This window comes from Azolla caroliniana, unplaced genomic scaffold (assembly GCF_043228905.1).
Source record: "Azolla caroliniana isolate FFs.n. ecotype wild unplaced genomic scaffold, voAzoCaro1.0.p SCAF_10, whole genome shotgun sequence".
Classification (NCBI taxonomy): Eukaryota; Viridiplantae; Streptophyta; class Polypodiopsida; order Salviniales; family Salviniaceae; genus Azolla; species Azolla caroliniana.
In genome coordinates this window covers 15534040-15606128 of record NW_028230445.1, presented here as the reverse complement: position 1 = coordinate 15606128, position 72089 = coordinate 15534040, and the positions used below count along the sequence as shown (strand labels likewise).

General features: G+C 38.2%; 3 protein-coding genes across 4 annotated transcripts; 1 reads left to right on the top strand and 2 right to left on the bottom strand.

The window, feature by feature from the left end:
- Positions 1-25621: 25621 nt before the first annotated feature.
- Positions 25622-31776, top strand: LOC147859173 (uric acid-xanthine permease-like). Its single transcript, XM_087325998.1, has 12 exons — positions 25622-26232; positions 26352-26424; positions 26924-27013; positions 27120-27170; positions 27290-27432; positions 27555-27722; positions 28904-29050; positions 29202-29321; positions 29398-29528; positions 29686-29867; positions 30317-30781; positions 31418-31776. The coding sequence occupies exons 1-12, from the start codon at positions 25924-25926 to the stop codon at positions 31564-31566; spliced, it is 2028 nt and encodes a 675-aa protein (XP_087182124.1). The 5' UTR covers positions 25622-25923; the 3' UTR covers positions 31567-31776.
- A 3866-nt stretch (positions 31777-35642) lies between these two features.
- LOC147859172 (uncharacterized) lies at positions 35643-41075 on the bottom strand. 2 transcript variants are annotated; one of them, XM_087326124.1, is made up of 6 exons: positions 40513-41074; positions 39049-39087; positions 37903-37973; positions 37344-37498; positions 36876-36968; positions 35643-36469 (listed from the first exon to the last, which is right to left on the bottom strand). In XM_087326124.1, the coding sequence occupies exons 1-6, from the start codon at positions 40941-40943 to the stop codon at positions 36062-36064; spliced, it is 1197 nt and encodes a 398-aa protein (XP_087182250.1). In that variant the 5' UTR covers positions 40944-41074; the 3' UTR covers positions 35643-36061. The 2 variants fall into 2 exon arrangements, with proteins under 2 accessions (XP_087182250.1, XP_087182251.1); XM_087326125.1 differs by lacking the exon at positions 36876-36968 and having other exon boundaries at positions 40513-41075.
- A 9813-nt stretch (positions 41076-50888) lies between these two features.
- LOC147859171 (ergothioneine biosynthesis protein A-like) lies at positions 50889-56480 on the bottom strand. Its single transcript, XM_087325764.1, has 5 exons — positions 56105-56480; positions 54228-54508; positions 53666-53903; positions 53169-53414; positions 50889-52716 (listed from the first exon to the last, which is right to left on the bottom strand). Exons 1-5 carry the CDS (start codon positions 56425-56427, stop codon positions 51513-51515), a joined length of 2292 nt encoding a protein of 763 aa, XP_087181890.1. The 5' UTR covers positions 56428-56480; the 3' UTR covers positions 50889-51512.
- Positions 56481-72089: the final 15609 nt, after the last annotated feature.

Below are 72089 nucleotides of genomic sequence, written 5' to 3'. Positions count from 1 at the left end.
CTATCATCCAGGTACGACTCGACGCCAAGGCGGTGGTATGGGACGCCGATCGAGGCTCGAGTCCGTCTCGATCCCTTCGCTCGGGGGTGGTCGGGTGGATCGGCACCCTTCTTTCTCTCTTTTCTCTCTATTCTTTCTAGATCTATCATTGATATATCCTTATTTTATGCTTACTTTAGTACCTAATCTCTAATATTTGGTATCAGAGCCTATGTACTAACGTTTCTTTTGGTTTTCTTTTTGTCTTCACGTGGGATGGCGATTGATCGTTGTGCGGTCGCCTTCATGCAAACAAGGATTAGCGAAAGAACTTCGGTAAATTTTCCTTAATTTTTTATCTAATTTTTCTTCTCCCTTCTATACATGTGTATACTTAATATGTAGTTTTTTTTTCATATATTCAATGATGTTGACGTGGTATTTAATTGGTTATCTTAAACGTTTACATATGTCCACGAGGTCAATACCTCGTTTGACATATAAATCATATGTGATGAGTGTCGTATGCGTACGAGGTTATTACCTCAATTGCGTATTACGTTCACGAACATATGTTACGTTCGCGTACGAGGTCAATACCTCGCTTCGTTCGAAATGATATGCGTTGGATTTACTATGCGTAAGAGGTCAATACCTCAATTGCGAATTACGCTTAACCTTATTTTCGGATGTTTCGTGTGCGTAGAGGTATATGCCTCGATTACGTATCCCGAATACATCATTGTTGGCTATATAAAAAAAACGATTCATTTAGTATACGCATATGTGGTCACTTATATACGTCTCTGATCGTATATATGTGATATATTGACATATGTGTATATTTTAGATTACGTGATTCATATCAAATGTTTTCCTAATTGGGGAGAGGATTTTGGTGGCCGTCCTCACATTTTTGTGAGAATGGCGTTGTCACCATCCCTTTTATCAACAATTTTTATTGTTGAAATTCCCGTTGGTCACTTTGATCTTTCGTTACGTAACGAACCTCGTATAGCCAAAATGATGTTGAATACGTCGGGCTTGATCCACATCAAGTAGGGTCGCTCTAATGACACACGTATCCAACATCTCCCCTCGTTACATGGATACGATGCCACCATGAGCTCGTTCTTACGAGCGCCATTCGTAATGACGTGACCATGTGATGGGCCACATGAGCCTACGAAGACACAAGGGCTCATTCGGCTTGACCATTAGGTTACACTTTGGCATATGCCATCGTAATTACGAGGCTTGAGGTTAGGTAGCGTACAACCATAGTGGGTAATAAATGAGGGAGAAATAAGGCCACTTGACCTATATGTTTCTTTTAAACAAAAACATATAGGGGCAAATGCCTCGCATATCTCGAATACGCCTCAAACATTAAACATTCAAGACGTGCAATCTACTTGGTTGGCTCAAGTGTTTAATGTATTTGTCCTCGAGGTCTTGAGTTCAAATATGACCAACACCATACAACATCGTTGATACATATGACTATAATACATGTTTAGACTTTAGGTCTAAGTGCACTTCGGGGTCCTCGTAATAGGACTTAAAGAGCCGAAACCACATATGTGGGCACAGAAACATAGTTATTGTTAACATTTTTTTCGTGTATAAACTATTCATGACGCGAACATACATGGTTGAGCCTCGGGGAGCCGCCATGAAAAAAATCGATATAGAGATCAGGGAAAGGCATTCATTTGTCACCCCCATGGTTTTTAAAACACCTCTGTGTTACCATAGTAACCTGATCTTGAACCTCATCTCATACGTCTAGAGGGGTATTGACGTGAGATCATGATATCGATTAATGTTTGCCCATGATATGTTTACACCACGACAAGATGTTATGACTATTTGTCTGACCTTATCTTATTTCTTTGCCAAAAATAATCATTCAATGGCTCAGAATAACGACCCGATGCCCTCCGCTCAAGCGGAAAGACCTCAAGGAAATCCTCCTGGGACAATGTCCATTGAGGCGTATATTTTACAAGTACAACATTTCCTTAGTTCAACCGCGCAGCAGTTGACCGAATTTCGGCAATCTCAAAGTGCTCTCGAGGCACGAGTCATTAGTCTCCAAAATGAGATTAATAGACCTGATGAGCGTCAGGGTGAACCATCCTTTGTCGTAAAGCCATTTACGGGAGATAAAAAGGAAAGAACCGAAGAAGCAATCTGCACGTGGCTGGGCCGATGGGAGTCTCATTTTGAGCTCTATCCCACGCCAGATAGTACGAAGATTGCATATGTCGGCCGAGAACTAGGGGGTAAGGCCGCCGCTTGGTGGCGTGGGCTCTGAACTTTGGGGAGATTGCCCGAGACCTGGACAGACTTTGTCACAGTTTTCAAGGGTCAATTTCTACAACCTCCCTCTCGAACCGAGGCAGCACAAGCTTTAATGAACCTCTCTAGCAGGAAGTTTTCCTCGCTAGAAGATTATGTCCACCATGCTAGAACCCAAATCCAAAAATCGGGTCTAGAAGGGGACAATTGGTTAATAGCTTGTTTTGTCAATGGCATCCCCAATTCGGACTATCACTGGATAGTGCACGATAAGGATCCAAAATCCTTCGAAGAGGCCGTTGAGATAGTTCTTCGCTATCAACGCACTTCGAAGAAGGACCATAACAAACCCAACGAAGCGCCCGGGACTAAGCAGTCGCAATTCGTTGGGAAACGCAAGACACCCAACGAATTCATGGATCGCGATTATAAGCGACAACATCCTTTTTGCGTATTCTGCAAAAAGAAGGGTCATACAAAAGAGCAATGTCGTAAGCTCCAACGAAAAGAGCACGACGCCAAACCTAAAGCTACAGATCATAAAGGTCAGATTCCTAATGTCCTTCAGGTCTATACACATCATTTGAGTAATTGTCAATGTTCTTTCCCTCATTATGTATTGGGTCCCAATGATTTACTACGTGCAAACGGGTATATCAATGGATCTCCCGTACAATTTTTATTTGATTCGGGAAGCTCACACAATTTTGTGAATGATCGTTTGGTACAGATATGGGGAATCCAACCCACCGTAAGTGATCACACCTACACGGTGCACTTGGCTGATGGAAGAGTACAACACATCAACGGGGCGATTCATTCTTTAGGAATTTCTATTGATACCTATATAGAGGAAGTAGACTTCCATGTAATGAATCTTAGTACCACCGATGTAATACTGGGTTATCCCTGGTTTTATAATAAAAGCTCTTCTTTATTTATTGATTGGGTTCGCCATTCCATTTCTTTTGTACTCAACGATTGTACGCATTTTATTCAATGTGTAACAAAACAATCCCTCTCGATTGTTTCCTCGTGTCCATCAATATCCGAGTTGTCTTGTTCTACGTTATTTTATTGTGTACTTGATCCGGACATTCACGTTTACAATATCGATAATGTCTCGGGTCAATTAACATATTTTGAACAAAAACAACTTGATGAAATCGTAAACGATTTTCGTGATGTTTTTCCGAGTGAACTACCCGATGGTTTACCTCCTAAACGTAATATAGACCATCGTATAGATATTGTACCTGGCGTTGCACCCATTAGTATACCTCTGTATCGCCTAAGTCGATCTGAAGAGGATGAGGTAGCTAAGCAACTTAAGGACTATTTACGAATGGGTTATATACGTTATAGTAAATCTCCATGGGGTGCACCAGTTCTCTTGGTTAAAAAGAAAGAGGGCACATGGCGTATGTGTATTAATTACCGACGCTTGAATAAAGTGACGATCAAGAATTCGTACCCATTGCCCCGGGCTGACGATCTAATTGACCGTCTCCAGGGAGTTCGGTATTTTACGAAACTTGATCTCCGTACTGGCTACCATCAAATACGAATAAGTGAGGACGATGTTCCTAAAACAGCATTTCGTACGCGCTACGGCCATTATGAGTTTTTGGTTATGCCTTTTGGTTTGACCAATGCTCCAGCTACATTTCAACAAGAAATGAATGACATTTTCCGAGAACAACTTGGAAAATTTGTCGTTATCTTCTTAGATGATATTTTAGTTTATAGCCGTACATTACAAGAACATGCTAGACATGTCCGCTTTGTTTTACAAATATTGCGTGACAAACAATTTTACGCGAAGATCTCAAAATGTGAGTTCTTCGAGAAATCAATTACTTATCTTGGACATCTCATAACCGAACGAGGAGGTTGAAATTGATCCTTCTCGCATCGAGAAAATCAAGCTTTGGCCCACTCTTCGGAATATTCGAGAAGTTTGATCATTCCTTGGTTTTGTCGGATTTTTGCGAAAATCTCTTCGTAGTTACTCACAATTGACGACGCCGTTTACTGATCTTCTAAAAGGTCAAACGCGTAAGTCTACAAAACCTATTGTGTGGAATGCTACACTAGACCTCGCCTTTAAGGAACTCAAGGACTTGGTATGCAAGGCTCCTTCACTTCTTTTACCCGATCCTTCAAAACCTTTTGAGGTTGAAACCGACGCAAGCGATTATGCTATAGGTGCTGTCTTGTATCAAGATGGTAAACCAATAGCATTCGAGAGTAAGAAACTTGATTCTGCTCAATGTCGGTATACCGTTCAAGAAAAGGAATTATTTGCGGTTATACATGCGCTCAAAACATGGCGCCATTATCTTTATGGAAATCGCTTTGTGGTAACTACGGACCACGAGTCCTTGAAATATTTTTGTGACCAACAAGACCTGAAAGGTCGTAAGGCACGATGGGCTGATCTCATCCAGGACTTTGATTTTTCCATACGATATCGTAAAGGTTCCATGAATACTGTCGCTGATGCACTAAGTCGCATCCGTGAAGTTAACATGCTTAGCTTCACTGAAATAACATCAGATCTTTATGATCACCTTCGAGGAAAGTATCCTGATGACAATTATTTTGCAAAATACTGGGCAAGAGTCGAGTCTGGAACAGACACCACCACACCCTCGAAGGAATACTTCCACATTGCTAACGGTCTGCTCTACCGTAATGGGAAGGTTTGTGTTCCAGATTTACCTGAGGTCAAAAAGAGAATTCTTTTTGAATGCCATGATGCACCCTCAGCAGGGCACCCTGGAATACATCGTACACTCATTCTCATCTCCACTCAATTTTATTGGCCTAAGATGCGTCCTGACATACATAGCTATGTGACTAAATGTCACCAATGTCAGGTTAACAAAGCCGAGCGACTTAAAGCCGCAGGACTTTTACATCCCTTGGACATTCCCAATAATAAGTGGGAAAGTATATCCATGGATTTTATTGTTAGCCTTCCTCGCACCCAAAAAGGTCATGATGCCATATGGGTTGTGGTTGACAGACTAACTAAAATGGCCAGATTTATTGCTACTAAAACCACGGTAACAGCTCCTGAATTGGCTTACCAATTCGTTGATGAGTTATTTCGTTTTTACGGGTTACCGATGGATATCGTGAGTGACCGAGATCCGAAGTTTACTAGTGACTTCTGGACGCAAGTCTTTAAGAAGTTAGAAACTACGTTGAGCATGAGCTCCACGGATCATCCTCAATCCGATGGACAGACAGAACGAGTAAATCAAATTATTGAGGACATGCTTCGAGCATACGTTGGTGCAAAACCAACAAAATGGGAACGTTACCTCCCAATTTTGGAGTTTGCTTATAACAGCTCCAAGCATACGTCGACGGGATATAGTCCTTTTATGTTGATGTATGGATTTCAGCCACGAGCCCCGATTGATGTTAATATACATCATGATGAGTTGCGAAGTACGCAAAACTTTCTTCGGGATATGCAAGATATGTTGCATATTGCACGGGATAATATAAAAACAGCTCAAGATAGAGCGCGTTTTTATGCCGATCATCACAGGCAACCTCGTGTATTCAGCCCTGGACAGAAGGTATTTTTACGTGTACCTCACAATTCTAAGACATTGTCTACGGGTAAGTGCGCTAAGTTAGCCCCACGGTTTTGTGGACCTTTTACAGTCCTCAAACGCATTGGATCATCAGCCTATCGTCTCGCTCTTCCCGATGGTGTTGGAATCCATCCAGTCTTTCATGTAAGTCGTCTAAAAGAACTTCTAGGTTCTGGCGACAATACAGTTACAACTGAAACTCTGGTTACTTCTGAAGATTTATCTTCTAAACCACATGTACCAGAAAGAATTCTCGATGTTAAAACAAAAAAATTACGTACTAAGGAAATCCGAGAATTTAAAATAAAATGGATGGATAAATCAATCAAAGATGCCACATGGGAACGCGAAACGACTCTAACAACTAACTTCCCTAACTTTCCATTGCAAGAGTGCAATGTTTTAAAGAGGGGGAGTATGTTACGGGCATGACCATATAATATCCCGTGGTGAGAATTGTCGTAGTATTCTATACACGTGGATAAGTGTGAGGGTTAAACAAAGAGTCTAAAGAAGGGGAGGATTACTTTTAATCCTCGGGATTGAGACAACCCATGAGGCCAAGTGTGAACATGGCTGGGGGCCTTGAGAATTACTATAAATAAGAGGCCTAGCTACCCTCATTTCATCATGCATTGACTACGTCGAGACTCTGTCCGTGAGTGGAACGACTCTTGTAGCAAGCGCGCTATCATCCAGGTACGACTCGACGCCAAGGCGGTGGTATGGGACGCCGATCGAGGCTCGAGTCCGTCTCGATCCCTTCGCTCGGGGGTGGTCGGGTGGATCGGCACCCTTCTTTCTCTCTTTTCTCTCTATTCTTTCTAGATCTATCATTGATATATCCTTATTTTATGCTTACTTTAGTACCTAATCTCTAATACAGGCTACCAATTTTGGATTGGTAAAGTTGTGGATGTAGTGATGCATGAAAGCATATCACTAATCAAGTCTATAAAGGTGCATTGGTACAACACTAGAAGCAAGAATACATTTACAGGCACGTACACACTGGAGATTATGGAATGCCCAACGTCAAGAGAAAATAAAAGGAGGAAAATAAATATTCAGAACACATTGTTTATAATAGGTAATTAACTAGGGTTAATTCGTGACTAATTATGTGCGTAGTTAAGCAACGGAAGGTTATGTGATATGTGTGTGTATGTGTGTGAGAGGAAGATACACTTATGAACAATAATATAAATGGGGGATGACTAACGAGAGTGTATATTAAAAAGCATCATCTAATACAAAAATACTCACAATGAGGTATATATACATCTCATGTGCAAAGGTGCACATGTATAGGTACAAAGGTGTAAGTCCTATATTAAATGATCATGGGAGTGGAGGATCTACATGTATCCCACTCAAGTACAAAATCCTATTTAAGGCTTTACGGTCAACACACTAACTAGATTCTATTTAGGTAACTACTAAGTTACATGTGTTGACTAACTAACTAAATGTAGTTGAGCTTGATATCTCAACACACATCGACCCTTGACATTAGTGAGGTGGATATAATTGTGTACGATTTTACACTAACAAAAGTTGGATGTCTAAGGAAGCCAACAATAAACATAATAAAAGAGAACTTGTCAAGCTTACAAGGCTTCTCATATCAATTATTACTAAATGTTTAATGACAAGGTCTTGCTTAAAAAATTATTTCCACCAACAACACTCAATGACCTTAATGACTTTACATGAGTTTTCAAAACTCCCAAATCTCATGATATTCTCAAATCTTATATTGCCAATATGCAAATGGATGTTGACACAAAGGATGACTATCACGTTGAACCTTCATTTGATCTAAAGTAATTTGATGGTGTTAAAAAATAAATAGTCGAGGAAGCAATTTTCACTTGGCTAGGTATTTGAGAGTCTCATTTTGAACTTCACCCTAATCTTGATAGTATGGAAATAACCTATCTCACTCAAGAGTTGCGTGGGAAAGTTGTCACTTGGTTAGGCAATCTTTTATATTGCAAATAAATTGTCTTATGCATGGGATAACTTTGTTGACATCTTTACACGTCAATTTCTCAAATTGAAGCAACACAAAACCTAATGATTTTATCTAGTAAGTCATTATGCTCTCCAAAGCATTGTATTATAGTACACAAACACAAATTCAAAAATCGAGACTCGAGGGTTAATCGCTTATTTTCTTAATGGCATTCCAAATGCAAACTATCATTAGATAGCGCATTATTATAAAGATCCTAGAACATTTGAATATGTTATTGAGATCGTGTTTCGATATACGCACACTTAAAGAAGGATCAAACACCAAACAAATCATTTATCGATGTGTCTTGTTTTGACAACATGCATTGCCATGTGTTATAGAAAATGTTATTAATCGTGACGTTTATCTATGTTTGCTAAAATTTAACAATGTTTCAATGCTGAAATGTGTAGCTAAACATCCAAGGTAAAATACATAAGATTAAGCAACACGTTTTTTAATTATCATTTTTAGATACAAGAAAAGGGAGATTCATATTCCCCCTCTTCTATTCTTTCTTGTGGTCGTTGCCTACAAACCATGTATGACCATTGCATGAGGTCTCGTCCTTACTCAACCATGTGAATTATAGGGTTGAAGAGAGGAGTGAACTTGCCAAAAAAGGGACCGTAGAGGGAAGTTTTGGGGAAGTACTTGTATTCTAAGAATTGAATACTCAATAGGACATTTGATGATTCAACACGTGTCTTGAATAACACATGCATCATTGAAAATGCTAATTGCAATTTGCCTAAAGGTTTTGCATAGACTTTTATGCTAATCTCCGAATCCATGATTTTAGACTTCTATCTCAAAGGTGACAATGTCCTTAGTTTGAACCAAAATATTCAACCAAACTTGATGTGAGTTATCAAAAGTTTCACGCCAACTTGAATCATGGGCAAGTATAATTTGGGGGTTTTGATATAAATCATATTTTTGTCCCACCCAAATAGTATGATGAACCCCAATAAATTCACTATTAGACATGAATTACACATATATCCTTCTCCATCCACATATCAATTGGGAAAGTAAGGAGAGCATAATAATAAAAAGCAAGTAGCTTAATTTGTATGTAGTTCCAAAGTTCACACCCTTTGAAAATATTCAAATGTTTGTCTTCAATGATGATGAGCTTGAATATTGCCCCAATTATCTGACTTTTGCAAGGACTCACTTTGCAAAGTGATTAGTCTCCATTGCCTCTCTACATTGCTTTACACTTTACACAAGTTGTAAAAATATGATCATGTGATTCACATGAAATGTCAAAATGGATGCACATCACCTCACAGAAATAAATAAAAATCCACAGTTCAAATAATAAGCATCATGATACGTGTTAGAAAACGACAACGCATGGTATCGAGTTTTGCTTATGGATAACAATTATTTGCATTCTAGCTTTCTTTCCCTTTGCTTCATTTGGAATTATAAATACTGAGGGTAAAGTCATCGTTTGGATGTTTAATGGTTTTTAGAACTACATTGTCATGAAAATGCACTTAAGTTTAACTATAATGTCATAGGTCGTGTTTGATGTTGTCATCTAGTAAGCCCAAAAGCGGACATGTTAGGTTTCGTAAGATTGGCTATAACCTTAGGGCGGATAAGTGCCATGACACAAAATATATCCGTGGATAATAAACCCCCCCATGTAGGGTGGAAATTTGGCCATATCCTTCATTCTCTATTCACACATAGGAGAGATGACCATCACTTGTTGGTAGACTTAATTGATGCCAAATAAATACATACTCGCGATTTACAACCTAAAGCTGGAAAGGGGAAGCTTCTAACAACACAATATTTCATTTAAAAAGAAGCAGCAACAAAAATTTCATAATAAACACATGAGACGAGCATGGCTTTTTTACATACGAGAGATGTCAGCGAGCATCGATATGGTCTACTTTTCCATGGACTGTGTTCAAACGTTCCACACCAATATCAATATTTTCTCTGCAAACTGTTTTGATGGGACATGCCGGGATGTGATGCGGGGCCCCTGCCCGATTCACTAAAAATGGATGGCCGGTCGGTGGGGGACATCAGAGTTCTAGGGTGTGTTTGTTTACGAAGTGGACAAAACGTCCGGACGGCCGGCCAGCCGGAACTTCTAGGGACAAAGGTTCGAGGGGGCTTGCTTCGTACACGTGGCAAATCATGAGAGAATCATAAACAAATAAATTGTTGTTGAATATTCGTGGAAATAAAAGATATTAAAAAATTTTAATTTTTTACAAAAAATAAAAGATATTAATTATTTTCCAAAAACATTAGTATGTGATGATTCAGTCTTTTGCCTGATAGGATTCATACATACATCTCTCTCTTGCAAAGACAAGAAATAAAATTAAACGAAAAATAAATAAATAAATAAAACAAACATAGTATGCACCATACGTGCATTCGCATTCGAGAATGTTTCACTCATTCGCCATTACTCAAAGTATGAAAAATAACAATACTTTGGTATTCATTATTTATTATAAGGTAAGAAAGTTAAAGGTAAAAACTGTAAATTAAAAAAAAAAAAAGAGAAGTAAAAACATAAGAATGTTTTGATAACACACGCATTCGTATGCATTCGTATGAAATAAACGAATGGTTCCCATTGCATTCGAGTATATTACAGTAGGACGAAATTTTAACAAACAAATAAAAGAAATAAAGGAAACAGACAAATTAAATAAATACGCACAGATGGGATCATCGCCTCTTCTTCTTCTTCTTCTTCTTCTTCTTCTTCTTCTGCCATCGCCCAACTCCTCCATTCTTTCTGTTCCCTTCAATCTCCCCCTCCATCTCCTTCTTTCTCTTTATATATATTTTCCGAAATCTTACCTACTGTCAGAATTCGTTGGGTATTTCCCTAAAATTTGTAAGAATTTATATGTAATTTTCGACCACCACTATACATATATATAATGTCATCTGACTCAAAAAAATTTAACCATTACTAAATATGTATACATAAATTATGGGCAAATCCATTAAACTTCGTCTTAATTGGCTCCCAAAGCTCACAAAGAAATCATCTTCATCATCATCATCATCGTTGTCTTCTTCTTCTGAATCTTCTTCTTCTTCTTCTGAATCTACTTCTTCTCCACAATTGGCTCAAATTAGGTATAGCCATGGACCTGCTAATCATCCCTCACCTTCTGGACCACAATTGTGTTACAATTACAGTCTGATTAACCCTCCTCCTTCTCCACATCTACCATATCACGATCATGGCGATGATTTCTCTCCACAATTCCATTGCTCTGATTCTTCCCCTCCACATTTAGGTCATTACAATTTGAACCCTCCAGGGGCCCCTGCACCCTCCCCTTCCCCCTCCCCCTTCCCCTCGCCTGTTCCACTCCTCCGGACCAATGCACCTCCTGCCCTACTCATGCTTCTTCGATCCCCAGCAGCTCATCTCCCAAATCGACCCGCTGTAACAGATGATCAAGACTCGCCGCCGCATGGTTCTGTAGCCTCTCTTCAATCCCACCACAAGCCACTGCAGAGTGTCAGGCACGTGACCATCGCCTCTCTGGTGGATTGCCATTGCTCTGCTTCATCGCGTTTCACAAGATTATCAAAGGGGCCCATCAACAAGAAGAAGAAGATCCATGAGAGGGGGCATATAAAGACATTAAAGAATGAAGAAGCTACTGATGAGATCAAGAAGGAGCAGTTACATAGCAGCAGAAATGAAGGTTCAATCGATAGTAGTAGTGTAAGCAATAATCAATCCGAGGATCAATTAGCTCCTCTGCTCGAATGGGGGGAGAGGAAGGAGAAGATTAAGATCAAGAAGCAGAAGAAGAAGAAGAAGCAGAACAATCAGAAGAAGAAGATTCAGATGAAGAAGAATGTGATCCATGATGTGGCATTCAATGGCCATGGTAGGAAGGAGGCCCAACATACCAATGACCTTACAAGGTGTGACCCTAGGGATGAGGCCACAACTTGTGACACATTGGTCAATGGGCATGATAATGGGTATGGTTCAAGGTGTGGCCCTAGGGATAATGCCACAACTTGTGACACATTGCTTGATGGGGATGATCATGGGTATGGTTCAAGGTGTGGCCCTAGGGATAATGCCACAACTTGTGACACATTGGTCGATGGGGATGATCATGGGTATAGTTCCTTTGAAGCCCCGAATCCCACACAACCTCATTCCTATCCGATGCATCCGGTCGATCCGTCCTTCACTAGCGACGACAACTTGTTCTCGGCTAGCTCGCTCGAGAGAAGAGATGTCCCCTCAACAATTGGTCGACCCAGCCTCTCCTCGAGCCCGAGCTCGAGCTCGGATTTATGTGCCGATCCTAATGTCTTGAACTCGAGCATTGTTGGTAACCACATGAGCTCTACTAACCGTCTCGCTTTTCTTCCGAAGAACCCTCGGCCTTCCTCTTCTCCGTTGCACTTACACCGCCGATGTGTCTCACCTTCCCCTCCGAGTGATTGTAATCATTGCTTGGTCGATCATTTCACTCCCTTGAAGCATGGCATTGTTAATGATCTTTCTTCAATTGATCATAACGATAAACGCAACGTGTGTTCGCATGGTGGACATGCCAATGCGAATATCAACAACAACCTCTACAACGTCTATGACAACGATTCACGAAGAGTCACAATGGACGAAATGAAGATATATCATAATGATATTGCAAGGAGAGGGAGAGGGAGAAGGAGAGGGACTTCGGGTTGTGACATTGCCCGACCGGATAACTCGCAAACAAGGTGGAAATTAGTGTTGGGTGAAGATCATCAACAAGCCCACCGCCACTTCCCACCACATAATGATGATAATGAGGATGATGACAATAGCTCATGGGGATCAAGTTTTTGTAAGACTCTAAGTAATGATGATGATGATTTGCTAAGAGAAGCCACAACAAACCAAGGGGAATTTAGTGAAGGTAGTTTCGTATACAAATGCAAGTCTAATGTGATTAGAATGAACTCGAGAAGTTACAATTTGTTAACAAGTCCTGATGAAGGTAGCAATGATCGTAATGCAAGTAAGGTTAATGTTAAGGTAAGGAAGAGTGTCGCAATGGTGAAAAGCTCCAGTGACCCGTTGGTAGATTTTAGAGACTCCATGATCGATATGATTCTTGAGAATCAAATATACTCGACCAAGGGTCTTGAAGATCTCCTCCATGGTTTTTTAGCACTAAACGTAAAGGAGCACCATGGGACCATTGTGAAAGCTTTTGCCCAAGTATGGGAGAAGTTGTTTGAATGAACCACTTAAGTTGTAGCCTACATTTTTATCATCATAATTGAGAAGCTCTTAGGTTGATAAACCTTAATGATCTAACCTATTCTAAAATTATCTCATTTGTTTCAAGGTTACACCTATTTGATCTTTATCTTGGATGACCCTTTCACTCCACCCCTCCCAAGAGCCTAGCAAAATTAGATCTCAAGGGCATACCATTGTTTTGGAGTTCCATTCTCTTGAAAACTGATGATGCTTCTATAAAAACTTTGATGTTAAGAGGGATTTGAAGAGCATGTCATTGATCAAAATGATCCTTTTCTATATTTGAAAGAGATTTTTCCATCGTAATCTTATGTTTCACTTTCCTAACCTTGTACTACTTTAGTACCTTGGATTAGAACATAAAATAGGTGTGGCATGTTATGCATACCCATTAGATCATTGGACCACGTTTGATGGACTAGGAGATTTATGCATTTCATTTTCATTGTGTTAGAGAATACCTAAATGCATTAGGGATATTAAATGTAACCATTCAACAATTGATCACACAAATTCATGGGTCGCTTCGTGAAATGTTTTCGTGCCCACGTACCTTGGCCTTGCACTTGAATAGTTAGAGACTAGAGTTTGTCTTTGTAGGTGATTTCTTAGAGCCATTCATGGTGCGTGATCACATCCACATGGGTTGTTTTTTCGTCACTAAAAATCATGGACCTTTAGGCTTCTTCTCTATTGAATCAAGTTGTTGATATTTGTAACATTTTGAATGTACAACTTCCAATGCTTATCTGTTTGATGACCCAAGTCTGTTTTTACTTTACATGTTTGTCCATACCGCATCAAAACTTCCAGGATGTGTCCTTTTCTAGTTATGTTTCTAGTTAAAAAGTATTTCCCGGTTTTTCTTGTTTGGATATACATGTAACGATTTGATCATTTAATGAGTTGTACATTTATTTCTTGTGCTGTATCAGGTAATGATTTGTTTCATTTATTTGTTTTGTTCGCTTTCTCATTCCTCCCTCATGTAATGCCCGACATTACGGCTCATGTAAATTAATAATTTCTCTCTCCCCTTCTCAACTAACCATATCTCACCTATCGCCTAGCAATCCTTACGAGTCAAGACATATGTGCAACTTTGTTCAAACAAATATGAGTGACATTTTTACGAATTCTACTGTTTTACTTGTGATGGGTAGTAATGGGAGATATTTAATGAATGTAAGCTTATTTCTATCCAGATTAGGATACCAAGGTGTATTCCGAATCGTCTATTTCAATATCGTGGCCGTAAATCGAGAATATTGTTTTAGGGCATTTCTTGAATTTCATCCACATTTTTTGAAAACAACGGTTGCAATATAGATGTAGTTCGTGGATGGTCCTTGGCTTGCACAAGGGTAGATTTACGTGGAAAGTAGATAACTACACTAATTTTAAAGGGTAATGCCCTACATTGGTCATTTTTATATCAAAGTCACAAAAGTTTCTCATGAGTAGGTTGGAGTAGCCCCTTCCACCTTTTACTTGCGATATACTTAATAGACAAAATCCTAAGCTTTGTGGCTTCCAATGAATGGAATTTAATTTCTTATATTGCATCATATATTCATAGAATGCAATAAAATTATAGTTGGTTTGTTGTTATGCCATTAGAAGGTTATTCCTCAAATATATCCATATGAAATAGGTAACAACAATCATTGGACCCATGTTTGAGTCATTGATTGTATTAGAATTGCGTCTATAATACACTAGACATAATTTGTTGAAGCAAAAACAAAATGACAGATGTCAAGTAGAGCATATTATAACTGATCATTTAGCATTCCAATGCATTTGTATTGTCAGAATCACACATATTAATATATTGCATGAACTAAACATGGTTTTGAATACAAAAGTGCAATCACCTTTAATTAATTTCAAAATATCATAGATGATCAAATCATGACTTTTGATATGCACATGATATGATGATTCATAGTTCATAAAACGAGGTGCTATTTATTTATTTTAGTTGATTAATCCCATGATATTTTGATTGTACAAATGAGAATAACTACTAGATCATGGATCTTGTTATTGGTATAACCTACAAGGCTACGTGTTATGGGCCTACCATTATTAAGCCAAAACGAGACAATAACAATCTATTCGTGACCTTGACCATAACATATAGCATACTCATTAGACACTATATTTACATTCAAGAATGTGGAAAAAGTAGATAGGATAACGAAAATGTTAACTTGAAGTTTCCTTTTCGAGTTCCATGTATTGCTTGTCAAGCTCCAAGCGTGTGAGATTTGAATGTGTAATGTTGTTTGATTTAAAATCATGTGATGACACTGGCCATAAATGCTCATGCACTTAAGAGATTCTTTCATGATTAGATGCATCAATGAGCATCATGATCCGAAAGATTGTTGAAAGTATATTTAATGAACCGTGCATAATTCTTAATGTTCTGATTGCATTGTGCGCACCACACTTTGAATGAGGGCCTAGTTTTAGAAGGCGACCCATTATTATCCAAGGGGCTCATAACGGATATTGTGCACATGCCAAGTTTTCAAAGTAGTTGTATGATCTTGTATCCCTTTCACATTTCCATATATAAGACTATGTTTTCGAAAAAAACTCTAGAAACACCCCTCATTTTTCATGCATTCTTGAAAAATCTCCATGGTTTTAAAGAGAATCAAGGTCATTTCTAGAGTTTCATTAAAAGGAAGGGTGATCCATAGTGTAGAAGCTCCTAAGAAATTGGCATTCAAACAGGAAAGGGCAAAATTTCAAGTTGCCTTTCTCGATACAATTGTATGCGTCAATTCTTATGCGTTCATCGATTCTCCAAAAATATCCTGAGAATTTTTAGATTGGCATCACTCAGCCGAGGCCTATTCATATTCTTGGTTGTAGGTCTATCCATAATGTGCCTTTGAGATTAGGGTCTCTAACAACTTAACCTCTTAACCAAATTTATTTATTTATTCCAAAAAGAAGCTACTTTCCCATTAGCTCGGAGAGATTATTACAGAAAAACTATACATAAATAGGGGAATCACCCTCTTAACCAATTATTTCTATCTAAATGCCAAAGGCATACCAAGCTCTCATTTGGAGTTCAAAAAAAATCTCATTTTGCTCCACCTTATATTGTTGCATCATAATGTGAAATGAATAACAAAAAAGTTTTACCTAGACTTTGAGGCTTTATTTAACTCTACATTTTGTAGTGAACAAGTAGGTATATGTATATTTCATTTGCATTTTAGGAAATGGAGTTTGTAGGAACATTATGAGATATTAATACATCTCTCATGAGAAGGCAAATAAGTCATTGTGGATAGGTTACTTCTATAGTTCTTTAACTTTTGCAAGATTATAACGTTGGGAGGTCTGAGTGTTCAACTAGTAGACCTTAAGTATTTTAAATTAGACTTCATGAAAATAAGATCAACTTGTACCCATACAATGCTTTAAGCGAGTCAAAGTCAAATATATATAGGATGAAACGTCCATTTTTAGCAACAATTACCGCCTCCTCTCCTCGTCAAAGCATAAAATTAGAATGCATTTGCAACATATTCAAATGAACTACTTGGTTCAATTGACCAAATTGGTAGCCCAGGCCCCAAACATGTAGATTAGTAGTATAAGCCCTAAGATTGGCTTTTAGACATTTTTTATTTCTAACCTCTTCGACAAGACCCTTTTAGAATCTTTCGTAAAAGACAAAGTTAAAAGATATAACATCAGTATACAGTTAGAAAAAAGAGAATGTTGAAAGTAGCCACTTATTATTAACAAATATTGGATATCTATGTCATGCTCACATGAGAACTTACACCCTCCTTGCCTTTCCGAATCAAGTGTGAAAAGATTTCATGTTTGTCGTGTTTTCTGTATCATCACTCGTGAGCTCTAATCTTCAAGAACTATTCCCAATTGACTTAGATGGTTGGCCATCCCATTCCTATTGTTGAATGTACGAAGGAACTCTTAGCTTTACCTTTGGGACCCTTGAAGTTTGACAACTATATCCATGTGTACAAGCCTTTTTCTATAGGCAACATCCTTTTTTTTTCTTCAAAGATTTTCTTTAGTAGTATTAACGAAAAACACCTGAAGGCTACAACTTGAGCTTGTCCGCCCAAAAGCTTACAATTTTTATTTTTATTTTTCATAACAAAATATACTTCCATTAGTTTTTGAAAAGGCATATTAGCTACAACATACAAAACAATTCCAAACAAACATGTTTTCATATGGCATCCTCTCGGCCTCATCAACAAGCATATTCCTTTGTAGGCAACATCCATTGCACTTAAACAACTCAAGTAACTAAAATTATGTTTGTCTTACAATATTTTTCTCTCACCAATATAACAATAATAGCATGTGATCATTGGTAGGTCTTACATTTAATTGTCACCACATATAATCTAAGTTTTCGACGACCTTTGACTCTCCATGACTTCCAAACAAACTAAACTTATAATGCCACCTCCTTATCTACAATATTTTATAAATAATGCCATGTGCATACACATGGCCTTGTTCCATTTTGCACTATTCTCTTTTCTTTTCTATCCACATTTAAGTGATTGTGAACTTTGAGGTACCTCACATACAAGGTTTTGAGCTAAAAATTTGTTGAATTGAAGGAAACATATATAAATGTGTACTAAACTAAAGAACAAATGTGAACTTGTAAGAAGCCTATAATTTCAAGTGATGAATTGACATTATTCAATTGGTATTGTGAGGATGAACTCTTTCCACAAGGATTTGTTATGAAATACTTCTAAATAACTCATAATGGTTATAAGTTTTTATTCATTTCTTAATATGATATCTAATTGAGGTTGCCAAATGCAATGTTCACCTCATTAGTTGTTTATAAGAACAATTTTATATTGCAAATTAAAGATGCTTTCTATGAGAAGTTGGCCTTTCCTCTTATCAAGTTCTAGCTATGCTCATGTGGTTGCATATCTATACCACCATAATCAAAATGGCTTCTCCTATCGAACCAAAACGCGATGTAGTCATTTAAAAAAAGTTGGATTAAGATATTATATTAGCAAGTCGTAAAGTGAAACATATTCTCCAAACCTATCACAAAGGCCACAATAAGCACTACATGACACATATCCATGACAACTATGAAATATAGTGTCAATATTGCATAATTTTACATGAAAACTTTGATATACTTTGAAGAATGTTGATGTTGCATAACCATAAATCTATAGAAGTGAGAAATAATGATATGGTGATACTTGTGCTTCTTGAAGTTGATTCTATTTATATATAAACATAGATTTCTCAATGATGCAGTGACACTCATGCTTTTGGAAGTTGATGCTATTTGTATAAACATAGATATTTGTGTTTTTGGGGTGAAAAGTTAAAATCGTGAATAAAATGGGGTGGTTCTCCCATGATGGGCAAATCTTCGTCGAGGCCTAAGTGGAATTACCAGGCGCCTAGGTGGTTGTTTCCGCCGATGGCTCCCAATATTATAGATGGGTTGTAAGTATGTATGTATAGTAGAAGCACAAGTGGGTTAGTATAGTCATGTTACCTGGATAACTTTGCTATAAAACAATTTGTTGGGAGATGTAGAGTCGGGGTAAAATGAGGTTTATTTCAATTTTGTTGGAGTTAAGGGTCATGTGAGTTTTTGTTGTTTTTGTTTGATCGTTTTGGAGTTGTTCCTCCGAGTTGTATATGTTGATCCCACTGTGGATTCAGGTAAACTCTGATGTATTCTATTTGCTAACTAATGCGAAGTAGTGTTTTTTGGAAAGAAAAAAAAATTGTGAATGAAATAACAAGAAGCTCAATATTAATGCTCACTCACACTAAATTTCATTCGTAAACCTAAAACACATTCAAGCTCTCAATTCTTCATTGTTGCTCTTCCAATAAAGAAGAGTGTGAGCCACATTTGCCCTAGTAAAAGTAAGAGGATATTAGTTATGATCCTTTAAAAAAGATTCCTTATAAAGAACAATGCTTTCACTCGTATGTATAGTGAGCATTGACATTGATGATTGGATGTGTAGAACTCTTATGTTTGTTTTTCTCCAAAAAAACACTACTTCGCATTAGTTAGCAAACAATTACATCATAGACCACCAAAAATTCAGCAACCCTCACTCTGGCCTTCTTACCAAAGTGGACATAGTTGTTAGGGAAACAATTTCATATATGATGAGATTCAATGATATGATAATTTGCAAATAGCCCAATCATTCTTTTCAATGACAATATGTTTTTCACATTCCCATTATTCAACATAACCTTCTATGTATGCTCAATGTGGAAGTGCATAGTGTATTTTTATCTTAGTATCATGAGTAAGCATAACAAAGAGAGAGTTGCAAACTAACTTTACACAACGATCAAATGATGTGGTCGACATTTGGTGTAAAGATAAAAAATTCATATTGGTTTCTACTTCTGCTTGCTACTTTGGTAATGATTTCATGTGTTTGGAAATGGATGGTTAAAATGTTCTTGAAAATGGATAAATTGGGTAAAATGTGGATTGATAAAATGGTATTATGGTTTAGATCCTTGTGAATGCATGCACACTATGCATGCATTGGATGATTTTGAGTGTCATGGAATACCTCAAGAAAAAACTAACATATGAAATGCAAATACAAAAGGGAGAAACTTGGCTCACTAAATATGTGTAGGAATATTATCCCATATTGTGTTTTTTTATGAATAATAACATGATCAACTTGAGAGTAAAGGTAGTCATTACACTTGGAAGTTTCAAATTTCTATGTTGGAAAGTGATGCAGAATTTAGGATCAAAATACAATATAATAAGTACTTAATGACTCATTAACCCCTATATGACACTTTGTCCACTAGAAAAATAGTGTGTACAAGCGAGTGTTTGCATAAGGTTGACAAGCTATTAATCTAGATATGGGCTAATTGCTTATCATAGAATTCTCCAAAACAATGTGAACTAAACATCATCGCCTAAACTTGGATTAATTTGACCACTAACTTATATCTCTTTCTAGTAGATTTACATCAAGAAGTTCATCTCATTCCTTCTCTAACATTGCTACTCGAGAACATGTTTCCTTTAGTCTAAGTTGTAAGTTTGGGGTTGGAGTGTTTGTCTCTCAAACTCCTCCATTGTCTTGTCCCAAATTTAGCTCTAGTTTATGTTCTGCATTCAAATTAGCTTACTATTCATCTCATTGATCAACAAACTTCTTATTATATGACTTATTGTCTATGTGCCTTGGGTCTTGTTATTGGCAATTGGGATAAGTTAAAATTTAAGGAGATTATGCACAATTCTTTATATCCAACGTTTTTGTTCTATTTGACACGAAGGTAAAAAGTGTTTGAAGTGACTAAAAAACATGGACTCTTATGTACCTATGTTGTAGATGGTTGTCATATGGGAGCTTCTCATTACTTGAGTATCAATTGACATCATCGACAATGGCCCCAAGGTTGTGTTACTCCGCTTGGATTAACTAACAATGATATTCACATTAGATCATTGTAGGGGATGAAATGTATATACACCCTTTTTGTGGTTGAAGAGTGGGTGCCAACCACTTTTGAGCGAATGAAACAAGGATTCCTACCCCCTAAATGAATGTCTTAACCACAACCACATATCTTTAACTTAATGAACATAGGAATGAGAAAAACACAAGGAATAACTCAACTCACATTTAATCACTTAGACCCAAGGGAAAGAAACGAGAAATAAAAACATTAAGCCAACAACAACTTTCTATTTCTTTCTAACCGTATACATGTAAAAAGAGAGTTTAAGCATTTAGAAAGAAACTTACGTTTTAAATAGATTTGTACATTTCACTTCCTATGCCTTTATGAGTCTACATATAAGAAAAAACGGGTTGGTCTTAAGGATACAAGTTACAACTAATGATAAAGTAGTTGAACATATAATTGAACGACGTAACTAAATTAAGGGCACTTTTCCACCCAACCACCACCCTTTAGTGAAGGAATCAAGACATATCCTAAACACCATCATGCATACCATACCTCTAAATATTGCATGATTTTGCATCTATTGAATGGACATTCCTCATAGTACACTTACATGATGAATGCCCTGAGCCACATGTAGTATTATGACCTATGTTGGTGTAAGTATGTATGGGCATCTATGTCTTGTGTGATGGCCTTGACATGTTATTTTCGCATACCGCATAACTTGTTAGAAATTCTACCCTCGTAGGGGTTCTAGTGACAATTTTTTGGGGTTGCTAGGGTTTTCTTTGTATTGATTGCAACTAATATAGTTATTTGGAGGCCACAAATCTCCCACCGTTTGCTAATTGGGAGGACTAGATTTTAATATCTTTATTTATGGCTTTGATTTATTCTAGGACATCTAGGTGGCCGTGTTCTAAAGTGATATAGTCTATGCAGAATTCACTATTTGCTACTATGGGGGTGTAGGATGTGCTAACATGTTGACCTCTCTTCAAATATTGTCTCGGTACTAGCTTGGGGCGTTAGCCAACCTCCATATGTCTTGCTTCCTCCTCCAAGTCCCCCGTTGAGTTGTGCTCGGTTAGATTCGTTTTTTACATTGGGTTAGGCCTTAATTTAAATAGGCTACTCCATATGACCTTTCCTTGTGAAATATTATTATTATTGTTTTGTTTATTGTATTATTAATTTGTCTGTGTGCTTGATTGAGAAGGGGATAAATATAGATATAGATATAAATAAATGAATAAATAAATACTTAATGACATAGGTAAATATTTTGTATTTGAACTCGTGTGCTTCATATGCTTAGCTTTGTGGGCTTGAAGCATTGTGCACTTAGCCTTGCAACAGTCTCTCTTTGTAGGCTAAGCATTGTGTGCTAAACGTTGTGTGTTGAGACTCTTAGTTGGCTAAGCATTTTGTTGCATTGTGTTTGGATGCATTGCGTGCAGAGCTAAGTCTTGTGTGTTGAGCCTCATACACTAAGCATCATGTGCTAAGCCTTACAGGTTCTAGGTTGTGCCACTTGTACTAAGCTTCATAGATTGAGTGTCGTGGGCTTGAAGCTTTGTATGTTGGAGAGCCAACAACCGTAAACACTACTATGTACAAGGTAGTGTTTAAGATTGTTTAAGGAATCAAAAAAATCTTCAATCTACATATTTACTACTCCTTTTCAATTGATGAGGAGAGGGTATAAACTTAAACGTAAAAATAGAAACAAAAGTAAAAGGAGAAACCTAAAAGAAAGTTATGGTAAAATTAAGAATGAAATTAATAAAAAAAACAAAAATTAAGAAAAGATACCAAACTACATTCAAAACCAAAAAAACCGAGTGGGGTGATTAATAATAGGCGGATTTTAGGGTGGATAATTATTATGAAAGATAATCACCCAAACGTGGAAGAGGAAATAAACTAAATTAGAACATATATGAAGACAACAATAAAAAATCAAAATAATAAACACCATTAGAAAAAGACAAACCAATTAATTACTAATTACCAAAAACTATTAAGACGCTTGCAATGTTGCCCTTTTTGAGACCTCGATCTCTCTCTCTCTCCGAAGTCAACGAAGCTTACATTGAGAGCCCACGAAAAGCTCACCAATGGTTTTAACCTTCAGTCTTTTAGTTTCAACAATAGCACCAAAAAGATGTGTCGGCTCTTGGTATGTTACACCAAGTGAATGTCTTCGTATTGGCTGAGTTTTGCTGCAATATCAATATTGTTGGCCGAGACCTTGACACCTCGCTCTCTCTCTCTCTCTCTCTCTCTCTCTCTCTCTCTCTCTCTCTCTCTCTCTCTCTATTAGAATGTATGGGTTTCTTCCATCACGTCACTGTCGCATTGCTTGTGCTTCACACTCACTTGGTGCAAATGGGATTTGAACCGAAACGGGGAAACCGTACACATCAAGACATGCTAGAGCCCATCCCGTTATCTGTCATTCGAACCATTGCTTCCATGCAACTTCACTCACATGCATTGCGATATGAGACGGTGCGTTGGGGAACAAGTGATGAGCGTGGTCGACTATGCACACTTTGCCCTAAACAAGAGTATCACACTTTGATACAATGCTCTGCCTCATATTCGACCATGCTTTCCACACATATTTGACCAAGCCCAATCCTTGCACGAATTTCTCTCATAACCACAATGTGTACTCTCAATTGCAACATTCATTGGTAAAGTTCTTGAACATAGAGAGTTGCTACTCACTTTCACATGTATCACGTGAAATGTAATATTTTTGGTGTCATAGGTCATATTTGACCTTCGAAAACGAGAATCTCTCTCTCTCTCTCTCTCTCCAAGTCAACGAAGCTTGCCTCAAGAACCCATGAAAAACTCGTTGATGGCTTAAAGTGTTGGTCTTTTAGTTTCAACAATAGCACCAAAAAGATTTGTCGGATCTTGGTATGTTACACCAAGTGCATGTCTTCGTATTGGCAAAGTTTTGCCTCAATATTGATATTGTTGGCCAAGGGGTTCTAATTGACAAGGCGAGAGCGGTCATTGAAGTTGCTAGCCTAGTTAACCCTAACCTTGTCAACTCTAACTATTCACTTCCTTATGTCTACTCTAATTAAGATGCTAACTAATGTTTTATGAAGGCTTAAGTGTCAAACATACACTTACATAAAAGAAAAGTTTTATACACAATATTACTAACCACTTCTTGATTAATAGAGAAGTTCACACAATACATACAAAAGGAGTGATTAGAGCTCGGCTAAGTAGCACTTAACCCTAATCACTCAACTCAAAGAGGGAGAGATCTCTAACTTAGGTTAGCGGATTAAAAAAAACTTTTAAAAAATCAAGAAGAACCTAAAAGGTTACAAAATGTGACTTTCACAACCCTTTGACAAAGCTTTGTCCCCTTTCACATTAAGGTGGCCATTTGCAAATAATATGTCATGCTATGTATGGAAAGGGCTTAGCACGCTCCGACACACACAAACCACCACGCTTGCTCAGGAACTCTCTTTCATGAGGCGAGGCTCCATGTCAATCTTTGTGTACATGTTGTTATCCTACCGTCGTCCAACAAATGTCTTTGAGGCAATTGTTGATATAATACACGATACATGTGTTTTGATTATTGAAGGAGTTTGTCCAACCCACCATACGAATGGGAGACATAACCTTGCCATTCCTTACTAGTAAACGAATCATCAAATGGATTGAGAAGTAATGCAACCAAGAATGCACACTACTTCACTCATATGGGGAAGGGATCTTAAGTACTTCTCATAAATTTAAGTTCACAGGCCCTTTCAAACACATTCAAACACATTGGCATTAGCACCAAAGGCATCAGTCTCTAGGGAAACGGGGCAAGAGACGAAGGTTTTGTCACCAATATAATGTGAAAGGGGCTAAATAATGTCAACAACTATAGAAGTCACTTTTGGTGTGCTTTTGAGGGGGGTAACAGAGTGGATTTAGGTTGCCGAGAAGCTCATATTAGGACTCTTGGAGAAATATGGGTGATTAGCCCACGACATTCATTGCAATGGGTAGATAAGTCGATGGAGTATCTACGAGCAAATTTATATGGGACATGACACGATCGATTTGTGGACAAGGTGTATGACTCGAGTTGATTTGTCGACAAGCTATATGGCTTGATCGATACGATGAAAAGCTATGTGATTCAATCTGTCTACAAGCTATACAACGGACATGACACGATTGATTCGATGAAAAGCTACGTGATTCAATCTATCTAGAAGCTATGCTACGGACACAACACATGATGGATTTGATGAAAAGCTATATGACTGATTCATTCGATTGGATGAAAAGCTATATGACTGGATCGATTCGATTCGATGAAAAGCTATATGACTCGATCGATTCAATTCAATGAACAGCTAGCTATATGACTCGGATCGATTTGTTGATAAAAATGAATTTGAACGCGAATGATTCATGAGCAGGCTTTTGTTGGTGAATGCCAAATGGCAGGAAAATGTTGCCCCCATGGAAATCATCAAACTAGACCTTCGGTTTCACACGCCATCGCCACGTGTGGCAGGGCTTTTGGAAGGATTTTTTCAAAATTTTGACGGGTCGCACTCGCGCAGATTCCCTGCTCCCTGCGAATTTCTGCGTCATCCATTTGTGAGCGATTTCAAATTCCCTTGGTTTACCTGAACCTGCAAAGATTCGCAACTGGGCGATTCTGAATCATCAAAACCCCTCGGCTTGTGTGATTCCGAATCTTCCAAGCTTTTACTCATTTGTTTGACAGATTCTGCAAGGGAATCAGCAAAAGATTCTCATTTTGGGGTAATTTCCAAATCGCGGTGAAATTTTGAAGCTCTTCCCCTCTTCCTGTTTTTTATTTTTATTTTTTGCAGCTCCCCTGCTCCTGACACTGCTTTTGTATTTCTACATACATATTGCACTTGGGTTTGTACATCATTGTTTCTGCATATTCCGCAGTGTGACACCAGTATTTGGGCACTGTGTACTCACTCTTCTTCATTAGGGCAGATCCTATGGTGTGATATCAGCATCTGGGTGGCCCATTATCTTCTTTTGAGTAGATTATGTTCGTGACATTCGCATTTTGGCTGCATAGAATTTCTTTTCAGGCAGTTTTGGCTGTGGGAATAGGATTTACCCTGTTTGGTATCTTCGTTTGGCCAAATTCTGTCGTGTGAAATCTTTATTTGGGCAGCGGTTCTTCGTCCCACCTTTTCACCATGACTGAGGCAGAAAATAATATGGAGCTTGCTTTCCCTCTTAATTCTTCCTCCGAGGATCATGTTGTCTTTACCACTTATGATCAAGAAGATGGTTTTTCTTCATCCCAAAGGCATGTATTAAAAAATGAGAATGGTGATGCTCGAACATGGAAAACCGAGTTTTTTGGTGATTACAATTGGAGTTTCTTGTGTATGCCTCGGTCTCCTTTCAATGGAAACATCCAAACTCCACCATTCTATTCCAAAGATGAGAAAATACCCATCTTCCTGGCCCTTGTCATGGGCCTCCAACATGCCTTAGCTATGGTAAAATCAGTCTCATAGTTTTATTTTATGTTTTACTAACATATATTCTAGTATTTTGGTTGCTGTTCTCATCAATAATATATAATATTGTGGTGTATGAATGCATCGTGAATCCAAAGGTTGGGGGTATCATAACAGCACCTATCATTATAGCTGGATCTGCAAACTTCTCCGACCCAAAGACAGAAGCATGTAAGTTCTACTTCGTAGGTATGAGTTGACAAGATAAGAAAAAAGTGGTTGTATACATTCATTATGTGTTTTCCTTGCCATCTACATTGTAAACACAAAAGGAGCCTTAGGCATTTTGATACCATGATTCGGTTGGATGTTGTGGATTAGGACCTATATTATGAGCTTATGTGAGATACATATCATGATATATATAGCCCCTTTGTGTACATAGCAGTCTTGATGGTGTTAAGTTTGTTTATTCCGCTCACAAATCAACTTTATAATGCAATTGGGATTTTTAAAAGGGGTAGTCTGACATGATTTGGTGATCCATTTGAAGATGCTCACTAGAGACCTATGATGTTTCTTGATCTATCCTAAATCCAGCTAAGTGTCGTTAGGATTTAAAGGTTTGGAACACAGAAGCCTTTGCATTTATATGCAGTTTTGACTATTTACATGAGGGAAGTGATAAACAATCTTGTTAACAATCTTGTTCTGTTTTACAAAACCACAGATCTAGTATCAGCAGCATTGATTGTAACCTCTGTCGCTTCTTTCATCCAGGTTTATCAAATTAAGATACCATACACCAATTATGTAATCGGTAAAAATAAATTGATACCAAGAAATCATAAGTTCGTACATTATCTTTAATGAGCTTTTTAAACATTGGGCTAGGTAACATAATGTATCATAATTGTTGTGTGCAGGTTCAGGTCTGCTATCTGTGATGGGTATATCTTTTGCATATATACCTGTTGGTAAGTCTTTTCTTGCTTTATAAAATGGAAAAAACAAGCAGTGCCACAATTACTTGCAGATTTTCTTGTGTCAAGTGATGTCTCTAGTATTATGGCATTTAGGCTTTTGTTTTTAACAGCCCAACATGTACTTACAAGTTTACAAGCATGTTCATGCAATGGTTCCCCATGTCAAGTCAATGGGTCATGTCAGCAATGTACACAATCTTTGGAAGGACAATGTTATACGGGAGAAGAGGCATACGGTGCCATACTTGGAACCGTGAGTAAAACAGATAATATTTGTGCATGATGCATACACAGTATGTGTAGCAGAACATTGTAAATGAGAAGCACAATTAAATGGTGCCATTTTGACAATCATGTATTAAACTGTTTTGATAGGTTCTTGTAGTATGCTGGTTTCAGACCTCACTTTCATTTCTCTCACCAAAAACTGTACGTCGAATCTTTCCTCCTGTTGTGACTGGAACATGTTTGATTCTTGTGGGGGTTTCGCTTGTTACCACTGGCTTTGAACTATGGGGTGGAGGCCAATATTGTGCAAGCCAGGTATTGCTTTGCATCATTATACTCGTGTATGCAAACAATGGTTGAGTTTAATAGGATTATATATTGCGATTTAATATGTAAATCTCAATCCCATCTGTGATGATTATGTGTTATAATGGTAGTGTAATTGGATGTCTTCCTAGGAACTTAAACCCAAAGGGCGTTGGGTTGTGGTATGGGGAGCCCCTAAATTTTACAAAAATTGTATTAAGAAATGACAAAGAAACTTGTCAGTTTGGATGTTTGAAATAACTGATAAAGGCATTCCTCTCTTAATCACATTGTTCATGTTATTCTTAAATGCTCTTGAGATCTCACTCTTTTACTTGGTTTATGCAATCTCATTTTATTAAATAAAAACCTTACTCCCTTTGAAGTTTATAGCTTTGATCTAAGGCGATAGTGATCCTAGTTTCTCACTTTCACCTAAACATTTCTGTAAACGAGCTAAAAACTTGCAAATCTTATTTCCTGACATCTACTCACGTTTTTTTAGTAAGAGTTAATATTACTAGTGGGAAACCTCAATACGAAGTGAAAACCCACGAAAATAACTATGAGAAATGTATAAAGTGCTGAGTAGACACTAAAGTTCTTAGAAACGTTCAAAGTAAAGAATGTACGTTTGATGTGGGATGTCCCTAAGTTGTAGACAATCGATAGATATTTTCTGAGGAATTCGTTAAAGAAGCTAAATTTCTGAAGTTGGTGTTGACTAAAGACCTTATGATTGGGAGCCATCTAGATGGTCCTAAGAGCTCAAAATCTTGTCCATTGGAGAAAATAAGGATTTTGCCAAAACTTTGCCCAGGAAATTTGAGTAAATGCTTTGGTGAATGAGCAGGTCTGTAATAAGAGTAAGGTTGTTTCCTAACGTCTGTTAGCCTACAACATGTACTCTTGAGAGGATCTATTAGTTCTGATTATGTGTTTCCCTGACTTGTGAAGTGGACACTATTCATTCCAACCATCTTTACTTCACTGATGGGCATTTTTACTCCTCCACAAGGCAGAAACTTGAACTTCCTCCAAAAGATGTTCATATAAGTGTTAGATTTTGTAGTCTTTCTAAATCCATGTTAAGAATCCACTGGCATCAAAGAAAAAGCAAAACAAGTTATCAAATGCCCAAAAAATGTAGGAAAAGAAAGTCATTTTGTTTGGTTTATGAATGTATGCAGGTTCTGACCACAATGGCACCTTGCACTGGAAATGGGGATGTTGTGTTGCCGTTTGGACATCCATATTATTTGGGGCTCGGATTTGTTGTTTTTTTATCATTCATTTTGATTGAGCTATTTGGGTCGCCATTTATGAAAAATACACAGGTAAAGTTAATGGATTTTGAACCCAAAAATCATAAGTCTTCTGTTCTTTTTTGTCTCTTTGGAGGGGGTGGAGGGGGTTCTTATTTACCGGGAAATTGAATTGAACACAGAACATGATGAATATTTTAAGTATTTTTATAATAATGGGCAGGTTATTTTAGCTCTCTTGATTTCAATGGTGGTTGTGGCTATGTCACATGTAACTACCTGTACTGCAATTTGTGAACCTCCTGTATGTGAATCATCCATATGCTATGATATTCTTCCTTTGGTAAGACCAAACAAGTTCTTGATAAAAATCCGAACTCATCGAATGGTGCTGGGATAATAAAAACTTTCTGTTTTAGGGTGTTCATTATAACCGAACGACAAATCAAGTTACTGGAGATCCTACATCCCTATTCCCAAATAGTACCATATGCATTCCACCACAATGTGCAAGTCCAGATTGCTCGGGTTATATTTGCGAATCTCTAAGGTGTATTCAAAATTCTCACTAGCCCCAAATATATTTATATGGTACTAAGTAAAAACTAAATAGACGTGTTGCTAAAACTAATATGCATGTTGTGATACCCTAGATAGAGTCATTTATGCAAGGAACATTATGAATGTGGTTCAAATGTTTGGGCTAGGTATGTAACAGGAAAGCAAATAGCTTCAGCTGATTGGATAACCTTTATATGGACTCGAACGTTTCCGTTCCAATTCTATGCACCAGCTGTGTTGCCATTGCTTGTGGCTTCCATAGTAGCTGCCACAGAGTGTATTGGAGATGTCACTGCAACAACTGAAGCTAGTGGCTTGCCACCTTATGGTACTTTCTTTCCAACCTAATCAATTACATTTGTTTAGTACTTTGCTTTCTATTATTTTTTAGATTGAAATTTGTGAAGCCTGAAACTAATGAAAAGATTTTACAAAAAAGCTGTTTGTAAAAGCATACAATTCAAGGAATTATTTCACAAAAAAGTTGCTTGGAAATATCAAAATTTAAGAAGTCATTAACAAAAAATTTGTAAATCCTGAATTTAATGCATTATTCGAGTTCTTTTCTTGTTTCTGAGTGTTATATAAATGAAAAGCTGGTGCACAACATCATGCTTCACACATGAACATCTCATTTACATGGATATTCTTTATGTTTCGAACATTAATAGAATAATGACATTGTTTTTTGCACATAACATCTCTTGTACGTACACACAGTTTCATTTACATCATGTCGGTGACATCTACTAATATCTATCTACATTTGTTTTACAGGGCCTGATTATGAGAAATCTGTACAAGGTGCATTGCTAGCCGATGGGCTGAATGCATTTTGGGCAGCTCTAGGAACGTGCATACCATTGACAACCTACTCCCAGAATAACGGCGTGATTTCTTTATCACGATGTGCTTCTCGACGAGCAGGATATGCATGTTGTTTCTGGTTGTTTCTCCTTGGTGTCTTTGCAAAGTTTGCGGCTATATTCATATCGATCCCTAATTGCATCCTTGGTGCCCTAACATCTTGTCTAGTTGCTAGTGTCGTGGTATCGGGGATTCATGTGCTTAATTCGAGAGAAGGTTTAACGAGAAGAAATCGTTTTATTGCAACACTTGCACTAGGCATGGGTCTTGGTGTGAATCTAGTGCCAACTTGGGTGAATATTGTAGGTCAAAAAAGTTATCCAAATGAAGGGAACTTTTGGCCTATAGACCCTAACTGGACTCCTGGATATAGAGGTCTTTCTCTCTCCTCTCTCTTTGTCTGTCTCTCTGTCTCTCTCTCTGTGCATGCATATATATATATATATATAATCTCATAGCATCAAAGTCACAAAATAGAGAACCCAAAATTTGGTCGTAAATATCTATCTCATAGACCATTTTGTCTCTGGAAATGTTAACCTTACATTACATTTTCTTTGCCTTCACCCCAAAAACGAAACAAAGCAAAGCGACGAAACCCGTAACGTCATGCAAAATAGTAAAAACAAATGAGATAGAACCAGAAACTCCTTGTAAACAAAAGAAATCAAGGGAAAATCTCAAAAAATTCCTCTCGAAGTATATGCAAAAGAGTTAAAATACAACAAAATTTAAAATAGTTTTTTGACATTCTAGTTTGGAAATGTAATCTGTTGCATATAGAAATCATTTACAAAGGATGTGCTTGATGTTTACTACAGATCACATTAACATTTATAATTTATTGCCAAAATCTCTCTTTCTAATTGGTTGTTAAAGTTTGGTTACATTGTTGCTATGTTTCTAAGCTTTAGGGAGTGAAGCATGACATTGTGCTTTGCATGTTTTTTGAGTAAAGTAGTGCATTTTTGTGTGCCTCTTGACTTCTGATGATCTGATTTCAAATGACAGGTTTGCGTGATGCACTTGTGTTATTCATCTCCAATGGGTTCTCAATGGGAGGTTTCACGGCGTTTGCCCTAAATCTGTTACTACCATTTGAAACCGAAGATGCAGAGAATCACAAACCAAAGTTTCTTGGATCAAAATCAAATTTATAGGAACTTAAAGTTTCTGTTCGGGTTTGCATAGCTTACCTTGGGTTATTATAAATTATGAATGTGCATTAGGCGTACAATACATGAGCAATTATGGGTGTTGTGGAGCAATATGGCAATGAATGTATGTAAATAATGCAAGAAAATTGTTGTAAAATAATTTCTCTTTGTAACAGGCCAATCAATAATGAAAATGTTTGATATGTGAGTCCATTACCTTATGAACTCTTAAATCTCCCTGCATTAAAGGTTTCAAATTATTAACAATCCTTCTGGTAAAGAAACATTGTCTTACTACATTTTCTACAAAATCATGCCTATCATTGAAGCTCTATTTTTGTCTCAAACTCCATAATATCTTGTTTTGCCTTTCATAGAAGCTCCTTAAGAGTACAGGAAACTTTTGAATATCATAAGAGAGAAATCTTTGATGCTATGAACATTTCTTAGGAACATCTTCCAGCTCGAGTATCTAATCTACTTGACATCGAGAATAATATGAACTCAAGGATTTTAGTAATGTTTAAGAGGTAAAATTATCATAGGTAATTTTGAGCAATTTTAAAAGTAAAAGGATCAAGAGGGAGACGATCATAAAATTGAATGAATCATTTGTTGTACATGGAGGTAAATTACTATTGTTTTTAGCATGGTAACCTTGTGTTAAAAACATAGTTTTTAATAACCCATTACACTCTTCAAATACATTATTTGGTAAGCTTTATCTTTCCTATCATCTTGATGAGTTGTTTTGCCTTGAATAAACATCGTAAGTTTTAAAATCATTACACATGTTTACCCATACACTTGGTAACCTTTTTGGCCATTTTTTTGGTTTATTCATGGAATGCTCTTATGTATTTTGGTGTATTGCTTGATTAAAATGTCACTTTGATACCTTGTAATCTTTAGTTTTTGTTCTGCTGTTTTTTTCATCTAAATGACAATATGTATGATGTTCCATGGATATACATTCTTTATGAGTGTAGTAATACATTATTTTAGAAATGATAATCTCACGTGCTTGTTTGTTTCTTGGCTACATTTTTTAGAAATGTAACTAGCGATGGGCACTGTTCGGTTATGTTTCATTTCGGTTTCAAGGCAAAGAAACTGAATTGAAATCGAACCCGGACCGTTTATTTAAAACAAAAACCAAACCAAACCGTTTATAAACTCTCAATATTTAAACCAAACCATTTACGAAATAGTTGAAACCAAACCGAACCATTTAATAGAAAATTTAAACCTAACCACTTAAATCAAACTAATTAAACATGTAAATAAACAAAAATACATTAAATTAAATAAACATTTAAGTTAAATTTATTAAATAAATAAAAGAAACTTTACTTGAACCATTAAATAAAATAAACATTTAAGTTAAATTAATTAAATCAATAATCTATTAAGGTAAAAAAAAAGCTAGCCAAAAAACCTATAAACCTGAGTTTTAGAACCGAAACCGAACCGTTTATCGAAAATCCAAACCAAACCAAACCATTAAATTTTTTGGGAATGAATAAACCGTTAAACCATGGCTTAACGGTTCGGTTTAGTTTGAGCTGAAACCTAGCCCATTGCTAGATGTAACATAAGCATGTGCAGAAACAACAAATGACCCATGGCAGAGACATAGCTAATTGTGTGGGGTTCAAATTAGGCTTTACAACCTAAAAAATTGCCTTCATTTGTTTAGGTCTCTTAGTGTGCAATGTTTATCCAAGATTGGAACAAAATGACAAAATAACCATGTCCTAGACTCATGCCTAGTGCAAGTGTACCTAGACTCATGCTTAGTGCAAATGTCACAATAAATCGGTTTGTCTTCTTAACCCTTCAAGAGTTTGAATGTCCCCACAACTTAAAACGCTTATTAAAATATATAAACATAATGGTGTATTGACAATATTTGTGCTTTCCACCACATTGTATAATTGAAGAAAGGTCTTAAGTGAAGTCGTCATAGGTAGCAAGCTGAGGTGCATGAATTTTGACTGCCATTTCATGGCTTCCTTAGTGAATAAGCTAATAAGAAAATGTCGTTTCACCTTCTATTTTCGGTATGACCATGTTTCCTCTTCTTGGTGTTGCCACATTCCACCAATATTGAAAATGTCTCCCATGCAAATTTGGATCTTTTGAAATTCCTTAGAAGACAAAATGGTTCTTTTTCAATGTCACCATCTTGTTGCTTACTTATATTTCTTGCCTTTGTCAGCTTCCACATTGCTTGTCTTCCTTGATGGTTTAGCTTTGATGACTTAACAATTATACTTATTTTTCTTTGCACCTTTCTTGTATTAACCCCAATTGCCTTAGTAGAACAACAAAAGTGTTTGGGCAATGGTAGAGGGGACAAGGTTGAAATGGCCATCAAAGGATAAGGCATAAGTCAGGACATGCAATGAGCACAATGGCCTTACAATATCCCTTAAGTAGATACCTTGGTAAGATGTAGGTTGGAGAATATACATCAAACAAAGGGATGCCATCCCCCAATGTGAAGTACACTATTGTATATGAGTAGAGGTACTTCGAAACCAAGACTTGAAGTCATTATTATTCCATTATATAAGAATTACAAGTACACTATCTTCTTTTTCGTAGGTGTTTTTTCTTAAACTTCCTTGTTGGAGAGACGAGTAGTTACACGTGGATGAGTATATTGTTTCTCTACTCAAATACATATCCCTTTGTGGTGACAAATTAAATGAGTATAATGTCTCTATAAGTAAATATCCCCATTCAAAACACATGTTAGAGTTGTTCCGAACCACACTAGCACATATTAACTCAATTGGGCAAACCTCTATTCATAAGCTCATCCTTCAACTTTGTAACCTAACCCCTTTGAACCGCTAAGTCTATTAGGTTTTTGCCTTGGTTCAAGTTTTATAACATGAACTATATCCATGTTTTTCCACCCTTTTGATGAAGAAGTGTTATCTTTTAATGATCTATATATTTCATTTTCTTGGGTTGCTCATAGAGAGTTAGATACTCGGGGATCGTTTGAGTACTATCGCTAGGATAGCTCTATGTATTGTATATGCGACGTTTACTCTATGTTCATATGAATGTATATTGAAATAATATAACGGTAACTTTTGAGCATTTTGAACCACTTCACTACAAACTAATTAATAAGATCAAACGTCAAAAAGATAATCCAAAATTTGTGGTTAAATTTGGCTTCCAATTCACAATTCCAATGTCATTCTTGGTTTTTGAACTTATTAAAATATAGAAAAGAATTACACACTTGATTTACAAGGAGCTTGGAAGGTTTCATCCTAAGACTCATAACTTCTCGTCAACTCATTGAAAGAAATTTCTGAACATTAATTTGCTCCACTAACTTGAAATCATTTTAATGCAAGTCACTCGTAGAGTTCTCTATAGTACATTTTTTGGTTTTACATTTTGCAAACTACCCTTGATATGTCCAACCAATTTCAAAGCTATCAAGATCAAGAGAGGTAACTAGATTTTATTATCATCTTTTGAGGTCAAAGATGACCTATGAGACAAAAATATAATGTTTTCATGTAATACATGTGAAAGTGAGTATTGACTCTCGATTTTCAAGAATTTTACTAATGAGTGTTGCAATTGAGAGTTCACATTATGACTGTAAGAGAAATTCATGGAAGGATTGGGTTTGTCAAAGGTGTGTGGGAAGCATTGTTAAAAAACTAAGCATTATATTTAAGTGTGATACTCAAACTCCGAAACTTGTTTAGGGAAAAATGCAAAGTCAACTAGTCTCATCACTTGTGCTCCAATGCCTCGTCTAGCATCAAAGTGAGTATCACTATGTGGTTTCCTTGTTTGGCGAAGAATATGGTTTTCAAAGAGAGAGAGAGAGAGAGAGAGAGAGAGAGAGAGAGAGATTTGCAACAATACACTTTGCAAAAGTATAATATGGTTTTCGTAACTCAAAAAGCTAAAATAGCAACATTCCACTAATAGCTAAAGAAAATAATTTAGTTACACATGAAGAAGTATCCTTCAATCCATGTTTTATGGAACTCACCAATTATATAAGGGCCTCAATTTTGTATAATACTATGCACTTTAGAGATTCAAGTTGTTTTAATAGGATAAACATGGAGCATTTGCTCCAGCAGTATCATTACATTTCTCTTTACAAGGCAATTTCTCTCTATACATGATACTAACTGAAATAATAGTTCAAGCACACCTATACATTATTGAGACACTCACGCTTTTCCTTTGAGAAATGTCACACCCTATAAAATGCTTAGACACTTGGTTTCCCTTAGGGATCTGTACAATTCCCATGTACACTTCAATGATTCCGATATATAACCAAATGGCTCAAAAATATAATTATGTCAGAAGTGTGGGGTTTTGGTTAGGAGCTTGCGCTACCTTTTCAACGCATGGAGTGTATAAACTGAACTACCTACCTTGAAATATTTTTCGCTTAATCAAGGTGAGCTTCAAAAGCAAACCAAATTGCTTTCCCCATTTAGACATTTAGCATATGATCCATCCATTTGATAATGTCTTGTGTGATTTGCTCCCGTTCGGGTTCAAATAGCAAATCATGAAGATATCCATCATAAAGTTTTAAGCTCTTGTGCTCCGATGATGCATGCCAGTAAAGATCTTGCGATGCAAATGGATCAGTTACTAGGTCTGCAGTGCCGTGCATCACTAAGAAAGGAACGGTAATGCTTTTAAGGTTTCTTTGAAGATATGAAGTTATTCTTAGGATCTCAAATCCCGTTCGTACACGGAGAGGCCCAGTGTACACGAGGGGATCGGAATATTTCGCTTGAAGTTGTTGGGGATCTCTTGACACTGGTATACCTCTCTTGTTTGCACCCTTGAATTGGAGGGTTGGAATCAAAACAGAGAACACTGGAGCAAGAACCTGGAAGAAATGATAAGGAATTCTAAAATTTGCGAAGACCCTTTATAAAATAAGAAAAATCACCTGAAATTGCTTTTATACGATAGAGAAATAAAATAAAGAATGCCTTTTTATTTTGAGAAGAAAAAACCCTCTAATAACAGGACTTTACCAAAATACCCCCATGTGCTACAACATTTACTACTATATAGGGGGGTGTACTTGTCTTAAATGACTTCCAACATTCTGGTGAATATCCCAAAACGACGTACAGGGCATTGTTTTGGCGATTATAACTGTCTCAAAATTAACAGAACTTTCTTTGGTCAAAATAGTTATTTCCTTAATATATTGCCAATCGATTAAGGATTGCACTATCTCGCATACAAACATGATGGGTGAATTTGTAAGGAATGGAATGGAGAACCTTGAATATTGGATGTGTTGGCCGCACGCGCAATGCTGGAGATGTCAAAATAATCCCTTGCAAAATCATTTCCACTGAAGGATAAGAGGCCGCCTGCATGTACAAATGCATGGATGATTCACCACCATTCTCAAAATTGTATGAAAAGAGAAAATCCACACCAAAATACCACCAACTTGTTGGGTGTTTACCAGAATACACCTCTTAAGTTGCAAACAATACCAAAATACACCTTTGTAGGACAAGCCTCACTACTATAGGAGTATTCTTGTAATTTATTAAGAGTTATGGGCATGTATGTTTTGTCCCTACTATAACCAAAGAATCGAAAATATAGAATCTTAGTAGACTCTTATCTCTACCTTGGTTGCCAAAAATGGCACCATTAATGATTCCAATGAGGATTTTCAAATATAATTGGATGACATATGAAGCTATTACATTAGGAAATATCAAGCTATGCCCAACCTTCAACGCTACCGCTCCACCTGTGGAATGACCAAAGAGAAAACATGGAATGCGAGGATGCTTCTCATAAACCCAGTGAAGAAAGGCTATTGTATCGGCCACAACATGATCTAGAGATGAAACGTAACCATGTAAGCCATCACTGCCTCCATGCCCTGTTAGGGAAAAACAAAATAAGTAGAAACACATCTATGTATTTACTCACATTAACAACTCTTCGAGAATCACTAATCAACATGCATGTTAATTATATAATGTGCATAATCTTGTATAGTTTATGAGGGTGGGAAAAAAGGTTCGTCCATTGGCATGAAAGAAAAGCATAATTTATAATTAAATGACCATGATGATGATGATTAATCCTTGGCATCAGGAAACAAGTTAAACTAGTGTCAAAAATGCATTGAAAAATGGCAACGAGAAAAAAAGAAAACAAAATAAAATGTATCACAAAGCTTTCTATCCATGAAGTACCTAAAATCCTGATTGTGTAAATAAACCCAGGAGCTAGAATTTGAAAATACAATATACCAAATAGAAATTGAAATAAGAAACTAACCAATCCAATCCATCGCATAGACTCCATAGCCTTGAGAATTCAATTGCAGAGCAAATTGGACATACCTACCACTGTTTTTTTATTATTATACCAGCATTACAGATCATGTGAGAAATAATCCAGAAAAAAATGAAAACCAGAATCAAGGAAATGAATTTTTTTGGATTTGAACAAATTTAAGGGTTTTGAAAAAGCTCACGTAATCTCATGAATGTAGACAATATTGTCAATACATACATCTTATATATTGATTGACAGATATCCATTTATGTTTCTGTAAAAATTTCTATACAATGAGCAATTAGCTCACACATAATTATGTTAAGTAAATATGTTTGTACATAATATAAAACATGTCTCTGCATTTTATTGTACAATTCAATCGGACATCAAGATCTACATCAATACAAGTCTTTTTAATGTTACTGATTATTATGCTTTCTTATTTGTAAAGGTCATAAATACAGACCATTACTTATACATGACCAAGGATCCATATTCAAGTACACAGTTTCTGTGATGGTATGAAGATTATTCGTTTATTGTCATTAGGATTTCATTTTAATTACAATGACTTAATTACCAATTGATCTCTAAATAGAAGGCGTGTTTTTCTTAACCAGCCATAATAGAAGCTTAATTTCCTCACTCTGATCCTAATTAGAAAAAGCATGTCGTATTTGAGAAAATTTTGAAGGTCCTTTTCTTAATTTTACTCCAGATTAGAAAGTTAATTGCGAATAAGTAGCTTCAGCTAGGACCTAGAATAACATCCTTGATTATGATTACTCTAAACCCCCCTGTTGCATATTATTCTCCTAAACTGTATGCTCCTAAACTTATTTTGTCAAAATTACATTCAAGAGTTTAGGATATTTTAAGTGATGTGCCTAAACCCCCCTGTTGCATATTATTCTCCTAAACTGTATGCTTAATCCTCAATTTTCATGCGATTAAGAACCCAGACATTATTACATGATACTTGGGAACAATTTTGACAGACTGTTAATCAAGTATACCTACCAAACTACAAAGTCTTTTGAATTTTGATCTTCTTTATAAATTTTAAGGGGCCAAAATATCAAGTATAACAAGACATTCATATCTAAAAACTAAAGGGAAGGCAGAGCATCAGGTTCAACATACCTATGCTCATTTAGACCATGTAGGAGTACCAAGATCCCCCTGCACAAGAAAACCAACCTTAGATCAATAAAGAAAATTCTTGAAGTTTAACCATTTTGTTGATTAGATCAACAAAAGAATTGAAAATTTTATCAACAAAAAATTCAGGAAACAACCATTTCTACTTATCTTACATACATTCATAGGTAATCACATTGGACATATTCCAGTTATGAGAATTACAATTTTTCTTTTACTCATCGTATATCAAGAGGTTCTTGGGAGCTGTCTAAAACAAAGACAGTTACTCTTGGGTATTATGTTAATTATCCCTTTCTTATTTGATTTTGCTTTTACTTTTAATTTTGATATTGAGAATACATTCACATACACAGCACATTTATTCCTTTCTTATCAAACGTGAATATGAATAACACACGTTTATCAAAACAATTGCTATTCATTGTCCAAATTTCATTTTCTCCTAGAAAGTCTAGATGAAGGTTTGTACATGTTTAGTATATATTAAAGTTCTTCATTACTATACAAATACTATACAACACTTTGTATTGTAAATTCTGAAACCAACATATCCAAACAACACAAACAACCTGATATACCAAAAACAATACCATAACCAGAGAACTGCATATTAGACCTTCATATTATTTAAAATTATTACACCATAATCTAAAATCTGTGGGAAATTAGTAGATATTTTCTTGCATGCTTCTATCTGAAATTCGAATACTGACACAAGAAACAAAAGAAGTAAAATAAGATATTCTAAAATATTGAAACTTCTCGTAAAGAATATTATATTATATTAATACTTAGTAGCTTCATTATGTTTCTCCCAACAAATCTAGATGAAGGTTTATTACCTTTTAGTAAAAACAACAATCATCTCAGAATCCCAACATTAAAATAATATGAATCAAACAACAAAACATATATCTCAATTATAAACCTTCAAATATTTGGGATGTACACTAATAAAATATTTCAACAAACTTGAATGAAGGGATTTATTATCTTTTGTCTCTTTTTGCACACTTTTCGTAAATTTGACGAACAAAATGTATAAAACAATGCAACCAAAAGATTATACAACAAGAAAACAGTATAATAAAAAATAATAGCATTACAAATTACTGCATATTGTTTCTCTGAACAAAGGATTACCACCTTTCAGTAAATTCGTATTTTTAGGAACAAGTTATATGATATGATACGTGAAAACAAAGAACATGCATGCATGTGCGAACATACATGCATGCACACATGTGCGCATATATTAGATACATACATGCATATATACCTGTGTACATACATAAATACATGCATACGTACACAGGTAAATACATACATACATGTGTGTATCAATTAGATACATGCATATAACTCTGTATGCACATACATTTATGTAGTATGTCCATAAAAACAAAAAACAATGTAATTAGAAATCGAAAGAAGTGAACTTACTTCATATCATTACTCCCATTTGAAGGAATCCAAGATTGAGTGAAAAGTGTCTGACTTCTAGAGTTCAAAAAAAGCTGATTTTCCCAAATAGACGAAAATCTCTCATTCAATTTAGAATCCTTATTAAAAGTCCTCAGATTATGAGCCAAAACCCTTCTGTGCGAATTAAAAGCTCTGTTTCTGAATAAAAAGTACAACTTTTTTCTCTTCTTCTTCTGTTTTCGTGAAGAAACAGCGCATTCTTCTTCTTCTTCTTCTTCTTCTTGGATTGATCTGAACACGGGCGATGGACAAGCATGAGAGCTCTTCGATTTGCAGAGAAAAACGATCGATAAAATGAGGGAAAAGAAGGAAAATGTAACTATTTTGATGGCATAAAGGCGAGATTGGATGAAGGTAAGGAAAGGCGAGGCTCTGTGGAGAGAATCCATTTCTTTTGGGGGGGGGGGCAGGCGATGAAGAATTAGGGTTTCTTTCCCATAATCCGGATGTGGGTTTCGATCAAAACTCTGAGAGGATGGTGAAAGAGAAGGCGATGGGGTTCGTAGAGAAAGGAAGAAATAGCAGAATTATGACAAATATAAAACATATGCTTATATTTCTCACAATCTACTTATCTATGCTTCATCAAGGTTTAGGCCCCTAATCACATGAAAATTAAGGATTAATGCCCATAATTAAGAACACTAATTATCAAACACAAGATAGCCAAGATTATGTATGTCCGATAATTAGTACCTCTACTTGCTTCGATTGAAAGTTTGGTTGCCTAATTCGATTTCGAAATCAGTAAATAAAAACTCAAAATCATTGTGAGTTTCTTCACCATTATGCCTTCTCTAATTATAATCCTAATTCCTTCTCTTTCTAATTGGAGAGCAATGATTAATTAAATCTTATTATTAAGGAAAGTTGGTTGTTTGATTAGAGCGCGATTAGTAATCAAATACTGTCATTTGATAAGGTTGCTTTCTATTTATAGAGAAATTAACTTTGTAATTAGCAAAACTAGATTCTCTATGGGGCAGTTCTTTCTATTGGGTCCTACAAATCTAGTAGATTTTCTAACTATGGGCACTTCCTTTTATTAGGACCTACAAATCAACTCCTATTTGTGTTCCATTTAAAATGACTTCATTCGAGTTTCCTAATGGCCTTGGATCCTATTCTTGACTACCACACCCACTTCAAGTTTTCCATGGGGTTTAGGGTTTAGGGTTTCCTAATGGCCTTGGATCCTATTCTTGACTACCACACCCTAAACCCTAAACCCTAGACAATCAAGGGCTTCCTTTAAATTTTAAGTGGGTTTTGTGCCCCAATATGTTGCATACAAAAAATAAAAGGTTTTACCTACAAGTATAGTGAAAGTTCATAACCTTAATGAAAATGTATATTAAAACATGGCATCTACATGCTAAAGCATAATACATACTCTTTGCCTTTATACAACATATTAGATACTTGGATACCAATGAGCAATTTAGTATGCCACTAATCTAGCATATCATTCATTGGTTAGGGTGGATGCAATGTCCGCAAAATATGAGGATATCATTCTGATCAATGCTAACGTTGAGCTAAGAGAGACGAAAGGACAATTGCAATTGTTGTAACTACCACAAATATTAGATTGTCAATACCGTCCTCACCAATAATAGATTAGTACGTCCACCCAACATTGCCTCAAGATGATCAATCACACCATCACCCTACGTGGCCCTTGGCAACCTCATTTGCAACCAACACCTTAGGACCTCATGCCCCCCAAATAGAGATGGTGCTTCATTTGCAGTTGTGTGGCCACTTCAACAATAAATGTTTGTTGCATAAGCCGACACCAAAGGAAAATTCTCGGCTACAAACATCATTAGGGCCATTGTTGCCAATTTCTAGCTACATGTACACATTAGACAATAGACAATGAGCCACAACATTGTGCTATTCAAAAGGAGTGTATGACATCAAACCCAAACATGGGTCCAAGAGACCAACATCAACAAGGCTTTCTTGCATGGACGTCAACAATGTTGTTGTTAAGTACCACATTATTGAACTTTGTCAGGCTCCTCCAATAGTGCCAAATGACATTTGGCTCACCTTCCAAGGCAATGAGATGACACTCCCTCGTAATAGTCTACTATGCCTTATATATTGCTTGGTTTTCGTACACAACTAAACTAGAGCTTGATGGGTGTCACCCTGTCTCTCGACCACATTAGGACTGCCACAAATGAAGTGTCCGACCGTGTGGGGTGGTCTTCACGAACCTCACCCACCACCAGCTCTCCGGTTAACTTGGACAAGCAACACTCCCCGATTTTGACCCTTTGTATCAATGCATTTGACATGTCGGGAGCTGTCATCAACAATGAATCCAGTGCCAATACCATCAACGAGAGCATGCCTACCGATGTTTCCCTTCTCCGCATTTGCGTGGAAAAATTTTGCTCACAGAACCACTTGGCCTAATCAAAGATATGGTAGTCCATGCCCATAGAAACCTAGTCCAGGTTTTTGTTTTGGTCATCTGTCGCTTGACCAAGTCTAATGCCTACTAGCCACAACTCCTCATAGATCATCCCTTGGTGCAGAACGTGGGCAAAGTCAAACATGATTGGCAACACTGAGTGCTCTCTTTTTCCGTGGCACACTACAAGAATCAACATGTGCCTAGATGGCATGGTGGGTAGGGATAACCAAGCATACTTGGTCCAAACACCCCAATTTAAGATTGAGACGCATCAAGTGGAGACCCAATTTCAGCACTTGCTCACCATGTTACCCCACCAACAAACCCACAAATTAGCCCTTGCAAAGTGGCCAACTCTTTTGCCGAACTCATGCTGAGTAGTGACGTCATTGCCAAACATACCAAAGCATGACTAAATGTGTTGGATCCCAAGTCACACGGGTGTCTTAATGAGTGTAGGAAATTAAATATAGAGGAAGTAAACTTGTGATCAATGGAGGATCCTTGACCTGTCACCAAAAAGGGTGTGTTGGTGGCCATGGTCATGTTGTTTTGATAAATGACCATTCAGACCATGTTCCAGAAAGAGTATCATCGAAATCTTTGAACCTTTCATATATGTATTTACGCAAGTTTTCCCAAACAACCATTTACTCCACTCGATACAAGACCTGAATGTCGCCAAACGCACATTTAAGATATCATTGAGGAGACATATTGTTATGAATCTTGACAAAGTCAAAGTGATCAAGAAGGCTTTACCTCTCACAAATGTAAAGCCTTCTTGTCGATGATCTCTAGTAGATATGGCATAGTTGGATGTTGCCATATTTGACAAATTTCTTGATGCCTTTCCATGTTGTAATATCCAATGAATCCCATTGACCTAAACAAACACACGAGGACAAAATGTGTGAAGGTTTGTTCATGTGGAATCAAGGTCATGTGTGCTTCCGCGATTAGGATTGCATTGAGTAAACCACAATCCGAAGCTAAAAATAAATAAATAAAATCCTAAGTACATTGCTTTCACTCATTCATCATGCCACATGAAACTTTTGTGATTTCTTGATTCTTTGCTTTTTGGTATCACATTATTTTGTTTGGTGTATGTATATGTCGAATATGGGTATATAATGGCCCTGTTCATATTGTCCCTTGGACAAACTAGGCTAGGACAATTCTATAAATATGTGAAAGGGAAATTGCCCTATCCCAATTAGTATATAATGGGCTTTGTAACCTAGTTGTTGTGATTTTGTTGCCTCCATTTGTTGTGACTCGAAGTTCAAATTAATACAGTTACATACTTGCTTGTGCCATCACTATTTCTTCTTCTTTTCCTCTTTGACTAGTTAATCTTGTGTTGTGATCTAGTTGTCTATTGTTCTTAATCTGTTTCCTATCTACTCTCAGACGATCTTCATAACTAAGAGTGCTAAGATACTATTCTGCATAAGACGGCCGTTTGCAACATCTGGTATTAGAGCTTGGCTTTTTCTTGATCCCGCTACCGTCGTCTACTTTGTTCTTCATTAGCAACTCTCTTTTGTCCCTTTCGAAGACAATTTTTGGTATAACAGATTCACCGTTTATTGAAATCCTTCGTTTACCAACTCTTCACAAGATCATAATCATCAAAGAGAAACACCTGGAAAGTCTGCACTCCATTATTCTAAATCACTCTTGAAGTAAGCCAGTTGGCTGTACTTTACTACTGTGATTGTAGCCGCTCGGAGTGAATCTTCATTCTGCAAGTTCTACCTCAATCGTGCTCCATCAGGTTAGATGACAATTGAATAGGTTGATCAACGCTATTCACTCGCTCATCGTAATCACTCGTAGCAGATTGGATTCCAAGGAACAACCCTTATTAGTGCTTCATTCAGCTAGACGACGTTCAGGAGGACCAATCGGCTCCGTCCCTCTCATCATCATAGTCACTCGAAGTAGGATTGGCCTAGATAATAGGCACAAAATTTGTGCTTGACATCTCAAAATCAGCATCAAAATCAAATCAACATATTCATATCCAACTCGAGAAGCCGATTCGACTTGTGTTCAAATCTGACTAGAATGATATCAGGTGAGCCAGTCGACTGCATCCCACCACCGTTTGTAGTCAACTCCGACACAGATGGCAACAACATCCGGATCATCAGAGATGAGTCTAAGGAAGCTCGACGGATCAAACTTCAATTTTCGGAAAGGGCAGATGCAAGACTATCTGATAATCAAGGGTCAAATAGATCCAATCGAGTCAAAAATTCCTGCAGGAGGAATCAAGCCAAATGAGTGGACAAAACTCGACAATATTTTTTGAGCCAGCATTCGAATGCACTTGTCGGGGCCAATGTACTTCACAAGGCAATCGTGTCTGAGAGTCTTTCAACTGTGAAAGACACTCTCGGACACCTATGAAAAGAAGGTAGCCGCCACAAAGATAAATGTGATTCTGCCGTTATAATCTTCGGATGAAAGAATCCGATTCGGTCCAAGTACACCTCAACGAGTACGAAAGCTGAAGTTCCCAAATCTCGGCTCAAGGGACGACCATTGAGGATGAACAAAAAGTGATGCTTTTTATGAGTAGTCCCCCTTTGTGGGAAACTTTCGTCACAACCATGTGCAATCCTAACTGAAGATGCTTGGAGGAAATCGTTTGCAAAAGATTCGGCAAATGACGCTTACGTAGTACAAAGTTTAATTGACTGATCGAACAGTTGAGGAAGAAGTTCTTCCCGAATGTTGGACAATCAACGAAGTCAGAGCAAGTCTCGGGAAAATCGAATTTGCAACTATTGCAAGAAACTAGAGGGCATCAAAGTTGATTGCCACGCACTCAAAGCAAAAAACGATAAAACTCAACGAGCTGATCAGAAGAGTGGTCGGCATGAGGAAGTTAATTACGTCGGCTCTTCGGCCAAAGTATTGTCAAACGACACGAACATCTTGTTTATCAAACACTCAGTCGAATCAGAAGTTCTGCTTACGATTGAAGAGTCAAGCACTTAGCTCCTCGATTTGGGTGCATCCTATCACGTGATTCCGCATACATCCCAATTTCGGCAATATTCGGCCTGACACACCAACTCTGTTTGAGTCAGAAACTCACAACATTGCGCTATAATCAGAATCGGCACGATAGAGCTCAACCTCATGGGTGGCTCTACAATAGTACTACACAATGTTCAACACATAAATGAGCTCTCAAGACCTTTGATCTCAGTCAGACAACTCGACGAAGGCGGCATCCATGCCAGCTTCTCATTAGGAGGGTGGACACTCCGCATGGGGAACCTCTTGCTTGCTTGAGGCCCGAAGGTACATTCACCGTACCTATTATATGTCACACTCAGAGAGGGTGACTTGTTTTTGGTGTACATTCCTATGTCGTCGCTATGGCATGGACGACTCAGAGACCTTATCAAGGCCGGGATCATACATTTATCCAGAGCCGGATACATCCCCAAACTCTTATTCCACGATCATCAATTCTATGAGCATTGTCGGTATGGTAAATAGATAGTTGCACCACACCCGACAACAACACCGAGAGAATCAAGTCCACTCGAATGCTTGTGGCCCTATGCCACATCAGTCTCTCGGCGGTGCCTTGTACTTCATTAGTTTTATTGACAATTCGACTCGGAAGGTGTGGGCTTATCCGATCAGAACCAAAGATTGGGTGTTCTCGGTCTTTTCCGAATGGCTCGCAATGGTAGAAAATTAGTCCAGTCAAAAGCTAAAATGCCTTTGGACCGACAACGCAAGAGAGTTCAAGTCAGAAGAATTCGTCAAATTTTGCCGACAGTGCAGCATTAGACGTGAATACACGACACCACACAATCTGGAGCAGAACGGAATTGCCGAGTGGATGAATCAGACAATTCAAGAATGGATAATATCCATGCTCCAACACTCTGGATTGTTGGATGGCTTTTGGGCAGAGGCCCTAGTTATGACAATACACATAATTAACATATCGCTAAGTAGGCCTCTAGGACTTCAAGTACCTTAGGAATTATGGACCGACAGGAACTTGCTAAATTATGACAAGCTGAGGATTTTTGGATGCGACGCATACGCCCTCATACTAAAAGATGACCACGGAAAATTAGAACCAAGGTCCATGAATTATATTTTCTTGGCTATGGACCAAACGACGGGATCAAATACCGACTTTGGGACCCCAAGCACAAACAGATCATCCGAAGTTCGGACGTAGTGTTCAATGAGTCGGCTATCCACAAGACGGTCGGAAGGCCTATTGAAGTCCGAAGGGTAATCTCTTCAGAATTGCCGATCCTTCACGAAGGCCCAACCCGTAATACGAGATCGGATTCACGGGTAGCCGAATCCTCTCGCACCGACTCGACATCGCTTGACTTGGCACAATCAAATGATTCGGCTTTGGACCAACCGAATTAGACACTCGTTGCAACTAGTCCAATCATACCTCGAAGATCCAAGAGACAGTCACAGCCCTTGGAGAGGTACTCTCCTGGAATCTTGTCGGATGTCGGTGAACCGACACCATACGAAGAAGCATCGATATCAGCCGATTAGGCCACATGGCATCTGGCGATTGAGTCGGAAATGAACTCCATTCGGGCAAACAAGACTTGGGATTTGGTTGAACGGCCGAAAAATTGACATGCTCTTCCGTGCAAGTGGGTCTATAGATTAAAAGAGACATTTAATTCGGTCAACCCAAAATTCAAGGCTAGACTAGTAGTGAAAGGATTTCGACAAGAATATGGCGTCGATTTCGACAAGATCTTTTCACTTGTGGGGAAAATGATGACCCTTCGATTTCTACTCGACATAGTGGCAGTCGAGGACTTAGAGTTGATTCAGCTAGATGTAAAAACAACCTTCCTCCATGGCGATCTAGAGGAAGAAATTTTTATGGAGCAGCCTAAGGCTTTGTGGAATCCAGCTAGGAACATCTAGTGTGTCGACTCAAGAAGAGTCTATACGGCCTAAAGCAGCCACCGAGACAATGGTACAAGAAGTTCGGCGACTTCATCCAATCAGTTGGGTTCTCAAAGAGCGATGAGGACCGTTGTCTCTTCACCAAAACATCTCGAGATGGGTCTCCCATCTTCCTCATCATCTACATGGACGACATGTTACTCTTTGGTCAAGCAGAGAACTCGTTGAACTTGTTCGGCAATTGCGGTTGAAGTTTGCCATGAAGGACCCTCGGTCTGACAAGACACATTCTGAGGATGAAGATAAGTTGTAATCAGAATCGACAACAATTGTTTTTGTCTCAATCCGACTAATATACTGGACGTGTCGGATAACGCTTTAACACGCAATCAACCAAATATGCTTCGACCCCGCTCCCCATTAATCTTCGGTTGTCTCAACAAGATTTTCCTAACATCCGGTTCGGAGGGGGAAGATCTGAAATCGGTACCGTATGCACTAGCAGTCAACTCCTTGTTGTACCCGATGGTTGCGACACGACCTAGCATTGCTCATGCCGTCGGAGTCGTCAACACATTTATGCACAATCCTGGTCGATCGCATTGGAACGCAATTAAGTATGTGTTTAGATACCTTGTGGGCACAAAAGACTATGGCATCCTATTCAGCCCGAATGATACATCAGGCGTAGTCGGTTATACCGACTACGACTTTGTCGGCTGTTTGGACAATCAAAAATCAACAACCAGATATTGCTTCAAATTCGGCAATGGAGCAATCTCGTGGAAATTGAAACTTCAGGAGTGCGCTGCCACACAAACAACCGAGGCCGAATACGTAGCCACATCCAATGCAGCGAAAGAGACTTTATGGCTCGGTCGGTTGGCGCACACGTTTTGACAAGTCGACTCTAACTTAGGTCCAATTGTCTACAACGACAGTCAAGGTGTTGTTGCTCTATCGAAAAATCCGGTTCATCACAACGCCTCCAAGCATATCGACATTCAATATCACTTTGTTCGGGACTATGTCATTTCAGGGAAAATCAGCCCTGAGAAGATACCTACAGTCGATAATGTCACACATGGAATGATCAAGTGTCTTTCGGCGGATCGATTCTAATCCCTTCGGCACCAGATGGGCGTAGAGAAGAATCAGTTTGATTCAGTCAGACATTTAGAATATTTTCGGACAATCGACATCGATAGTTCAAAGCTCGGCTTCAGTTCTTCCGACTCCGGCCGACTCGGCCTTCTACTCTCGGATTTTGCCGACTCAAACAAAGCCGATATGTTTGATAACTTTGTACAATCTATAATTCTTATTTATAGATTTTTGTTGTATACGCCCATTACGGGGGAGTGTCGAATATGGGTATATAATGACCGTATTCACATTGTCCCTTGGACAAACTAGGTTAGGACAATTCTGTAAATATGTGAAAGGGCAGTTGCCCTAGCCCAGTTAGTATATAATGGGCTTTGTAACCTAGTTGTTGTGATTTTGTTGCCTCCATTTGTTGTAACTCAAAGCTCAAAATAATACAGTATTTCTTCTTCTTTTCCTCTTTGATTGGTTAATCTTGTGTTATGATCTAGTTGTCTATTGTTCTTAATCTGTTTCCTATCTACTCTCTGACGATCTTCCTATATGTCATGAGTTCATTAGAGAAGAATTCCCCAATGCCATCATTGTAGCTAGGTCGCTCAAGAGCCTACAAGTCATACAACCATTCCCCATTGTCATGATGTGATCGGGTCATAGAATTAAGAAACCAGCCAAAGTATTTGGCTTCTAACAAATTAAAGAGATCTAGCAAGTAGGAAAGGTGATCACAAAGAGCATAAAAGTGAGTTTCCTCTTATATTTCTCCCTCTTCATGTTGAGATTGGCGGTCCATGTTTTGCCAAGTGTCACTCTCCACTATCGTATTGTCCTTCTCCCAATCTTATATATATACAAGGGATGAGATAGCTTGGTTTATATAGAATTTCTATTCTAGTACAGATAGAAGTTAGCATCAATTTAATAATGATGGAAGAGTATACTTAATTCAAAGACAACGTCTATTTATAAAGTCAATGGTGGACTTTTAACACATTGTGTCCAAGGAGTGTGTGTAGTCATGACTCATGCATGAGGTATGTGGTTGAGCTTGGTATCTCAATACCATAGACATTATATGTACCTCCCAACAATGTATGTCTCCCACCTAATATTTTTATAAGTATCTCTTCCTCAATATAGTACAAGTTGTTAAACACTTTAATGTATAATTGTTTAAATTTTGTGTTTCCTAATATGTAGGAAATCCAGAGTAATGAGAACATAGAAGAGGTGAAGTGAGAAGAAAGGATCAACAAAAGATTAAATATGAATAGAGTGGATGGAAACGATAAACTAGAGAAGACTAGCAATGTTGTCAATTAGAGTTTATTATAAGATACGATGTACATAAAGGTTTTAGAGATTCATTTATTTGCTTGAAATTGTCAATATGTACATCTTTTTTCATAGATTTTGCCAAGATCACTAGGCAAAAGATAGAGCACGCAAAGAGAAGACAAGAGGGTGAGAAGAAAATGTGGGCAAGGGCATAGGAAAATTGTAAAAACTAAACCATTTTACCTATTGTGGAAGAGCATCAATTCTCGTAATGTAAAGGATATTGATTTTAGTTAGATACGTGTCAATTATAGTGAGGAAAACACACCAATTACAACACAAAAAGTGCAACAATTAGCTAGATGTTAATTCAATAAACAGAAATGATGCCTTGTTCAAAGATCAACTCAATGTGTTATATGCCAATAATACAATCTTATTTTGTTATGTATATATACTGATTGATTGTGATAGATTGTGGCTACAATTAACTCGTAGACATGATTGGGACATGTCAAAAGTAGTAGTAGATACAATACAAGAGGGATTACATTATTATCATTTACAATGACATCCATACAACACAAACACACTTTTTACACTAGGTTGTGCATTCAAAGAATACCTTATTTTCGAGATAATAGGTATACCATGAGCTCGAGTTGAGCATCTTGAATACCCAATTGGTTAAAACGAGGATTAATACACTTAAAATTTCAACATGCATGGGCACAATACCAACTAGGAATCAAAGTGATTCCCTGAAGGACCGGCACACATTATGCTTAAAAAAAGGAAATTTTGCATAGCACAATACCAACTAGGAATCGAAATGATTCCTTGGAAGGATCGGCACACATTATGTCTAAAAAAGGAAAATGTGCATAGCACAATACCAACTAGGAATCGAAATGATTCCTTGGAAGGATCGGCACACATTATGTCTAAAAAAGGAAAATGTGCATAGCACGATACCAACTAGGAATCGAAATGATTCCCTGGAAGGATCAGCACACATTATGTCTAAAAAAGGAAAATTTGCATAGTACATTACACACATGAGAGACAGAGAGAGAGAGCTCGATCCGAAGGTGCGCATCCGAAAGATTCGAGAGCTAGGAATTTTCTTTTGGGTGAAAGGAGGCAAGACATTTTTAAAAGATCAATCCTCGTCCACGCATCATTTAGGGGGATTGTCGTGTGATCACCCGATGGCACAATTCGGGTCATATGCGGGAGCAGAGGCGGGAGCAGAGGCGGTATGACAACACCGGAATTTGGCAAACATGTAGCGGTATTGGCGTTGGTAGAAGTTTCGGAATGAGTCGCGGATAAGGCTCGGGTGGGTCACAGGGGACGAGCCTTTCAACACGAAATGATTCCCATCGAAGAAATCTGCCGAATATTCCTCGTACTCTTCCATGGGTTTGAACCCTTGGAAACCTTGGAATGGGCTACATGTCCATTCCCACCCACCTCTCCTTAGATCCATCACTCTCTTCCCATCCTCCTCCTCCTCCAAGGCTTTGTGATACTCTTCCTCGGTCATTATCCTCATACCCCCGATCCACTTGCAATACGCCTCAGCTTCCGCCAAGCTCACGTACACCGCGTGTTCCCCGATCTCTTCCCAATGCTTCGTCGTGTTCACACCATGTATGTAGAACTCACCCCCCACTTTGGACCATGTCGCCGGCCACTTGTATCCGTTCTTCTCAAAGTAACGGAAATCGTCCAGCCTCGCCCAATTCTCTCGTTTCTCGTACCCACCGTCCTCCACAAATGCCATGAACTGCCGTATGCTCACGGGCTTAGAGCTCACCATGATCGCATCCGGAACATGCCTCTCGACACACGGCATCTCGTTGTCCCACATAAACACCACGTCTGATGGCTCCGATCCCATGACCACTTTTCCCGGTGGTATGAACACATTTGTAGCATCATCATTAATACCCTTTCCATTGGTGGTGGTGAGGACATTATCATCATCATCACCACCATAGCTGCCATTACAAAACAGCTCCTTCCGAGGTTTCATGCACCCATGACCATTGTTACCATATGGGTGATACTCTCTTCCAAATTCTGCTTTGGTTTGTTGGGCCAGCATGTATGCCAATGTCTCCAGATGCATGCGCTCATGCTCGAGGAAGAGGCGAACGCGGTACATGGACAAGTGTCCCTTGTCGAGGGACTCTAGTATCGAAGATCTCACACTCTTCACATACGCTCCAATGCTCTCCCGGGATGGCCATTGAGGAGGAAGGTCCGGGTGGTCGTGACATATTGTAGGGTCCAAGACATTTGGGTCGATACCCCTTGAAAACATCATGTCGAAGTCCGAATAAGGGTTTGTCGGAGGAAGGTGAAGAAGCCGGGAGCTCGCAAAGGCCGCCACATGCCCACTATGTGCATCATCACATTGTTACGTTATGTGAGCATGTGATTCAAATTACAAAGATATGGTTTAGTACACTAATCAACACATGGTGTTTTTGTGTGATGCAAAACAAGACATTAGGTCACACCTTTTGACAAAAATTAGAGCAAAGAGAATTAACCAAAAAAGAGACCAGCTAGAAATAACCAATTAAACACTTTCAACCATCTAGAGACCCCAAAATAGAGAGGAAAGGTATGTTTTAAGTAAAAAAAACACAGGGGGCATATAATCTTGATAGGACATTTTCCCAAAGAATGAAAGGGTTATGTATTTGGATTGACACTTATTAATGGAAATATGAAGGGGGAAGTACCTTGATAGGGCATTTTGCCATAGAAGAAAGGGCTATGTATTTGTATTGACACTTATTACATAATGGAAATATGACGGGGCCAAGTTTGAAGTATGGCTTACTAGTAGAAAAGGAAGGGGTGCCGGAGGTCGATTGGGCGTGCCGACCAATCTTTGATCCCATTAAACATTGCATCTGTATCACTCCAACAAGATGAAAATGCTTCTTGGGCAGAATACAACATTTGGCAACTGTATGTTTTGTTCCTCCAAGCCTCTTGTATGTAGAAATTAGACTGACTGGCGAGCTCCTCGATATCGCGGATCGAGAACTTTCTAGAAATCTCCACTAGAACACCCTCACCCTTTCTGAGCTCAAAAGCACAACAAGCAACACAAAAACCAAAAAATAAATATAAAAACATGATATATCCTCATAGCAATGCTTGTATGAATGAGAAATACCTCATGTGTGTGTAACTAACTACATATTTTGTTATTCAAATATCTAGGCCTGTCTAGGGTATACATAACATCATATTTTCATTAGGGAAGCCTCAAATCTCAACCATGATGAATGACCATTTAATCAATAAGAACTATATACATATGTTTAATACCTCAGGTGAACATCATATCTTTCGATAGTTATGTCGTTGCAAAAAATTACCCACATTTCCACTCGTCTCAATTCCTTGTTAATCACCACTTGATATTTCCAAGAATTGTGTTCTTCTTCCGTGACGTCATACCCTAAAAGAGACAATGCATTCCTCATCCCATTCTTGATGAACAACTCGGTGATACCTTCATCGTCATGGTATGCTTTGTAAAGAATTTCTTCTTCTTTCCATAGATCTATATCCAAAAAACAAATAAATAAGTGAGTTTAAGTGTTCACTCAACATTTACAAACACAATTGTTGGTAAAAAAAAACATTAGTTTAAACTCACTTTGACTTTAAATTTTGATTGCTACGAAGGAAACCTAAACTATTGACAATTCAATTTTGAATTAAGTCAAGTTACTCGTCACAAGAAATGATATATAAATCTCGTATGTGGCTAGAACCAATGTTGTCAAGAGAAATATCCAAATTAACTTTGCAATAACAATTGCCGATGTTGAATGAAAAATGAGATTAAAGTTACAAATATGTTTCATGTAGATATAATCAATACCTGTACAAAGAAAGAAGAGACACTTCGGACCCACTACATCTAGAGCTTCTGAGAGGAAATCAATTGCAGCATCCCTATCAAAGTTACCAATAGAGCCTCCCATCCACATGATGCACAAACATTCATTGGGAAACATTGCTTTCACTTGCCTCATCCCTCGTTTATAGTCATCTTCAATGAAAGTTAGGTTTGAATCGTCCATGCCTTTTACTCGATCCAATATGTTTTCTCGAGCCATCTTTATTGCCGTCCCCGATATATCTATGCCCACGTACTTGCACCTGGTAAAGGAAAACATGTCTGGTTCTTAAATCATATAATTTATGCCCAAATATTGCCACCTTGTTTTGTATAGATATCACATGAAATCAAATGATCATATGAAGGAAATATAATTGTTGGCTAGTTCAATGAAAACATATGCAATATAGGAAGGAACCCACAAATGCTAAGTTTCTACTATGGAATATTTATTAATGCATTCATATGCCACACATTGACAATTGATGTCCCACAAATGGTGTATGTCTTCTCTAGATTATTATTTATATATATACGGTCATGTAGTTATACCTCCTCCTACAATAAAAACATGAAATCCAACCCACATATTTAACCAATTTGTTACCTTCAATAATCGATTCTTGATCCTAGAAAACAAAATCTCAAATATTTTTGCCATTAATGCTTGATGCTAGAAAACATACTTAATATATTTGATTACACCAAACTCTTTTATTCTATCACATACCTTGAGTAATTCTAGCCAAAGATTGTATGATTAAGTTCAAAAGGGTTGAGGATACTATGAGGATTCTTCATGTGCTACATAGTTGATGAAATACTTTGTGGACTACATACCATGTATAATCAAAATACTCTCTTTGTTCAACCATAGAATATCTAAAAATGTTGTTAGATAATTTTATCAAGGAAACCTATACGTTGTAGTAATAAAGGCTTATTTTTAGAGCTTATATTATGGCTTTCATGGGCTATTGCATATAATCAATATATTCCACAACCATTTATATGGCCAAACTGTAGAGTTCAAAAGTGAAGTTCTTAGTTGTTATAAATAAGTTGGGTTCATGTGCTAATGATCAAATACTAAGTGGCCATTTATATGGCCAAACTACAATGTTCAAATTTGGGTTTGACATAAGTAAGATGAGCTTATGTGCTAATTATAGTACCACATGATCAAACACCATGCACTATCAAATACTTACATGTAGACTGGTTGAAATCATATTTCCCGAAATCACAACAAACATACACCATATCATGTGATCAAAGGTGAAAACATAAACCATATTTGGTCAATTTTGGCCATGTAGTCATATATGGTATATTTATGACCCAATTTCAAATCAGATGTTGTGTAATCCAATAAGGGAAGACATTATATACACATTTGATAAAGTACACTAAATGAGTCTCATATTGTGTATATCACTTTTGGAAATTACATGTCCCAAATGTCATTGAATTATAACACGTTGTTGTGTATAATATTGTGTTTGATGTTTATATCACCAAATTAAAAAACAATATGCCAAGATGTATTGTGTCATGTGAACAAATTCAAAAACAATATAAAAAAACCAACTCGATTAAATGAGATACATGTGTGTGTATAGTATATTAATAAGCACATCGAGATACATACATGCGATAATGTCTACACAAAGGCCACATGCAAAGACATACCCACACAAAAGAGGTTGATGTAAAACCATACTTACATACAAGTTACATACATATATGTTCCTACCTTCATGCACAAATACATCTTCATAAAGTTACATAAACATACACATACTATGTAACAAACATATGGTGTTGGTGAAATATGACAAGTTTTTAATGCATACCGTCCATGCAATGCCTTGACACCATTGAGGAGGTGGACAGTCTTGGTGGCGTCTCCACAACCGAGCTCGACAAGGCGACATTGGGGTGGGATAGAGCTAGCGATGGAGGCGGAATGAAGCCGAAGCAATTCATCCTCGGCAGCATAGGGGTAGTAAGAAGGGACTTCATCCAATAACCTCTCATAGAGAAGAGTGCCCTTTGCATCATATAGTAGGGAGATAGGAATACACTTAGGAGTCGATGACCTGAGACCTTGTAGAAGACGCTCTCTTTCACTCTCTCTCTTTGTTAATTCTTGATGATCCTCGTGATGAATACCCATCTTTTGTATGTTGCATGCAAATATGGGGTGGCTTCTCTCTCTCTCTCTCTCTCTCTCTCTCTATATATATATATATATATATATATATATATATAAGTTGTATATATATAAGGGTACTGTGCAATTGATTGCTCCTCTGCTTTTGATAATATCTATTCATTAAGACAAGCTTAGTAGGCAGATTTTGTTCATCATTAGTTCTTGTTCTCGAAGAGAGAGATGATTGAATGCATGAAACATATCCACGTTGCATTCAATCCTTTTGTCTTTTTGTTCATGAACGTCCTTCTTCTCCTCGTTTGCTTTCTTTTTCTTTTTCTTTTCTCTTCTAAAATTTGTAAGGATATGCTTCATATTTTGTTTTACTTTTGAAGTAATGTTTCCTTATCGGATTGATTAGTCATGGCCTAACAACGTTGTGATTCATGGAGACATGTGTGCATGATTGATATGATGGAGAAAGGGAAGTCGTGAGGCACGTGTTGTTAGCTGTCTCCAACCGTGATTATGTGATGCCAACCATTTGAAGAGAGAATGAAGAAAGCTTCAATCTTCAATTGAGGTCTTTTGTCTTGGGTAGTGATATGATTGTGATGCTAGATCAAAATTTTGTAGAAAAGTGTATTGATATGATTGCAGTTTTTGTCTAGTAGAATAATTGTGATGAGATTCGGAACATTTCATAATGTGTATAAGGATACAAATTTGTTAACTTATATCGAAATGCTTTATATTTTTCAAAGAACTTTTTCATTGCAATGGGATTACCCAATGTGGTAAAGTATTAGACCATCAACAAAAATATCGAAGTAAATATTCGTTCTTGTAAACTATATGTTACATTGATGTGTCAAATTAAATCGAATTAAAAAGTTGATGCAACTAGCTCACTACTTTTGTCTTTGATTTTCATATGATAGGAGTCAGGACTTTACCTTTCTGTCGCCTTTTCAAGACAATGCTCTTTCCTTGAAATAACATTTGATAAATCCTTCACACATTATTTTTTGGTTCAGCATATGCTATAAGAGGCTACCGAATCAAGTTTCAATGCCTCGATCAAAATGTCTTGTCAAGGCTACTTAGTATGATAAAATCGACTTTTTGTCCATTATTCAATAAAGATTCGATCAAACTTCTCTTTTTAAGCAGAACCACTCTTCACACAAGCAATGCTTTGATTTATTTAACTCTTCCTTTTCTTTTATTTGACATTTTTATAAATAATTGTTTTTGTTTTCAAGAAATTGTCCTCACATGAGATATTTTGTGCTTTTCGTTTTTTTAGTACCACTTTTATTACTAGTGGGAAACCTCAAAGTGAGGTGAAAGCCCACAAAGAATAAAGAGAAGTATGCAAGTGTCGATTAGATAGTAAAGAGCTTAAAAACACAAGTAAAGAATGTAAATTCGCAGTGTGATGTCTCTAAGTTGCAGACAATCAAACAAAGATTGCTTGAGGGATTGCTTAAGGAAGCTAACTTTATGCAGTTGGTTTTGATAAAAAACCTTACTATTTCGGGACATTTAGATGGTACAGAGTTTCCAAAATCTTGTCCATCGGAGAAAATAGCCATTGTTGGATAGGGCTCACGAAATTTGTCTAAATAGGCAAAAGTGCTTCCCAAACATTCGACCAGGACATATGTGAGAAAGAGATGCACTTAGTCTTTGTACAAATGTTGTAGTGAATATTAAGGAGGAATGACGGTAACGCGCTGAGCATAGAGGCTTATATAAATACCGAGTGTTTTAAAATGAAGGGGGGGGGCGATATAGATATATTATTTTTAGAAGCTAGACCATATTGAGAGGTAAGTGAGTGCCATACCAACAATCGATCAATACTTGTAATAGAGAGTGTTCTTGATATACTAATTGTTCTTGTGGGGTAATCTGGTATATCAACTTGTGTTCCAAGTATATTGGCGGTGTAATCACACGTCTGTGAAATCGTGGGTCGGAAATCAGTTGGACCGATTAACCTCTACTGTGCTCCTTATGAAGTCAAGGGCAATGTGTATTCCCAAGTGTGGTGTGGGACAGATGAATGGGTTATCCTAGCCAGAATCCCTTGGAACCCTTAGGGTCGAGTTACTTCCCCATCCCCTTAACTCTCGATCGGCTAGGTACACAGTCGACAATACGACCTGAAAGCCTTCCTCCATCCCACTACAATCCCCTTGATTTGATTACTTAGAAGAAGTAATCGAGAGAGTGTTCCTCTAGAAAGGGGTAACAAAATAACAATGTTGCCTTTTTGTAACATCCAGTCCTAAATCCTGTGATCTTTCTCTAGAAGAGGAACATGCACTAAGGAAAGTACCAACGCTTATGTTACATGCATGACCATAAAGTAATCCTCCCTTCTTTACACTCTTGGTTAACCCTCACATGTTATCCTCATGTGTAAAATACAACGGTATAACTTACGACGGGAATGTTTCAAAACTAACTTCCCTAACTTTTCATTCCTAGAGTGCAATGTTTTAAAGAGGGGGAGTATGTTACAAGCATGGACGTAAAGTATCCCGTCGTAAGTTATACCATAGTATTTTACACAAGAGGATAACGTGTGAGGTTTAACCGAGAGTGTAAAGAAGGGAGGATTACTTTTAATCCAAGGAATTGAGACAACCCTTAAGCGCCAAGTGTGAACTTGCTTGAGGGCCTTAGGTCTGGCTATAAATATGAGGCCTAGCTACCCTCATTTGAAAGATCATTTGATTACGTCAAAACTCCGATATTGTGGTGATCAAACTCTTGTAGCAAGCGCGCTAGTACCAAGTATGACTCGATGCCAAGACGGAAAGCTAACCCAGAGAGCTTTCCAAGAATATATTGCATGTGAAATGTGGGGCTAGAAAACAGAAATAGTGCCTCGGTTCGAGAGGGAGGTTGCAGAAATTGGCCACTGAAAACTGTGACAAATTCTGTCTAGGTATCAAGCAATTTCCCCAATGTTCGGAGCCCATGCCACCAGGTGGTGGCCTTACCCCTTAGTTCTCGGCCAGGATATGCAATCTTTGTACTATCTGGTGTGGGATAGAGCTCAAAATGAGACTCCCATCGGCCTAGCCACGTGTAGATAGCTTCTTCGGTTCTTTCCTTTTTTTCTCTTGTAAATGGCTTTATGACAAATGATGGTTCACCCTGACGCTCATCGGGTCTATTAGTGTCACGTTGTAAACTAATGACACGTGCGTCGAGAGCACTTTAAGATTGCCAAAGTTCGGACATCTGATGAGCGGTTGAACTAAGGAAATTTTGTATTTGTAAGAAATAAGACTCAATGGAGATTGGCCCAGGGTGATTTCCTTGAGTTCCTTTCGCTTGAGAGGATGACATCGGGTCGTTGTTATGAGCCATTGAATGATAATTTTTGACAAAGAAATAGGATAAGGTCAGACAAATAGTCATAACATCATGTCATGATGTAAACATATCATGGGCCAACATTAATCGATATCATGATCTCACGTCAATACCCCTCTAGATGTATGAGATGAGGTTCAAGATCAGGTTACCATGGTAACACAAAGGTGTTTTAAAAACCATGGGGGTGACAAATGAATGTCTTTCCATGATCTCTATATCAATTTTTTCATGGTGGCTCCTTGAGGCTCAACCATGTATGTTCGCATCATGAATAGTTTATACACGAAAAAAATGTTAACAATAAACTATGTTTCTTCTGTGCCCAAGTATGTGGTTTCAGCTCTTTAAGTCCTATTATGAGAACCCCGAAGTGCACTTAGACCTAAAGTCTAAACATGTATTATCGTGATATGTATCAACAATGTTGTATGGTCTTGGTTATATTTGAACTCGAGACCTCGAGAACAAAAACACTTGAGCTAACCAAATTGATTGCTCGTGCTAAATGTTTAACGTTTTATGCGTATAAGAGATAGGCGAGGCATTTGCCGATATATGTTTTTTTTAAAAGAAACACATATGTCAAGAGTCCTTATTTCCCTCTCTTTTACCACAAACTATGTTGGTGTTGGGAGACAGGTCCCTCCGGATGGGAAGGGAGAAGAACAATGCCGATGAACAAACTCGGCCAAGGCCGACAGGCCGAGGCCGAAACCGTATGAGGAGAACCCGGCTACGGAGTGCCGGATGATACAGACCCGGTGAAGACCGGATGAGTACCCGGCTACGGAGAGCCGGATGATACAGACCCGGTGAAGACCGGATGAGGAGTACCCGACTACGGAGAGCCGGATGATACAGACCTGGTGAAGACCGGATGAGGAGTACCCGGCTACGGAGAGCCGGATGATACAGACCCGGTGAAGACCGGATGAGGAGTACCCGGCTACGGAGAGCCGGATGATACAGACCCGGTGAAGACCGGATGAGGAGTACCCGACTACGGAGAGCCGGATGGCGCAGACCCGATATGAACCGGATGAAGAGACATATTTGTAAATATGTTTTCTGAGAGTTCATCGAGGCTATATTTGTAAATAGTCGAAAAGTCATATTAGTATAAATATGACTTAGGGCAAAATTTTAGGAGGTTGTTGTCATTTTCTGTTTTGCACGAGATCAGTGTGCGTAACTGTACAGAGAGAGAGAGAGAGAGAGAGAGAGAGAGAGAGGTCGTGGCCTCTGTTGTAACCGCCGCTTGTGGCGAAGATCTGTGAGCACGAGGTCGGTGCCTCAGTGAGCTCACTGTTGTATATTCCCAACATAGAGATAGTTTGCAGCCTGTGGGCTGTCGTGGTTTTTCCCTAGTTTGGGGTTTTCCACGTAAACATTCTGTGTACCCTTTTTCTCTTCTTTGTGTCTCGTGTTTCATTTCCCGATTTCTGTGTATCATTCTAAGCTCGGTTGTGGCCGAGCGTTGCGCATAAGGAACGTTCAGTTCCCGTCAGTTGGTACGTTACCTAACCTCAAGTCTCATAATTACGATGGCATATGCCGAAGTGCAACCTAATGGTCAAGCCAAATGAGCCCTCTATTTGTAGTAGGCCCACGTGGCCCATCACATGGTTACGTCATTACGAATACCTTTCGTAAGAATGATCTCAGGGGGGCATTGTAACCATGTAATGAGGGAGGGATGTTGGATATGTGTGTCATAGGAGCGAGCTCACATGAACTAGGTCAAGCCCTGTTCTTATCTATCTATCTATTATTTCCTTGTCATATGCTTACATTAGGATTAAGCTCTAACATCTATGACGTGATTCCATATAACTCGATGATGTGGCCCAAGACTATAAGGACATGTCACGTCATTGAAGCCTAACCTATGTCATTTACCACATCTGCAATTGATGTCAAAGCCGTCTTTGCTAAAAATCAGCTTTTCTAGGCTCTTGTTCAAGTATTGACTATGGGAAAATGACACTCTAATGTAAACTTTCTAAGCGTAGAGAGTTCCTTGATTCTAAATTCCCGCCTCTCCATTTTATGTGGTGCAATACTTCCTCCTTCCAATGCTTTAGAAGTTTGAGCTCAAAGGACATCCTTTGATGTGACTGTCAAGCTTTCCAAACACTACATCCCAATGGTTAGTATCCCATGAGCCAAATGATTTGGTTTTCAAATTATCAAACATATCTGATAGCATTCTTGCCTAAGGCAATGTTTGTTCAATAAATTCTGGTAGTAAGGTTGCTTTCCTAGGCAACACATGTAACTGCCAATTAAGAATAGTTACTCCTCTACACAATCATGGAATGTATATCTTTTCTTGTGATAGGAATCATACACCTCTACACGACTTCTTAGAGCACCAAAAGTTTCTTATGATGATTGAATTAATCTTTTGTATCATGTGTTTTGGCCAATCAATCATAATTAAGTAATACTACATGCTAACCATGAATATATATTGCACTATCCTCAATCTTACATGGAATGGCCATGTTACAATCTTCCAATAGCTTAGCTTTTGTCTCACTCTTTGCAGAACCCATTCAACCTTTCCTTTCCCTATTGCATTTCAGCCCAATGGATAGTCCACTTGTCTAACCTTGTCATTTGGGCTAACAACTTGGCCTGGCCACAAAATTTGATGCCAACTATATGGTTTCAAGGGTAATAGTTTGGACTTGTTGAAGTCAACATGCAACCCAAAAACTAATCAATACAATTTGAAGGCATCCATAATCACTCTCATATCATTTGGATTATTTTGTGGCAAGAATGATGTATCATGTTAGAGTTATGTTCTAAAGTAAGCACATGATAAGGATAAAAAAGATAGATTAATAAGAAAGGAGAGAGAGAAAGAAGGGTGCCGATCCACCAGACCACCCCCGAGTAAAGGGATCAAGATGGACTTGAGTCTCGATCGGCGTCCCATACCACTACTGTGGCATCGAGTCATACCTGGTGCTGGCGCTCTCGCTACAAGAGTTGACCCACCACAAGAACAGATTGTCGACGTAGTCAAGAGATGATCAAATGAGGGTAGCTAGGCCTCATATTTATAGCTAGACCCAAGGCCCCCAGGCAAGTTCACACTTGGCCTAATGGGTTGTCTCAATCCCGAGATTAAAAGTAATCCTCCCCTTCTTTACACTCTCGTTTAACCCTCACACTTTATCCACGTGTATACAATACTACAATACATTCTCACCACGGGATATTATATGGTCATCCCGTAACATACTCCCCCTCTTTAAAACATTGCACTCTTGCAAAGGAAAGTTAGGGAAGTTAATTCTAAGAGTATTTTTGCGTTCCCATGTGGCATCTTTGATAGATTTATCCATTCATTTAATTTTAAATTATTGGATTATTTTAGAACGCAATTTTTTTGTTTTAACATTGAGAATTCTTTTTGGTACATGTGGTTTAGAAGATAATTCTTCAGACGTAACCAAAGTTTCAGTTGTAATTGTAATACCCCAAATAAATGTTGCATACTATCAACATCATATGAGAAGAGTACCACATCATCTGCATATAGAAGCAATAAGATAACATGTTGCATCAAATTGGGGCCATTCAATCCTTCTTTTCTTGCAACCTTATTCACCACTTCTTCTAATTTATCAATACATAAGCCAAAGAGTGTGGGTGATAGTAGACATCCTTGCTTGACCCACGTGTTACTTAAAAAGCTCTTTGAGAATCCACTATCCATTTTTAGTTGGCATTTAACTTGTTCATATAGTTGTGCAACCACAACTCGGTACTCTAATGGCATGTCAATGTCTACCATTCTATTCCAAAGCTCACTTCGTGGTACGGTATCAAAAGCTTTCTTGAAATCAACAAAACAACAATAAAGTGTTTTTCCTTGTAGTCGACTCTTTTCCATGATTACTCTTAAAGTGACCAAATGATCCATGATGGAGTGTTTTGGTCTAAATCCGGCTTGCCCAAGTGCTCTTTTGCTTGTACTCTCAACCCATGTGCTTATCTTTTGCTCCATAATAGTACTATATAATTTAGCAATAGTTGAGCTCACCATTATTGTACGATAATTTGCTACTTGATTCTTATCTCTGCCTTTAAATATTGGTTTAATCCAATTCATAAGCCAATCATTTGGAAATCCTTGTTTTATAGCTTGCTCTAAAATTGTCATTATCCAATGACGAGTGTGGCATTATCCATTTTAAAAGCTCACTTGAGACGTAGGTTGAATCTGCTACTTTCCCACTTGCCATCTTCTTTCTTCCCTTATTGACATCATCAATATCGATACATGTAGTGCATGGAATTTCAATTTTCTCAACCATAGGAGCCACACCTTCATGCATATATAACCTTTGTACATAGTCTAGCATCTCTTCATTTGTAAAGTGACCTTTTCACATCTTCTTTCTTACCCTTGAGTTGTCCCCATGCTAATTTTGGTTTGAGCTTAAACAAGTTTTTCTTTTTCATCTCTTGCATTTGGAAATATCTTCTTTTCTTTCTCCTCACTACTTTATTGTATATGTGCCATGCAACAATCTTTTCATTCTCCCCTTCTATGGACTTAAACCATTTGAGATACATCTTACATTCATCGTCGAACCAAGAATTACATGGAAAACTACACACCTTATGCCCACCCACATGTCTCTTAAAGCATTGATATCCAACCTTAAGGATTATATCCCTCAAATGTTGCCAATTTTCTTTAACATCGTTGCTTAGAGAAAAATTTAACAAATGGTTCTCCACTTCATTTGCATACATCTTAGCTTTTTCGTAGCAAGGTCGGATAATACATCTCTTTTTGTCTTTCACTTCACGACATCTAGTGGAATGTGGAATTGCAAGCTCTAAGTACAATGGCTTGTGGTCTGAGTCCGAAGATAGAGAACCAACTTTAAACACATTCACCAATGATAGATCACATGCCAACATTAATGCATAATCAACCACACTTCCTCTACCCGAGGATGGTAAACATGTGAGCACATTTGTCAATGGGAATGCCTTTATACCATTTAGGATAATCTAGTTTGTGCAATTTAGCATATGTATCAAAAGTTTTCCATAATCTGACATGACACAATCCTCTGAGTCACGCAATAGACAATGTTCTACTACATTTTCTTCAAATGTCTCCACGTTTTGGAAATTTCCAACTCTTGCATTGAAGTCTCCCATAATTAAAACTTTACTAAGCTTCTCAAATGAAAGTATATCATGGCATAACTCTGTAAAAGGATCATCACAATCTAACCCAAACCTACTATAGTAGTTTGAGTCTTTGTGAGGAATGTAACATGCAACTATATACAACTTCTCTTTCCCCAAATTAACCTCTATCCATATGTATCTCTTATAGTCATCATATTTGCATACTTTGATAGAATTATCTAAGCTCTCATGGTAGATACATGCTATCCCGGCACGCCCAATATTCCCTTTGGAGTGAGGCCATATCGACTTTATGAGGTAATCGTCTATCTTAGGTATACGTTTTGCCTCATGCTCCCATGTTTCAGCCAAAAATATAATATCCATACCTTGAGCTACATCATTGAATCCTAAACCCTTATTCCATGGATATCCTCTACAATTTCAAAACATTACTTTCAATCGTGAAGTAGTCCCATAGGTCATTGGTTGCTATGCATTTTGATTTGCTTTTCGAGATGCATATGCTTGCCTTCTACGTTCTTGCTCTTGTGGAGTTCTATCCTCCGTTACAAAATAACTTGTCCCTTTTAAGTACACCTTACTACTATCTAGAATCATTGCCCTTTTACGTTCATCGAGGATTGTACAAACAATAGCTCGAGATGTCTTTCCCTCTTGTTGCTTTTTGCCAACCTGATGTGCAGCATATACAATAACATCTCGCATAGCAAAGTGATCCTCAAAGAATTTCGTAATATTTTGTCTAAGAGATAATGCATTCTCTATTTCATTCTCTTGCATACCTCTAATGACAATATTATTCTTTCTTCTTTTGATTTCATATTGCTCCTTTACATCTAACACATCCATGGTATTAGGATGTTTTTGCGTGATTTTTGGTGTTTCTTTCAACAGAACATCTTTCCACCTTGTCATGATCACATCTTCCTTCCCTTCAATTGTAGATTTTATTTCGGCATTTGCCTTCACTAAAATCTCTTTTTCTGCTTCAAGACTCAACATTTTTCTTTCGATTTCAAGCATCCTATTATCTTGCATTTGAATAGTCATGTTCTTCATTGCATGTAGTTCTTCATGCAAAGCTTTTATCTCTAACTTTTGCATTTCCAGTGTATGTTGAAGAGTTAATTCCCTCTCCTTACAAGCATACAATTCACTTTGCATATGCATCACTGTCTCTTGCAATGAGATATACATAGTTGCGATCTTTTCCATTGACAATGTATGCATTTGATTGTTTGGGCTTTCAATCACATCATCATTGGCTTTTACTCCTCTTGGCATATTTACTATTAATAAAATGATAGAAGAGGTAGAATGTACCTTTCAATCGATTTAGGGTTTCAAAATCTACCTTGAGTTTGAGGAGCCGCGGGGCAAAGAGGGTTGCGGGCGAAAATGCTCATAACTCCTCACTCTAAGAGAGAGAGAGAGAGAGAGAGAGAGAGAGAGAGAGAGAGAGAGAGAGAGAGAGAGAGAGACAGATGCCACTTGTAGCAAAGGTCTTCATTTGGAGAGTTTTGATTGGAGGGTTAGCTCTTTAAAGCGTGATGGACTAGCAATGGGTAATTGTTTTTTTTGCATTGTTCAAATGGAAGATAGTACTTATTGATTTATACAATGCCTGATTGCTTGGTAGATTTGGAGTTACATTTCTCAAATTTGGCAAGTCTTATCACGATGTTATTTGACACCTAGACAGTGGGTGTTTGCACAATTTACACAGGTTGACCCAAAATCAGAGATGGAGATCGTTTTTCTATTTTTGAAAATTGGGGATCGCGTCATAATTGGAATATGCGCAACACGTTGTCGTGTGGAGCATGACACACGTGCCAAACGTCGTGATGTGCGCGTCACAAGCGCGGACAAGCACCATGCCTCTATCCGCTAGTGGTTATGGAGGATTGATGATGGGATCGTTCAAGATAATGGAACCGCAGAAGTACTAGAGCAAGCAACGAAACGGCGGAAGGACTAGCGCAAGCGAGAAGTATTAAAGATAAATTGATAGATAGATACAGGTGGAATTCCTATTCTCGGTTTGAACCTTTGACTTCAAAATTGAGATAGAAGACACCTTGCCAACGAGATAACTAGAACTTATTAATTATTATTAATTGCATACATTATCTCCCCCTTTCTTTCTCTTTCTCTCCTTCTTATATGGATGCCCCCATGCATATGTGCATGTGAGGGTGTAGTACATACATACAATGCATGAGATGCATGCGATGCATGACCGCCATTTGGCGCTCATGCATCACATGTGATGCATGATGACCATGTACCTTATCTAAGCTCTCATGTACAAAATTTTTTGCGTGAAATGTACAATGAACAAAATTAACTTTCAAGTGAAACAACATAGTCTAATGGTATGTTTATTGCCTCCTATCTTGGATGTGTAAGGTTCAAAACCTTTACTTGCACCTCATTGTATGCGTTAGGCTTATTATATATATATGTGTAATGATCACCTAAACACACATCACACATGCACATTAACCATCACCCCTTCCATACATGTGCATATTGCACCTTCTCGATTTTCCTCGTTCCACGTGATTTTCACACCGTTGCCGAAAATCTTCACGATAGCGTTTGTATTCGATGGTAGACATGGAGTGTAAGCATATATCTACCAAAGTTGAAGGGAGTACAAATGTGACAATTTTCTTTATTGGAGCAAGTGGAAATTCTTTCCTCGGTAGAGTCTTCGTCTTGCCTATTGGCAATTCAACATGTTCCATTACCCATGTAGTGTAGTTAGTGGGTGACCATACTCCATTGTCACACCCATTGTAAGTAGTGTTTTTTACACACATTTATTAATATAATTGTGTGTTTTCACCCAAAAGAAAAGAGGAGAGAGAGAGAGAGAGAAATAAAAAAGAAAAGTATTATCTCTTTTTGAATGGGGACCATCAAGTGATCGAGAATATTGTAATTCATTACAAAATGAATTGTTTGTTTCTTTACAAGTGTTGTTTTGGCATGGGAAAGAGAGGTTGAGATCTCAATTCAATTGTTTATTTTGATCAAGGGGATTGTACATTTGGAAGATGTGGTTGATAATGAATCTCAAAGGTTGTCGGATTTTGAAGATGCTAAGCGATGGTTATGTATTCCCCCAAATTATGGATTTACTTGGGAGAAATTACAAGATATACCATTGTTGCAAGGATCTTTGCCATTGAAAACAAATTTTGCACCTTGGGTGCAATGGCGATTACAAGATGGTACACACTTGTTACAAGTCACTAAAAATATATTGTATCATCATGCGATGGCATGATTATCTTGGCTATCTCCTAAAGCGGCAAAGTTGTGGAATGTATGTAAGTCAGATGCAAGGTGGTGGAAAATATTACAAACTAGTTGGCATTCCCATCTACCATTTCGTGGAAAGGTATTCATATCGAAACCATATCACTTCCGAACCGATCAGGTAGTCTTTGTCCGTCTTCACTGCCGACACAATACCCCAAAGTTCTTTCTTGACTTGGGCGTATCCTCGTTGTCGTTCGCTGAGAACCTTTGCTCCAAACCGGATGGCATACTGCGCATTATCTTCTCCTTCTTGGTTGATGACCCACCCGATTCCGGTTGGGCTCGTATCTACAGTCACATAAATTGGCTTCCCTTCGGTATAATCGGCCTTTCTTAGTGCTGGAGCTTCAAGAAGTAGTTTCTTCAATCTTCGTATCACGTTTGTGTGCTTGTCTCGCCATTCGAACTTCATTCTTTTCTTTAGCAATCCATATAAAGGCTCGACGACATGAGTGTAGTGCGGAATCCAGATATGATAAAACACGCATGCTCCAAGGAACCTTCGAACCTCCGTTTGGTTTACGCATTCTTCTTTCATATCTTGGATCGCGTTCACCTTGGATGGCGAAGGCTTCCGGCCATATGCTCCGCACAAGTGACCTACCACCAAGATCTCTGGTTGCCCGAATGCGGATTTTTCTCCCGAAAATGTCAAATTCGCATCTTCGAGCCTTTCGAGCACCTTCTCACAATCTTTCATATGATCCGCGACGAACTTCCTACACCATTCCTTATCTTTCAATTCATCTTTCTCCTCATCCGAGCATCCTTTTATCGGAATATCATCCAAGAATGGCATCGTGATGTCCGGGATGCAATCCTTCAAGACCTTGTTCATGGCATTCACCATATGAGCCACCGAGTTCGTTGCACCTTCAGGCAAGATACACATCCGCACGAGCCCGATCAGAGTCCTCATGGTTGTAATGTCATGACTGTCGATCGCCAACTGGAATTGGTCGTATCCAGAGTAGAGATCGCCAATGGAGTAGATGGACCGCCCCGCAAACGCTTTGGCAAATTCGTCCACACTTGGACCGATTCCAACATTCCGAATTGTCACCTTGTTGAGGGTTTGAAGATCTTGGATGAATCGCAATGATCCATTCTTCTTCGGCACCGTGAACCACCTATTAGAATAAGGAGCATTTGACGGTTCCAGAATTCCCATATTCACCTTCTCCTTTAAGAGCTCGATCAGCTTCGGTAGGTGTGCTATCGGAACCGGTATCGGTTTCAAATTCCAACTTGGCACATGCGGCACCGTGAAGATCACCATCGGCTCTATCGTCCTTGGATAAGCACATCCGATTTCTTGTGAGAAAAATGCAAAAGCCTTCCCATGTCACGAAACATTCGCTCCTCTTCAGGGAGGAGGAAATCCTCCCTTCCAACTCGTAGCTTTCCTTTCATCTCTTCGGTGAAGACATGACCTATTGCCTTTGGATCTCTTAAGCTTGGATTGTTAGCGACTTTCTTCATCTTTTGCCAACTATCTTCCGGTAGCGGAACCGCAACTGGCTTGATCTTCTTATCCACCGTTTTATATTTTGTGTTGATTTCAGCTTCCTTCATCAAGATGCTTCGATTATATTCATTGATTATAGCGTACATGTTGATGGAGTTAACCGAAATCATGTTTTGATCGTGAAGATAGCTCAAGTCCATGACGTCATCGATTTCGCCGATGGTGTCGTTAAATGAGGCTTCTTCCATAATATGAGTCATGAACTCTTCTTCTTTTATTATATTTTCTTCTTTCAACATCTTCTCAAAGTCTTGTATCCGACGCTTGTCCTTTTTGTTGGGTAGTACTAGTTTACATGCGCCACTAGGTGTGACACATGTTGCTTCTCCTCACAATCCACACGCTCTACTTTCTTGTGGGGACTTGTGATCGCTTGGACTATTTGTGCCCCATGCTTCAATAGTCCGCGCTAAAAATCCGAGGAGTTGCCTCCAAGGTTATCTCGATTTCTTTCATGATTAGTTTGCACCAGTAGGAATTGAACAGATCTTTGGTTCTCAATACTCTTGATTCACGTGAAAGCTGCTCCATAATCGAACACCTTGGTCTCCATCCAGGATGATGTGATATACGGTGGACCTAGGATGACAGGATGCGAAGCCGATTCTTGTACGAAGAAGTGTTGATCCATCTCCACATCCTCGATCGTGACTTTAATATTTGGACAAGCTTCGTACAAGTCTTCTGTCGCCTTTGTTGCTGCTTGAATCTTCCATCCGTGGTTTGTATTAATTGGCCATCTTCCTTTTTTGTAGAAGTCGGTTGACATGAGGTTGATCTCCGAGCCATGGTCGATCAAGGCTACCACGGTCTCTTTCTTCTTCCCGATCTTCACTGGCGTCTCCATTGTCGCTCATGCCCAATGAGGTCGAGTATAGTGGTTGTCCACCATATCTTCATCGACTTCGTCCTTTGCCATCGTTATGGCATTTGTTTTTGCTTTTTGTGGCTTCTCTTCTTCCTCGTCTGATTGTTGCCTCTTTCTCTATACAAGGTCCACGATCGTGTCACGGAACTCCTTCTTCGTAATGCCGAGTAATTCCCTCAAGGAAAAAGTCACAGGGCTATCAAGAACACGTTCCTCGAGAATCTTCTTCAGGTCTGTCGTCTACTCTATGTCCGACCTTAGCTTATAGGTAGGCATAGTTCTTGTCTTCCGAGCGGGGTCTTCAACACCAAACTCCACGGATCGAATCGTTTCTTCGACTCGTTTGCTCGACTCCCCTTTCCGGCTCGAGTCTCCTTCCTCCGTTTGTAACGCTCGACTCGTTTCTGCATCTTCTTTCTTTTTCGCGTTCCTTGTTTCATGTCTTTTTGATGGGCTTTGCTCTTCTATTCTTTTTCTCTTTTCTTCGACGAACACCTCGTGGTTGTCACACTTCACTTCCGCGAGTACGGTGTTGTCATCCACCGGATCCGACCATCCGGTGATACTTTGTACACTTCGGTCTGCAAGCTCTACCTCGTTCGAAGTGACTTTTCCCTTCTTCTCATACTCGAGAACGGTAGACCAGAACTTTGCTCCCACTTTCGCAGCTTCAGTTTTGTCTTTCCCGACTCTTATTCCGGCCAACGCATCATAGTGCATCACATCCACATGAGTAGCCTCGACATCCTCCATAGCTTTCCTCATTCCCCCTCTTCCGAAATTCACTCGCAGGGGTCTTCTAGTCTCACTCGAGCAGATCATGTTGCCATCCATGTATACGACATTTTTTCGAATGGCATGTCGAAGGCTCGCGCAATCCCTTCTCATGTGGTCCATGCTATTGCACCACATGCATCTAAAGAGTTCTTTTCCTTTGGGGCCCCGACGATTCATGTTGGCTAGCGTGACCATCTCGAACTTCTTCGCGAGTTCTTCGATGATGTCGTCATCAATCTTCTTTTCTTCTAGGTTGCTTTGTTTGGACGGCTCATCTACTTTCGGTTGTCTTGTTTTCTCCGCGACAGTCGATCCCGCCAAGTCAGTGTCATCAACCCACTGACGACGCTTGTCGAGCCTATTGCATGCCCGCTTTACCGCAATCCAGTCAGCCACAAGCCCGTTTGCTTGGGTATCATCTTCAAGAAGAGTCCCCAATTCTCGTTTATCCTTCATGTCCACAGCTTTCAAGAAGTGCAAAGTCTTGTCCTCCTCAAGCAGCACTTGGTCTGTGGTGGGGAGACGATGAAACATTTGGTCGAACTCATCCTACACCCTCGAAGCGCTCATTCTCTTAATTTTCTT

Bases quoted from the DNA above. Each gene is read 5' to 3' on its own strand.
- LOC147859173 (XM_087325998.1), top strand. From the start codon at position 25,924: ATGACTGAGGCAGAAAATAATATGGAGCTTGCTTTCCCTCTTAATTCT. The intron at 29,322-29,397 runs GTAAGACCAAAC...TTTCTGTTTTAG, and splicing joins GCTATGATATTCTTCCTTTG to GGTGTTCATTATAACCGAAC. The intron at 29,529-29,685 runs GTGTATTCAAAA...TGTTTGGGCTAG, and splicing joins TATATTTGCGAATCTCTAAG to GTATGTAACAGGAAAGCAAA.
- LOC147859172 (XM_087326124.1), bottom strand. From the start codon at position 40,943: ATGGATTCTCTCCACAGAGCCTCGCCTTTCCTTACCTTCATCCAATCT. The intron at 37,499-37,902 runs GTTAGTTTCTTA...TTTCCCTAACAG, and splicing joins CTATGCGATGGATTGGATTG to GGCATGGAGGCAGTGATGGC. The intron at 36,969-37,343 runs GTTGGGCATAGC...TTGTACATGCAG, and splicing joins GTGGAGCGGTAGCGTTGAAG to GCGGCCTCTTATCCTTCAGT.
- LOC147859171 (XM_087325764.1), bottom strand. From the start codon at position 56,427: ATGGGTATTCATCACGAGGATCATCAAGAATTAACAAAGAGAGAGAGT. The intron at 54,509-56,104 runs GTATGCATTAAA...TTCCTTTACCAG, and splicing joins GTCAAGGCATTGCATGGACG to GTGCAAGTACGTGGGCATAG. The intron at 52,717-53,168 runs GTAAGCCATACT...TGATGCACATAG, and splicing joins CACCCCTTCCTTTTCTACTA to TGGGCATGTGGCGGCCTTTG.